The following is a 72,089-nucleotide window of genomic DNA, read 5'->3' on the forward strand; positions in this document are numbered from 1 at the left end:
AAAGCATTCAAGGTGATAGGTTAATTAAATTGTGCTCAATACTTCACAATATGTACATATATCAAATCACCACGTCCTACACTTTACATATAGACAGTTTTACTTGTCAGCTATACCTCAATAAAGGCGGGAAAAAAAAGAAATTCTTCTCTATCTCATTACCCTTGCCACTGGATTTTTCCCTTTTGGTCTCTTTCTCATCTTTCCAAATTCATCTTAAATTTCACCTTCTTTGGAAGGTTTTCCTCCACCTTACTATCTAGTATGGTTTTCTAGGTTATTATTATTATTATTATTATTTTGGGAGCTAACGTCCGATATTTATTTACATATGAAATCTGTGCAATAGAGTTATGATGATATAGTGCATAACACCTGACAGCAGCAGGACATTTTGAGGAAGTGAACATTCAATACATTATATAACACTAGTATCTATACACATACTAAAGAATTTATTTTTTAGTATATAATAATTGTAGGGATAAACACAAAATATAAAATGCAAAATAAAAAGTATACCAAAGAAACCCTAAAATATAATATAACTCTCTCAGAGAACTATAAATGGAAGAAGCAGAAGAGGACCTTTCAATAAAGCAGAACAGCACTTCAATAAAGCACTTCAATAACACAATAAGCAGATTTATTGATATTGTTTTACTGTCAAGAGTCAGAGACATATGTGATGTACATTTTTTGTCTGTAATATTAAGTAAATTACATGACAAAAACCTGCCTATATAAAATTATTGATCTAACTACATATTTGTAACTTTTACAGTAGTCCCAGCTATTTTATAACTTTATCTCCTCGTGCTCTTTAAACCAGGCTTGCAAATTGGCCCAGAAAGCAAGCCGTCCTCACTTTTCCTTTATAATACGATTCTTCCCCATTCTCTGAGAATAATTTAGGAAATCTACATTCCTTACTAGATTCTTGGCCTAAATCTTTATCTATCACTGGGAGAGAAACTACTTACAAGGCTATTTTAAACACTGTTTTGTGTGCCTTGAAAATCACTGTGATGAACCCATCACTGCAGTTGTGTATCAAATGTGACAGCTCTTACTTAGAGCGGGCACACTGAGGCTGGTGCTAAGATAATTAAAAGTTCGTAGTAGTTTTGAGACCCACAATCACTTGCAATTTATGTAGTAAAATCTAAAACCTAACACCCTAAAAAAGGCAATATCTTAAACTGTAATTAGTTAACTCATTAATTTCTGTAACATACTAAATGGTTTTTTTGAATTGAGGAACTGCTCCTACTATTAAGAACTCTGTCATAAAGAAATGGTAAAAAATAAATAAATAAATGAAATAACCCTTAAAAACTCAAAATATTTCCCACTAAATACTGATATGAACATGTAACAAAGACTATAAAAAGTTATTCATTTAAATCTATGCAAACTCTTTTAAGCTCAAATATTGTTTTAATAATACTCATCAAGGACATACATGAGATGAAGAAGGTACATTGAAAGAGAATATATTGCAAAACCTAGACAATAGTATTAACTCTATGATGCTGCAAATGTTTTGTAATAAAAATGCCTTTTCATTCCCGTGTGGACAGGGATTTTCCTTATGGCCATCTGTAGCTATTACTCAGTGGAACTCATTCTTTTGGATTTAATGAAGGCCATGCCATGTGTGAATATTTGAGGCAACTTCAGCTACAAAAGTTTTTGTGCACACTTTGCGTTTTCTGTTTGACACCACACCGTCAAATGAATTACCCTTGTACCCGGGTTTATTCTCCTCCTCCTTATCTTCCCCAGACCCATTCTGCTTGGGCACTGGCTGAGGTTCCTTCCACTTGTGTACACTGAAGAGCTGCCTGGATAGAGAGACATGGGACATATAACAGAGGCCACCCTTGGGCTCTGGCAGGAAGAACCACCTGATTTGTGCTGCAGGAGGTACTTATAGAACTGCAGGAGATCTTTTGTGGTGAAGCGGCACACAGCACATTTGTGAACCTTAAAAACATTTCTTTTTTACTTTTCCACCGATGGAGTAATACTTACTCTGGGAGCTCTAAACTCTAAACCCCTTTCTTCCAGCTTCCCATTTAGAATGGGATCTTCTGTTTCTGTTTTCTACTCAATTGTCACTTCTTCCATTTATTACTTTTTAGAATCTCTTGTTCTTATCTTTTTGAGTCCTCAAAATTTATAAGTATGTAATGGAATGATGATTTGTTTAAAAATCCTTAACAATAATTATTGAAAGGTATTATATGCTGTGCTATGCACTGTTGACAGAGAGAAACTAGCCAGAACGGGCCCCTACTCCTTTTGAGTCACAGTCTACAAGAGGAGATAGCAAAAACAAACAAATGGGGGCGGCCCTGATGCTGAGTGGTTAAGTTGGCGCGATCTGCTTCCGGCAGCAAAGGGTTTCGCTTGTTTGGATCCTGGGCATGGACATGTCACAGCTCATCAAGCCATGCTGATGCGGCATCCTACATAGCAGAAATAGAGGGAACTGCAACCAGAATATACAACTATGTACTGGGGGCTCTGGGGAGAAGAAGGAAAAAAAAGATTGGCAACAGATGTTGGCTCAGGTACCAATCTTTAAAAAAAAAAAAACAAGGAAAAAATGATCACAAGTGCTGTAAAGAGAACAAACGGAGTTGGAGAGGTGAGACTAGATTAGATAAAAATTGTTGGAATGGGAGTTTAATCTGTCATCCTCTCCCCCAGGTTACTTTACCTTCTATGAACACAAGCATCGCTACCTACCACACTGTCTCACTGTAAGTGAGCGATAAGTGAGTTGAATGAATAAATGAATGAATGGATGGCTTACAAAATGTAACATTTGTTGAATGTCTTCAAATTTCACTGAACTGAGTTCTTTGTGTACATTGTCTCACTTTATAATCATAACAACACTAAGTCAACCATATTTTATAGGTAGTGATAGTTTTGACAAATTCTTCCTTATTTTAACATGTTAGTTTTCTCCTTTCCTCCACCTGAATTATTTCTAAGTCTCTATCTACATGCTCCCAAGGTGGGCTTTTCTTAATATGTGAGAATTTAAGGAATAAGTACCTCTGGACATATCTCAGGTAAACAAGAAATACCAACAACAAAATCTCCAAGACACACATATGAAATATTTGTCAAAGAACAAATTAATAAAATCAACACCAGTCAGGATTAGAAAGACAGATGTAACACGTACATGGCATCATTATATCCATTTAAATACCAAAGTAAGGCTGAACAATACTGGAAACTGCTGTCATTGACAAGATGTGTATCTTGTAAGCCTCAACAATGTAATAATGATAATATGTCAAATAAAAATTCAGATGTGAGGTTTAAGAGACATGGAGGAGAGGTTGAGAAATGACTTTAGATGAGAAGTCATTTCCTATTGACCGAAATTGGAAACATTTGGAAATAATTATTCTGATCTCTAAGGTCAATATTTGTTCATAGATTTATATGTAAATTTTAGTTAGTGATTTACCTATTAAAGAAATATTTATTCAAAGCCTGGCCATTCTTTTAATTTGACTATAGTTTCTCTTTCCTTGAACATATTTATTTGAACCATTTAAACTAAAGTAACACTAAATGTAATTGTTAAGAATTTATTTTCTTAATTATTTATTTATGTTATTTTTATTTGAAATAAAACAGTATTACAAAGTAAAATCAAAATGAAAAGATTTTTTCCAGTTTTACTGAGACATAATTTAAATATAACAACGTATATGTTTAAGGTGAACAGTGTGTAGATTTGATGTCTACAATTAAGCACTTAAGTATTACATTATGATCACCACTGTAGCACTAGCTGATACCTCCATCACCTCACATAATTACGATTATCTTTGTGGTGGAAACATTTAGGATCTACTCACTCAGAAGCTTTCAAGTATATAATACAATATTATCAGATTTAGTCAAAATTCTGTACAAGATCACTAGAAATTATTCACCTTATAACTGGGAGTTTGAGAACAAGGCATGGTGCTCAATCATCAGAAGTCAAGCAGTCACAATGAAAAACAAGATTAGAGTGGTAGCCAGGCAAGCCAAACCCTGAAAAGCTATGGATATGGTTATCCAACAGGCAGCCTTAGGGACAAAATGGATAAGCCACTAGACAGAGCACTGCTTAGGCTGTATTACCAGAAGAGTTCAAGGATAGTCATCTGAAAGTTGAGGATAATTTCTCACCTAAAATCACAACCACTTGCCAGTTTTTTGAATTTGAACATTTTTAGACCTGGAACTGATTGACTGATAAAGAGAATGGGTCCTCCCAAGGAAGAGTCTTGTAACATCATTCTACATGTACGTGCTTATGACTCCCTCAAATCTTTCCAAAAGAGACAGCAGCATCCCTGGAACAACAGATGACTTTCTCAGTTCCCAAAATATCTAACTGAGTAGATACATTTTGTCTTTGGGACAAGTCTCAAAAGGGATCCTTGGCCTATGGGATAGAGTCTATCATAGTGGGAAAGGCCATACAGAAGCACTTTGCATTAGTTTCTTAGGGCAGCTGTTTCAAATAACCACAAACCTGGTGGCTTAAAACAGTAGAAATTTATTGTTTCATACTTCTTGAGGCAAGAAGTCTGAAATTAAAGTTTTATCAGAATGCTTTTCTTCCAGAAGCTTTGAGAAAGAACCCGTTCCATGCCTCTCTCCTACCTTCTGGTGGCTGCTGACAATCTTTGGTGTTCCTTCACTATGGCTTCCCTCTAATCTCTGTCTTCATGTTATCTTGCCTTTATTCATCTCTAATCTCTCTCCATCTTTCTTTTTATATGGAGACCTGCCATTGGGTTTCAGTCCATCCTAAATCCACAATGAAGTTATATGCACATCATTAGCTTAAGTATTTTGCAAAGGCCCTTTCCCCAAATAAGCCCCCTTCCATAGTTTCTGGGGATTAGAACTTGGACATGTTTTGGAGAGGACCACTGTTCAACTCACTATATCCTTTAAATAGCTTCCTCTCAGCACTACCCTTACCTTTCACTCAAAGTGCAAATAAAAAATAACATCACAGTTCCAAGGATAGTGGGAATTAAAGATCTTAAAGATTTAAAGGATGCGGGATGATAGACTCTATTATATCTCCATTAATTAATAGTCTGGCCACAGCATACCCAATGGATCCAGGACTCTGATAATAGACTCCCCAAAACTCTACTGAGTAATTGCTCCACTCTCAGCCTCTGTGCCAGATGTGATATCTCTGCTAGAGCAGATTAACTCATCTTCAAGCACATGCATGGTATGAGGCCATTGCTTTAGTGAATGTGTTCTCTTCCATCCCTATCTGGAAAGACAATCATAAATGGCCCTCATTCTCTTGGAGCACATACAATATACATTTACAGATTTGATTCATGACTATATAAAATAAACTTTCTTCACTTTCTTCTCCTCGATCATTTGATAGCCCAAAGAGTTACATATTCTCTCGACATCCTTCAGAAAACTGTGCTAGCCAAGTTTATTGATGATATTATGCAAAATAGAAAAGATGAGCAAGAAGTGATCAGTGTTTTGGAGTACTGCATAACACCCATGAGCTCCAGAAATGGAGAGATAAAGTCTCTTAATACTAAACTATCTGTCACATCAATAAAATTGAGATGCAGTCATCAGGTGTATTTGAGGTCATCCTTTTTAAAGAGAGGATAGATTTTCACATTTTGCCTTTCTCTCCACAAAGAAGGAAGACAGTCAATTGCAGGCCTTTTCAGGAATTAAAGGAAGTATATTCCATACTCCGGCTCATATACCAGCTACTATGAAAGACTACCAGCTTTGAGTGGGCCTCGAGCAAGAAAGAATTCTACTGTGCATGTAGCCTGTGAATGGCTATATTTACTAGGTAGACTTTATGGTATTAAAAATGTCACTGATGAGAGAAGATTTTATGTGGAATTCATGGCAAGTGTAAGAAGAAAATTACAACCCTACAGGACAATGCCATCAGGATTGAAGAATTACATGCATTTGGAAAAACACATACTGATATGCTATGGGGCACTGTTAGATGAAACATTCAATCATGGGACACCATGCTTACACTTACCAGAGAACATCCATCACAGAACAGGTAATAAACAATAACGTAGTAAATAACAACAAACTGACTCAACAAGGTGACGTCAGCCAGCCTCTATCATCAGTCATCCCTGTTCTGGACCCAAGAGCAAACTTGCAAAGTGTCCATGTTGGCAGATAGTGAGGCTGTGTATGGACCCAAATGTATGAACTCACATTTGCCAGAACTGATCTAACTAATCCCACCACTGTATATCCAGAGTGTCAATTCTGCTAGCACTAGAATGAAACACTGATTCCTTGATATGGAACCATTGTTTGAGTAGACCAACTAGGGACTTGTGGCCCAGTTTCCTAAATTGGACCCTTTTCACTCTGGCTATTTACCCTGACAGGAATAACCACATATTCTGAGAATGACTTTATGTTATTATTTGCTTGGGTTCTGCAAAAAGGTCACATTTCACTAACCTGGAAATTTAGCAGTTTAAAGAATTGATAAGCCTGAAAAATATAAAAGCAGTATTAAAGTGAAGATATTTAAGGCCATGTGTGAAAATTGGTTTTAACAGGTCAAAATAAAGCCCACTCCAAGTGGCTTAATTTTTTAGTAGAAAATAGTGTGGGCTATGCTGAATTTCTAAATTTGTAGATCCTCTTCCAGATGTCTAGTCTCCTCAAACTCCGCTTTCTTTTTCCTCATGCAGCGATAACTCCAGTTTCTGATAGATATCTTGTTCTTGCGATGTAATCTGAAAACTGGCTACAGTCAGGTGGAGAAATCTTAGGGTTCATTTCATTATTTTCCCTTCTCTTGGTAATCATATTTTTTTGAAATCTAATGTTCATTATCTGAAAATAATTTATATATATAATTTACCTGGTTTTCTAGTTGTTTATGGCAGAGGGTTAATCTGGCTCCAGCTGCATCATCATGTCCAGAAATAGAAGTCAATACTTTAATTCTTAAGCAGTTCAAACAACTTGAAACATTCTTTGAGGGGACAAATTGAAGCAGATCCTGTTGAAGCTTAATAAAAAGGGGAAATTTTGTAATGTAGACATGTAGTGACTACTGAACTCATATCTGAGGGACAATAAACCTTTTTATTTTTTCAAGACTTCCAAAAATTACATGAACAAAAATGAACACTTTTTTAATATAAAGAACAAAATGATTAACACGCAGGCCATAATGTACCAAATAATATTGAGAGAGTAATACCGACAACGGATGAATTCATTGGTGTAGGTCAAAGGCATTTAGCTCTTCTGTGGTTAACAACAAATATAATTCAGAAGAATGCTTGATTTAGGGGATTTTTAAAATAACATTCTAGCATTATTTTAAAATCTTAAATTTTTTCCAGCTTTATTAAAATAGAATTACAAATAACATTGTGTTATTTTGAAGTGATTTGCTACACTTATATATTGCAAATAATTACCACATTATTATTAGTTAACACCACTATAATGTCACATAAATACCATTTCTTTTTGTGGTGACAAAATCTAAAATTACTTTACTTATCAACTTTCAAATATAAAGCAGTAGTCCTAACAATAATCATTATGTTGTACTTTTGATCCCCAGAATTTATTCATCTCATACTTTAAAGTTTGTACCTTTGATAAACAACTCATTTCCTTCAAAGTCCAGTCCCTGTAAACCACTATTCTATCTCTATTTCTATGAGTCTGGCATTTTTAGATTCCACATATATGTGAGATCATACAGTATTTGTCTTTTTTTGTCTGACTTGTTTCACTGACCATAATGTCCTCAACGGCCAGCCATGTTGAGGCAAATGGCAAGATTTTCATCTTTCTCATGGCTGTTTAATATCCTATTGCATACGTATACCACAACAACTTTATCCATTCATGTATTGATAGACACTTAGGTTGTTTCCATATCTTGGCCATTATGAATAATGCTGCAATGAACATGGATGTGCAGATATCTCTTCCATGTCCTGTTTTCATTTCCATTGGATAATCCCAGAAGTAGGGTTGGTGAATCATGTGGTAATTCTTTTTCTAGGCTTTTGAGAGAGCTCTATACTGTTTTCCATCGTTGCTGTAATAATTTCTATTCCCAAGAACAGTGCAGAAGTGTTCTCTTTTCTCCACCTCCACACTAACACTTGTTATATCTTGTCTTTTGATGATTTTAACCATTTTAACAGGCATGAGATGATATGCCATTGTGATTTTGACTTGCATTTCTGTGATGATTAGTAATTTCAACCACATTTTCATGTATCATTTGGCTATTTTTACAAATTCTGCGAAAACTATCTATCAGTTCTTCAGTCCATTTTTTAATCAGATTTTTTTTTTACTATTGAGTTGTGTAAGTTCTTCATACATTTTGGATATTAACATCTCCTCCGATATATGATTTGCAAATATTTTCTCCATTCGTTGGGTTGCCTTTTTATTTTGTTGATTATTTCTTTTGTTGTGCAGAACTTACTAGTTTGATGTGGTTCCACTTGTTTCTTTTGCTTCTCTTGCTTGTGCTTTTGGTGTCATATCCAGAAAATCATTGGCAAGACAAATGTCAAGGAGCTTTTTTCTCCAGGAGGTTTACAATTTGGGGTGTTATATTTAAGTCTTTATTATTTTGTCTTAGTTTTTTGAGTGGTGTAGTGTAGGTGTCCAGTTTAATTCTTCTGCATGTGGGTATCAAATTTTCCAACCCCATTTACTAAAGATACCATCCTTTTCCCATTGAGTATTCTTGGCTCCCTTGTCAAATATTAGTTGACCATATATTCGAGGCTTTTGTTTTCTGTGCTCTGTGTGCTGTTCCATTGGCTTATGTGGATATCTTATGCCAGTACCATACTTTTTGATCACTACAAATTTGTATTACAGTTTGAAGTCAGGAAGTGTGATGCCTTCAGCTTTGTTCTGGTTTCTCAGGCTTTCTATGGCTATTTGATCTATTTTATCTTAATGCATATATAAGGATTGTTGTTTCTATCTCTGTGAAAATGCTTTGGAATTTTTATAGAGATTGTATTTATATAGATGCTTTGCGTAGTATGGACAGTCTAACAATATTAATTCTACTGATCCATGTATACAGAATGTCATTTCATCTTTTGTGTTTTCTTCCATTTCTTTCATCAGAGTCTTGTATTCTTTTGTTTTTGATTCCCTTTGCTGAGTAAGAATAGCCCTGAGCTAACATCTGTTGTTAATCTTCCTCTTTTTGGCTTCAGGAAGATTAGTCCTGAGTCAACATCCGTGCCAACCTTCCTCTACTTTATATGTGGGTTGCCTCCACAGCATGGCTGACAAGTGGTGTAGGTCCATGCCCAGGATACAAACCTGCCAACCCAGGCCACCAAAGATGATTGTGCCACACTTAATAGGCCACTTCTGGCCAAAAATCTTGTATTTTTCAGTACCATGATGTGTCATTTAATGATAGAGATACATTCTGAGAAGTGCCTTGTTAGGTGATTTTGTCCTTGTGGGAACATCATAGGGTGTACTTACATAAACCTAGGTGCTATATCCTAGCACGCACCTGCACTATATGGTAGTAACCTATGGGACCATCATTGTATATGTGGTTTGTCATTGACTGAAATGATGTTATACAGTGCATGACTGTATACCGATCTCTCATGTCACTTGTAAAATTAATTCCTAAGCCTTTTATTGTTTTTTTTTTTCTTTTGAGGAAGATTAGCCCTGAGCTAACATCTGCCACCAATTTTCCTCTGTTTTGCTGAGGGAGACTGGCCCTGAGCTAACATCCATGCCCATCTTCCTCCCCTTTACATGTGGGACGCCTACTACAGCGTGGTTTGCCAAGAAGTGCCTCGTCCGCACCCGGGATCCAAACCAGTGAATCCCAGGTCGCCATAGTGGAACACACGCACTTTGCTTCACCATCGGGCCACCCGATATTTTATTGTTTTTGCTTCTATTGTGAATGGGAATGTTTTCATTATTTCTTTTACAGATGTTTCATAGTTAGTGTACAGAAGCATAACTCATTTCTGTATGTCGATTTTGTATTTTGAAAATTTACTGGATTCACTGATTATTTCTAACAAAGTTTTGGAGGAAATTTTAGAATTTTATCTATGTAAGACATATCTGGAAACAAAGAAAATTTTACTTCTTCCTTTCCAATTTGGCTGCCTATTATTTATTATTCTTTCCTGATTGCCCTCGCTAGGACTTCCAACACTATATTGAATAAAAGTGGTGAGAGTGGGCAGATGTTTTCTTCCTGATTTTAGAGAAAAAACCATTAGCTTTTCACCATTGAGTATGATGTTAGCTGTGGGTTTGTCATATATGGCCTTTATTATGTTGACATATGCTGCTTTTATACCCAATTTGTTCAGCATTTTTATCATGAAAGGATGTTGTATTTTTCAAATGCGTTTTCTGTCCTTACTGAGATGATCACCTGATTCTTGACTTTCATTCTAATAATGTGGTGCATCAAATTTATTGATTTGCTTATGTTGAACCATCTTTGTATCCCAGGAACAAATATCACCTGATCATATTATATGATCCTTTTAATATGCTGTGAAATTTAGTTTGCCAATGTTTTGCTGAGAATTTTGCTTCTATATTCATGAGGAATATTGGTCTGTAGTTTTCTTTTCTCTTTTGAATGAATAATTTCAAATGACATCTTTGAGTTCACAGGTTCTTTCTCCTGCTTGATTGAGTCTGCTGTTGAGATATTTTTCCATCTTTTATTTAGTTCATTGTATTCTTTAGCTCTGAGAATTCTGTTTCTTCGTCCTCGTCTAAACAAAATGGTCTCTTTAATTTTTTTCAGCTTTATGCCTCATTCTTTTTATAATTACTGTGTGTTGAACCTCCCATTTTGTACATATATTGTTTTCATGATTTCATTGTCTATCTGTGTTCTTTTACAGCTGACTCAGCTCCCTTGAAACAATTTAATTTAAATCTTTTTCAAGCAATTCATAGATTTTCATTTCTTTGCTTTTGGTAGCTGGGAAATTATTTTGTTTCTTTGGTGGTGTCATATTTCCTTGATTTTTCATGCTCCTTGAAGTCTTGCATTGGTGTTCACATTTAAAGAAGCAATCACCTCCTTTAGTCTTTACTGACTGTCTTCGGTAGAGAGGTACCTTCATCTGTCAGTCTGACTAGGAATTCTGAGGTTTTCTAAGAACTTTTCCAAGGCTATCACTGCTCCACACATCTTGTTCCCACTTGAGGGAGATTTATTCAGATTATACGCCTCTTCTAGAACTCATAAAGCCAGACCTAGATTTGAAAGCTTCCCATTTGCCTTCTCTTGGCCTGAGGCCTGAATTCTCCAGTTTATGAGAATTCTCCTAAGCTCACCGATTAGGTTCAGCTTTCTGCACTTGCTTACTAGCCGTCTATATACCTCACCATCACTCTCAGCATCAATGGGAGCACACATCTGGAGTCACCAGGATAATGGGAGTGAAGTGCCTGGAGCATGGTGGGCATCTTTAGGCCAGTTGAGGGAGGTCTGCTGACAAGGTGTCTCCAGTGGCTTGTGGGCAAGCTTTCTAATGGAGTCCTCAAATTGTTGAGTAGCAAGTACCATGAAATAGTTTGTAGCATCCTTTTGATGAGTTCTGAGCTCTGGCTATGATCCCAACCTCTTCTAGCCCCTCAGTCTTGCAGATCACCTCAGTAATCTGAGTAAGGCAGAAAGAAGTGTGCCTCTCGGGCAGCATCCTACATGACTGGGGAGGCGAGGCTTTCACTCACATGATCACACTTCCTGCTGCAGCGGAAATCACAGGTGACTTTCTTTTCTTCTGGCACCGAGTCATGCTGCCTTGGGGGAGAAGGAACACAGACAAACTGAAACTGTTCCTTTTACCCTCTTCAATGCATCTATTCTTGGAGCTATTTGTTCTATGCTCAATTGAAACTTCTCCATTGGACTCCCAGATTCCCAAAGTACTCTCATCCCTGGGTGACTGTGAAAATCAATTTTCTGTCAGAGGTATGAAAGTAGATAACGCCTATTCTACAATCTGCTGATGTCACTCCAGAAAAGAATTTCTTATGATCAAAAAGCTCAAAGGAAGGGGGTATGGATTCGAAGAGGAAAGTGGAAAAACATAAGATTAGAAAAGTAGTCAGGATCTTGGGGGCCATTTCAGACAGAGTAGATTTTAACACATAGAAAAAAGAATGTTATTAAAATACTTTGCTCAGCAGTGACATTCTTTGAAGTAGATTATTTTGAAAATCAGAAAAGTTCATGTGTGGAAAGTGGGTTGCAGATGTGTAAAAGTGAAAGTAGGAATATCAGAAGTCTATTGCAGTTAATCTAGGTTAGATATAGAAACAGCCAGGGTCAGATTGACGATAAGTAAGACTGATAAAGGAGAGGAGAATGATTTTTATTTGGGGATAGAATTTATAAATATGATGCTCAACTGAATAATTGTTCAATCTTAATTTTTATTATCCAGTTATTCTTATATTAATAAAAACAATAGTGTTATTATCATTATATATTCCTATTGATTAACTACTTGAGGAAAAAGATCAACTCTTTTTTCATAAAGGTTGGCACCTGAGCTAACAGCTGTTGCCAATCTTCTTCTTTTTTTGTTTCCTGCTTTTTCTCCCCAAATCCCCCCAGCACATAGTTGTATACTCTAGTTGTGGGTCCTTCTAGTTGTGGCATGTGGGACATGGCCTCAATGTGGCCTGACAAGTGGTTCCATGTCCATGCACAGGATCCAAACCCAGTGAAACCCTGGGCTGCCAAAGCAGAGCATATGAACTTAACCACTTGGCCACGGGGCTGGCCCCCTAAAATCAACATTTTAAACAAAACTTTATAGATGAAGTTATTGTCCTAAATATCATTGGATCCATTTCTACATGAGGTAGCAGATTCCAGGTATGGGGATCCAAATGAAATAACAGAATTTTACAATATAAAATGTCTGTTAAATTGAGAAAGCAAGAAAAATAGAATGCATTGCCAGAAGATAGGATAAGATTATTGTTATCTTTTTCATGACTTGTCTTTTTTATTCTACTATCTGTCTTCACAACACAACATTAATCTAAGGTAGAATCAGAACCTGTACTCATACCTGCAGTAATAGTAAAAAAAAAAAATTTCTTCTTTTGCTCTTAAAGATAAATGTGATTTAGTAGAAAGAGCACTAAATTTAGCATTAGGATATTTAGATAAGTCTTCCCTCTGCCTTAACACCTCATACGGTGCACATATTTTCTTCTTCTGGCAGTAGACGATAGCCTACTTCGTGTCCTGAATATCTAGCAGAGTTATCAGTAAGAGGAACACTAGAGAGACAATTCTGTTCAACTGAACTTCAAACGAAACCAGACAAAAAGTTAGAAAAAATCCAGTCTTAATTGAATATGAATTACATGGTGATGGCTTTTCTTACATTATTGAGAGTTTAGATTTGTGTTTGTTTCTTTATTTTCATACTCTCTAAAAGAAGTGTTGAAACTCTGATTATGAGTAGTTCCTTCCTAACTCGCTTTATTGACTTTATTGGCCTTTTCTTTATCAAAGCAATTGCATTTAATTGCAGTCAATAACACAAAATGTGCTGTTCAAAGTTCAGCCCAACCTACTATACGTTGGTTGAGAGGGTCAAGAAAGATGCATTTGGACTGTGAACTTCACGCACTTGATTTAAACCCACATTTTGTTAGAGCAGGACCTGATCATGAAGACTGTGGAAGGTTTCTGTGTCCTTTTCATGCTGCATCTGTGTTTCCTCCACTCTGGAAGGACTGGGAAAGTACTTGTATGGCCCATGGATTTTAGTCATTGGATTAACTTGAAAGTTATTCTGGAAGAGCTCCATCTTCGTGGGCACGAAATAACCCTCCTAGTACCCTCATTTAGCCTTATGATGGATCATACCAAGATTCCCTTTAATGTAGAGGTCCTTCAAGTTTCAGTAAGTAAAGAAACTTTCATGGAAGAGTTCAATACCTTTCTCTATACAGCAAGTTTTGAACTGCCAAAACTTTCATGGTGGGACAAGCAAGTAAAACTGACGGAAATTTTCAAGAGATTTTTAAGGACACAAAAAAGCGTATGTGATGCTGTTATCACAAATAAGGAGTTACTCAGCAGGCTGCAGGTAGCTAAGTTTGATATCTGTGTTGCTGATCCTTTAAGCTTTTGTGGGGAGTTGTTGGCTGAGCTTCTCAATATTCCATTTATATACTCTTTTCGGTTTTCTGAGGGGAATGCCATTGAAAGACTGTGTGGTGGGCTTCCCACCCCTTCTTCGTATGTTCCTGGAAGCACAACAGGACTGACAGACAACATGACTTTTGTACAGAGGCTGGAGAATTGGTTATTGCACGTAATGAGTGATGTGATGTACTTATATTATCTGTTTCCAGAATGGGATGAGTATTATAGCAAGGTTTTAGGTAAGAGAAATTTGCATGTAGTAAGGATTCTTATTTTGTACGTAAAATGTAAATATTTATCTGAGTGTATAAAAACTTTAAAAAGGTATTTTTAAGTGAAGACTCAAACTCCTGTGGGGCTTGGAGTAGTGAAATTGAAGTTAAACAGTGACTGTACTGTTTTAGGCCAAAAAAATGATTCTTTTGTTTTTTTTGTTTTAGATGTTACAGTACTTATAATATATTAGAGAAAGGAATATTCTTTATATTTATACATAAATACTACTTGTTGCTCCTAATTTTTTTAAATATCTGGAAAACCTACATCTAACAGTGTGATTTCCCACACCTTGGTCTCTTTCTCTCTTGTTTACTTCTTTTCTACACTTTCCTTTCTTTCTGATTAACTTGCTATTTCTTAGGCTTTCTGTTTGCCTCATATCTAGGCTTGGTTGCTTCATTGCAGGAATTCTCATGAAGTGAGCACAAAACTAGAAAGTAAATAAATATATCTTGGTTTCATCTGCTCTTGTCTCCCAAAGAGGAAAAAAATAGATTTTTCTCTGAAGGACCATGTTTCCAGATTTTTTAACTTATCTCGCTTTTTTGTTGTTCTCGTTCTTTTCAAAAATGAATGAGAGGGCATCTGCTGAGCTTTGATCCTGAGCACAATGTTTCTCTATTTCAGCAGGTCTTTTACTCCTTCTTTTTTCCTTTCACGTAATTGATTTTTTTATTTAAGAAAGTGTTCATAAAACTCTATTAAGAATGATTTTGCATAATATATTAGTTATCTTTGTGGAAATAGTACCCTGCCTACGTTATTTAGGTTCTTTCTTTTTGTGAGACATAATTGACACATAACATTATATTAATTTCAGGTGTACAGGATAATGATTTGATATTTGCATATATGTTCAAATGACACCACTGTAAGTCTGGCTAACATCCAACAACATACACAGTTACAAATTTTTTTCTTGAGATGAGAATTTTTATTTTTTTATTTTTTTATTTTTTATTAATGTTATGATAGATTACAACCTTGTGAGATTTCAGTTGTACATTTTTGTTAGTCATGTTGTGGGTACACCACTTCCCCCTTTGTGCCCTCCCCCCACCCCCCTTTTCCCTGGTAACCACCGATCAGATCTCCTTGTCAATATACTAACTTCCACCTATGAGTGGAGTCATATAGAGTTCATCTTTCTCTGACTGGCTTATGTTGCTTAACATAATACTCTCGAGGTTCATCCACGTTGCTGTGAATGGGCCAATTTTGTCTTTTTTTATGGCTGAGTAGTATTCCATTGTGTATATATAGCACATCTTCTTTATCCAATCATCAGTTTCTGGGCATGTAGGTTGGTTCCACATCTTGGCTATTGTAAATAATGCTGCGATGAACATAGGGGTGCAAGTGACTCTTGGGATTTCTGATTTCAGGTTCTTAGGATAGATACCCAGTAATGGGATGGCTGGGTCATAGGGTATTTCAATTTTTAACTTTTTGAGAAATCTCCATACTGTTTTCCATAGTGGCTGTACCAGTTTGCATTCCCACCAACAGTGTATGAGGGTTCCTTTTTCTCCACAACCTATCCAACATTTGTCGTTCTTGGTTTTGGATGTTTTTGCCAATCTAACGGGTGTAAGGTGATATCTTAGTGTAGTTTTGATTTGCATTTCCCTGATGATTAGCGATGATGAACATCTTTTCATGTGTCTATTGGCCATATTCATATCTTCTTTTGAGAAATGTCTGTTCATGTCCTCTGCCCATTTTTTGATCGGGTTGTTTGTTTTTTTGTTGTTGAGCCGTGTGAGTTCTTTGTATATTATGGAGATTAACCCTTTGTCGGATAAGTGGCTTGTAAATACTTTTTCCCAATTAGTGGGCTGTTTTCTTGTTTCAATCCTGTTTTCCCTTGCCTTGAAGAAGCTCTTTAGTCTGAAGAAGTCCCATTTGTTTATTCTTTCTATTGTTTCCCTCAACTGAGGAGTTATAGTGTCTGAAAAGATTCTTTTGAAACTGATGTCAAAGAGTGTACTGCCTATATTCTCTTCCAGAAGACTTATTGTTTCAGGCCTAATCTTTAGGTCTTTGATCCATTTTGAGTTTATTTTGGTGTGTGGTGAAAAAGAATGGTCAATTTTCAATCTTTTACATGTGGCTGTCCAGTTTTCCCAGCACCATTTGTTAAAGAGACTTTCTTTTCTCCATTGTAGGCCCTCTGCTCCTTTGTCGAAGATTAGCTGTCCATAGATGTGTGGTTTTATTGAGATGAGAATTTTAAGATCGACTTTCTTAACTACTTTCAAGTAGACAATATAGTATTACTAACAATAGTCACCATGTTGTACATTACACGCTTGGACTTCCTTATTTTAGAAATGAAATTCATATCTTTTGAACAACGTCACCTATCGTATCCACCCTCCATACCCCAATATGACAACCACCAATTTAGTCTCTGTATCTATCAGTTTGTTTTGTTGGGTTTTTTTTAGATTCCACATATAAGTGATATCATACTGTATTTGTCTTTCTCTGTCTGACTTACTGCGCTTACATAATTCCCTCTAGGTTCATCCGTATTGACAGAAATGATAGGATTTCCTTTTTTCTCATGGCTGAATAATATTCCATTGTATATACAATGACATTCTCATTATCCATTCATACATAGATGTACACTTCGATTGTTTCTTTGTCTTAGCTATTGTAAATAATGCTGCAATGAATATGGGAGTGCAGACATGTCTTTGGGATAGTGATTTCCTTTTCTTCGTATATATACTCAGAAGTGGAATTGCTGGATCATATGGTAGTTCTATTTTTCATTTTTTTAGGAAGGTCCCTAATCTTTTCCATAGTGGTTGCTCCAACTTACGTCTCCACCAACAGTGCACAAGGATCCCTTTTACTCTACATTCTTGCCAAGTTTTCTCTCTCTTTTTCTTTTGATGATACCCATCCTAACAGGTATGAGGTGATATCTCATTGAGGTTTTGATTTGCTTTTCCTGATGATTAGCAATTTTGAGCATCGTTTCATGTACTTGTTGCCCATTTGAATATCTTCTTTGGATAAATATCTATTCAAGTCTCTTGCTCATTTTTAATTGGATTCTTTGGCTTTTATGCTATTGAGTTGTATGAGTTTCTTATATGTTATGGATTTTAACTCTTTATCAGATACATAGTATGCAAAAATTTTCTCAAATTTCATAGGTTGTCTTATTTTGTTTATCATTTATTTTGCCTCATAGAAGCTTTTTAGATTGAAGTAATCCCTCTTGTTTATTTTTAATTTTGTTGCTTATGCTTTAGGCATCATATCCAAAATTTAATGTCAAGACTGACATTAAAAAGCTTTTCTCTATGTTTTCCTGTTGGATTTTTACAGTTTCAGGTCTTCCATTTAAGTCTTTAATGTATTTTGACTTAATTTTTGTGAGTGGAGTAAGATTCTGGTCTAGTTTCATTCTTTTGTATTTGAATATCCACTTTTTCCAGTATTGTTTAATGAAGAGACTGTGTTTTTTCCCTTGAGTATTCTTGGTTCCCTTGTCAATTATTAGTTGAATATATTTGCATGGATTTATTTTGGGCCTCTGTGATTCTATTCCATTGACCTATGTGTCTGTTATTATGCCAATACCAAATGGTTTTAATTACTATAGTTTTATACTCTAGTTTGAAATCAGGAAGTGTGATCCCTCCAGGTTTGTTTTTCTTTCTCAAAATTACTTTGGTTATTCGTGCTCTTTTGTGGTTCCGTATGAATTTTAGGATTGTTTACCTTATAACTAACTTTCAAATTTTGCTTTTATTCCAGTAGCATTGGATTATAACATTGTATAAATTTCAGGTGTATATCCTAATATATTTCAAATTCTGTGTAGATTACATCATGTTCACACCCAAAGACTAATTATAATCCATCACCACACATTTGTGCCTAATCACCCTTTTCACTCTCCTGTCTCCTCCCCTCCCCTCTGGTAACCACCAATCCAATCTCTGTTGCTATGTGTCTGCTTGTCATTGTTTTTATCTTCTACTTATGAGTAAGATCATATGGTTTTTGACTTTCTCCCTCTGACTTATCTCACTTAGTATAATACCGTCAGGGTGCATCCATGTTGTCACAAATGGCCAGATTTCACCATTTCTTATGGCTGAATAGTATTCCATTGTGTGGATATATACCACATCTTCTTTATCCACTTGTCCCTTGATGGGCACCGAGGTTGCTTCCAAGACTTGGCTATTGCGAATAATGCTGCGATGAACGTAGGGTTGCGTGTGTCTTTATGCATTTGTGCTTTCAAGTTATTTGGATAAACTCCCAGCAGTGGAATAGCTGGATTATATGGTAGATCTATTCTTAAATTTCTAAGGAAACTCTGCACTGTTTTCCATAGTGGCTGTACCAGTTTGCACTCCCACCAGCAGTGTGAGGGTTGCCTTCTCTCTACATCCTCTCCAATGCTTGCTGTTTCTTGTCTTGCTAATTATAGCCATTCTGACCAGAGTGAGGTGATATCCCATTGTAGTTTTGATTTGCATTTCGCTGATAGCTAATGATGTTGGACATGTTTTCATGTGTCAGTTGCCTATCCATATATCTTCTTTGGAGAAGTCTCTGTTCAGAACTTTGCCCATTTTTTTAATTGGGTTGTTGGTTTTTGGTTGTTGAGACATATGAGTTCTTTGTATATTTTGGTTATAACCCATGTGATATATGGTTTGCAAATATCTTCTCCCAATTTTTTCCTTGTTTAACTTTTTTTTTTAATTTTTATTTTTTTGGATGTACGTCATATTTCGAATTCTGTGTACATTACATCATGTTCACCACCCGAACACTAATTATAGTGCATCCCCTCAGATGTGACCCTAATCACCCCTTTTGCCCTCTCCCCTCCCCCCTTCTCCAATAGTAACCACCAGTCCAATCTCCAATGCTTTGTGGGTTTTTTTTTTGTCATTTTTATCTTCTACATAAGAGTGAGATCATATGGTATTTGACTTTATCCCTCTGATTTATGTCACTCAGCATAATATCCTCAAGGTCCATCCATGTTGTCACAAATGCCCAGATTTCGTCATTTCTCATGGCTGAGTAGTAGTCCATCGTGTATAAATACCACATCTTCTTTATCCATTCATCTCTTGATGGGCACCTAGGTTGGTTCCACGTCCTGGCTATTGTGTATAATGCCGCAATGAACATAGGGGTGCAAGTATCTTTATGCCTTTGTGTTTTCAAGTTCTTTGGATAAATACCCAGCAGTGGAATAGCTGGATCATAGGGTAGATCTATGCTTAATTTTCTGAGGATACTCCAAACTGCTTTCCATAGTGGCTGCACCAGTTTGCACTGCCACCAGCAGTGAACAAGGGTTCCCTTCTCTCCACACACCCTCTAACATTTGTTGTTTCCTGTCTTGTTAATTATAGCCATTCTGACCTGAGTGAGGTGATACCTCATTGTAGTTTTGATTTGCATTTCCCTGATAGCTAATGATGTTGAGCATCTTTTCATATGCCTGTTGGCCATCTGTATATCTTCTTTGGAGAAATCTCTGTTCAGATATTTTGCCCATTTTCTAATTGGATTGTTGGTTTTTTGTTGTTGAACTGTATGAGTTCTTTGTATATTTTGGATATTAACCCCTTATCTGATATGTGGTTTGCAAATATCTTCTCCCAATTGTTAGGTTGTCTTTTCGTTTTGTTGATGGTGTCCTTTGCTGTGCAGAAACTTTTTAGTTTGATGTAGTCCCATTTGTTCATTTTTTCTTTTGTTTCCCTTGCCCGGTCAGACATGGAACTTGAAAATATGCTGCTCAGACCAATGTCATAGAGCGTACTGCCTATGTTTTCTTCTAGAAGTCTCATGGCTTCGGGTCTTACATTCAAGTCTTTAATCCATCTCGAGTTGATTTTTGTGCATGGTGTAAGGGAATGGTCTACTTTCATTCCTTTGCATGTGGCTGTCCAGTTTTCCCAACACTATTTATTGAAGAGACTCTCCTTTCTCCATTGTATGCTCTTGGCTCCCTTGTCGAATATTAGCTGTCCATAAATTTGTGGGTTTACTTCTGGGCTCTCAATTTTGTTCCATTGACCTGTGTGTCTGTTTTTGTGCCAGTACCATGCTGTTTTGGTTACTATGGCTTTGTAGTATAATTTGAAATCTGGGAGTGTGATACCTCCAGCTTTGTTCTTTTTTCTCAGGAATCCTTTGGCTATGCGGGGTCTTTTGTTGTTCCATATAAATTTTAGGATTCTTTGTTCTATTTGTGTAAAAAATATTGTTGGAACTTTGATAGGGATTGCGTTGAATCTATATATTGCTTTAGAAAGTACGGACATTTTAACAATGTTAATTCTTCCAATCCAAGAGCAGGGAATATCTTTCCATTTCTTTGTGTCTTCTTCAATTTCTTTCAACAATGTTTTATAGTTTTTGGTGTACAGATCTTTCACCTCTTTGGTTAAGTTTATTCCTAGGTATTTTATTATTTTTGTTGCAATTGTAAATGGCATTGTATTCTTAATTTCTCTTTCTGCTACTTTGTTGTTAGTGTATAGAAACACAACCGATTTTTGTACATTGATTTTGTATCCCACAACTTGACTGTATTACTTTATTATTTCTGAAAGATTTTAGTGGACTCTTTAGGGTTCTCTAGATATAAAATCATGTCATCTGCAAAGAGTGACAGTTTCACTTTTTCTTTTCCAATGTGGATCCCTTTTATTTCTTTTTCTTGCCTGATTGCTCTGGCTAGGACTTCCAATACTATGTTAAATAAGAGTGGTGACAGGGGGCATCCTTGTCTGGTCCCTGTTCTTAGAGAGATAGCTTTCAGTTTTTCTCCATTGAGAATGATATTTGCTGTGGGTTTGTCATATATGGCCTTTATTATGTTGAGGTATTTTCCTTCTATACCCAATTTATTTAGAGTTTTTATCATATATGGATGCTGTATCTTGTCAAATGCTTTCTCTGCATCTATTGAGATGATGATGTGATTTTATTCTTCATTTTGTTAACGTGGTGTATCACGTTGATAGATTTGAGGAAGTTGAACCATCTCTGCATCCCCAGAATGAAACCCACTTGATCATGATGTATGATCTTTCTAATGTATTGTTGTATTCAATTTGCTAGAATTTTGTTGAGGATTTTTGCATCGATGTTCATCAGTGATATTGGCCTGTAATTTTCTTTTTTTGTGTTGTCCTTGTCTGGTTTTGGTATCAGGATAATGTTTGCTTCGTAGAAGGAGTTAGGAAGCCTCCCCTCTTCTTCAATTTTTTGGAAGAGTTTGAGAAGGATAGGTATTAAGTCTTCTTTGAATGTTTGGTAGAATTCACCAGGGAAGCCGTCTGGTCCTGGACTTTTATTTTTTGGGGGGTTTTTGATTGCTGTTTCAATCTCTTTACTGGTGATCAGTCTATTCAAATTTTCTATATATTCTTGGTCCAATTTTGGAAAGTTGTATGTTTCTAAGAATTTATCCATTTCCTCTAGATTATCCAATTTATTGGTGTATAGCTTTTCATAGTATTCTATTATCTTTTGTATTTCTGAGGTGTCCGTTGTAATCTCTCCTCTTTCATTTCTGATTTTATTTATTTGAGCCTTCTCTCTTTTTTTCTTGGTGAGTCTAGCTAAGGGTTTGTCAATTTTGTTCATCTTTTCGAAGAACCAGCTCTTGGTTTCACTAACTTTTTCTATTTTTCTTTGCCTCTATTTCACTTACTTCTGCTCTGATTTTTATTATTTCCTTCCTTCCACTAATTTTGCGCTTGCTTTGTTGTTCTTTTTCCAGTACCTTTAGGTGCACTTTTAGATTGCCTATTTGGGATTTTTCTTCTTTGTTGAGGTAGGCCTGAATTGCTATAAACTTCCCTCGAAGAACTGCTTTTGCTGTATCCCACAGATTTGGGCATGTCGTGTTTTCATTTTCACTTGTCTCCAGGAATTTTTTGATTTCTTCTTTGATTTCTTCATTGACCCAATCATTGTTCAGTAGCATTTTGTTCAATCTCCACATTTTTGTGGCTTTTCTGGTTTTCTTTCTGTAGTTGATTGCCAGTTTCATACCTTTGTGGTCAGAAAAGATGCATGGTATTATTTCGATCTTCTTAAATTTATTGAGACTTGTTTTGTGGCCTAATATGTGATCAATCCTGGAGAATGTTCCATGGGCATTTGAAAAGAATGTGTATGCTGTGGGTTTTGGATGGAATGTTCTGTATATATCAACTAAGTCCATCTGGTCTAATGTTTCCTTTAAGGCGAGTGTTTCCTTATTGATCTGTTTGGATGATCTATCCCTTGGTGTAAGTGGAGTGTTAAACTCCCCTACTATTATTGTGTCACTGTCTATTTCTCCTCTTATGTCTGTTAATAACTGCTTTATATATTTAGGTGCTCCTATGTTGGATGCATAGATATTTACATGTGTTATATTTTCTTGTTGGATTGTTCCCATTATCATTATGTAGTGCCCATCTTTGTCTCTTATTACAGTTTTTGATTTAAAGTCTATTTTGTCTGATATAAGGATTGCTACCTCCCCTTTCTTTTCTTTACCATTTGCATGGAATATCTTTTTCCATCCTTTCACCTTCAGTTTGTGAGCGTCTGTAGGTCTGAAGTGTGTCTCTGGTATGCAGCGTATACATGGATCTTATTTTTTTATCCAGTTGGCCACCCTATGGCATTTGATTGGAGCATTTAATCCATTGACATTTAAAGTAGCTATTGATAAATATGTATTTATTGCCATTTTGTCACTTTTTTGGGGGGGTGTTTTAGTAGTTCTTCTCACTTCCTTTCTTTTTCTCTTGCTCTCTTCACTTGTGGTTTGATGGCCATCTTTAGCAATATGTTTAATTTCTTTTGTCTTAGTTTTTTTCCTGCTTGTTATAGGTTTCTGGTTTGTGGTTACCACGAGGATCCTATTTAATATACTATGCATATAACAGTCTATACTGAGTTGATAGACTCTTTAGCTTGACCTTTTTCTAAAAGATCTACTTTTTCACTCCCCTCCTCCCACATTATATGTTTTTCACATCATATATAGTCTTTCGTTTAGTGTGTGTTTATCCATTACCCTCTTATCATTGAAATAGGTAATTTTAGTACATTTGTCTTTTAACCTTCATATTATCTTCACAGGTAGTTGATCTGCTGCCTTTACTGTACTTTTACCTTATAAGTGATTTTATTGCCTGTTTTTCTTCTTGTTTTGGGTTTTTTTGATAATTTTTTTTCTTTTGTCTCTATTTGTGGTCATTGCTTTCCCACTTAAATAAGTCCCTTCAGCATTTCTTGTAGAACTGGTTTCTTGGTGATAAACTCCTTTAATTTTTGCTTGTCTGGGAAGCTCTTTATCTCTCCTTCCATTCTGAATGATTGCCTTGATGGATAGAGTATTCTTGGTTGTAGGCTTTTTCCTTTTAGCACTTCAAATATGTTGTGCCATTCTCTTCTCGCCTGTAGTGTCTTGGCTGAGAAGTCTGCTGACAGCCTGATGGGCTTCCCTTTATATGTCACTTGTGGCCTTTCTCTTGCTGCTTTTAGGATTCTCTCTTTGTCTTTAATTTTAGACATTTTGATTATAACATGTCTTGGTGTGGGCCTCTTTGGGCTTCTCTTGCTTGGAGCTCTCTGTGTTTCCTGAACTTGGATGTCTGTTTCCTTCCTCAGGTGAGGAAAATTTTCCTCTATTATTTTGACAAATAAACTTTCTGCCCCTTTGTCTCTCTCTTCTCCTTCTGGGACCCCTATAATCCAAATGTTAGCACATTGATATTGTCCCAGAGTTCCCTAACACTGTTCTCGTTCTAATTCTTTTTTCTCTTTTCTGTTCTGCTTGGGTGATTTCCTCTAATCTTTCATCTAGCTCGCTGATCCATTCTTCTGCTTCCTCTACTCTGCTGTTGAGTCCCTCTAGTGAATTTCTCATTTCGAGTATTGTATTCTTCATTTCTGATTGGTTCTTTTTTATATCTTCCAGTTCTTTGCTGATGTACTCACTGTGTTCATCCATTCTTCTCTGCATATCTGTGAGCATCCTCATTATATTTTGTTTGAATTCTTTGTCAAGGAGGTCACTAGTTTCTGTTTCACTTAGTTCTTTTTCTGGTGTTTTGTAGTGTTCCCTTGCTTGGAAACTATTCCTTTGCCTCCTCATTATGCCTCTTTCTCTGTGCTATTTTCTTTGTACTAGATGAGTTGGCTATGTCTCCTGATGTTGGAGAAGTGGCCTCATGTATGAGATGCTTTATGAGGCCCAGCAGTGTGCTTCCCTCTTGTCACCAGACCATAAGAACCAGGAGTTACCCCTTTGTGGGCTACTTGTGTTCTTCTGCTGTAGCAGGGTTGCTCCCACTGCAGGTACCCAGGGAATCTGATCTTTCCTTCCCTGGCCAGCTATTTGTAAATCCGGTTTGGAGGGGCCTCAGCACTGTTGGCTACAAAGTCTATTAGCACACTCTTATTGCAATTGTCCTCTTAATTGGGTTGGTACCCAGTGCAGCTTGTTGCTAGGCTCAGGGGCGTACAGTTGTGATAGGCCTGAGGCCAACAAGGCTGTTGTCAGTCCTCTTAGGAGTCCAGCTGAGTGGGGCTAGCCCTTGGCATGGAGGCACTCAGTTGTTTCAGGCTTTGGAAGGTGGTGCTGATCCTTTTTATGGCTATTTGCGAAGCACAAGTCTTCTGCCACTGATAAGCCTCACCTCCCTCTGGACCACATACACTGTCAACACAGTCCTGGTCCGTGAACACTTCCCAAGCCCCTGGAGCATACCCCAATGCCACACTGCAGAGGCCCCCATCTCTGCCCCAATGCCCCCCACGGTTCACCTGGTCCTCACACAAGCCCTGCCCCACAGAGGCAGACACCCTTGCCTGCCTGTAGAGGATCAAGGCACTCAGTCAATGCAGGCTGAAAAGTAGACTGAGGGCTTGCTGTTAGGTGGGGCCAGTCCCTAGGGCAGGTTGCTTGCCCTGGCTGAACTGGATTAAATCTGTGCTCTAGTGGGTGTGGCAGACCCCTGGGCTAACACCCCAAGGAACACACCTCAATGGCTCCCATTGGTGTCTGTATCAGCACACCTGGACCAGCTCAAAGCAATGGCCTCCACCAATGTCTCAGTCTCCGGAGAGGATCCTCCTCCCACCAAGATGCCCCCAGAGCCCACCAGGTGTGTCTTGTTTCACCAAAGGACAGTCAGCCTTCTCTCTGGTGATTTTAGGTTGCTGCAATGAGTGAGTTTGTGCGTGGGCCCTTTAAGACCCGGATCATTTTGGCTTTCAGCTGATAGCTATTCTGGGGTGTCCTCACTGCAGTTAATAGCCAGCAAAGCCAGACAGTAAGACCCCCCTCTCAGTTGGGCTGAGTCCGAAGGATGGTTATAGCGGTATTGCCCCCACTCCGGACCTCACTCCTCCAGGGAGGGCTGTGTACCTTAGGGTGGCTCCCGCATGGCCAGCTGAGAAGCGCCGCTGCTCCCAAAGGTGGTTTCTTTCCTCTCCTGCCAGAGTTACTGCCTCTTCTGCTTTCGTCAGGACTGTCCTTGTCATGGGGGTTCTTTTTATTCAGTTTTCAGTTTTTAATCCAGGGTGATTCTTCCCAAAATTCTTGTAACCTGGTTGTGTTCATGTGAGGAGGCGAGTTCAACGTCTGCTCACAGCGCCATCTTGACGAGATCTTCTCCCAATTGTTAAGTTGTCTTTTCGTTTTGTTAATGGTTTCCTTTGCTGTGCAGAAAATTTTTAGTTGATGTACTCCCATTTGTTTATTTTTTCTTTTGTTTCCCTTGCCCAGTGAGAGATGGTAGTTGAAAATATGGTGCAAACACTGATGTCAAAGAGAATACTGCCTGTTTTTTACTAGAAATTTTATGCCTTCCAGTCTTACATTCAAGTCTTTGATCCATTTTGAGTTGATTTTTGTGTATGGTGTAAGATAATGGTCTACTTTCATTTTTTCACATGTGGATGCCCAGTTTACCCAACACCATTTATTGAAGATATTGAAGAGACTCTCCTTTCTCCATTGTATGCTCTTGGCTCACTTGTCGAATATTAGCTGCCCATAGATGTGGGCGTTTATTTCTGGGCTCTCAATTCTGTTCCATTGATTTGTGTGTCTGTTTTTGTGCCAGTACCATGCTGTTTTGGTTACTGTAGCTTTGTGGTGTATTTTGAAATCAGGGAGAGTGATTGTTCTTTTTCCACAGGATTGCTTTGGCTATTCATGGTCTTTTGTTGTTCCATACATATTTTAGGATTCCTTGTTCTATTTCTGCAAAAAATGTTGTTGAAACTTTGATGAGGATTGCATTGAATCTATAAGTTGCTTTAGGAAGTATGGTCGTTTTAACTATGTTATTTCTTCTAATCCAACAGCACCGAATATCTTTCCATTTCTTCAATTTATTTAGACAATATTTTATAGTTTCCAGTGTACAGATCTTTCACTTCTTTGGTTATTTTCATTCCTAGGTATTTTATTTTATTTTATTTTATTGGCACTTGTAAATGGGATTGTATTCTTAATTTCTCTTTCTGCGACTTCGTTGTCAGTGTATAGAAATGAAACTGATTTTTGTATGTTGATTTTGTATTCTGCAAATTGACTGTATTCATTTATTATTTCTAAATTTTTTCGTGGATTCTTTAGGGTTTTCTATATATAAAGTCATGTTGTGTTCCAATAGTGACAGTTTCACTTCTTCTTTTCTGTTTTGGACCCCTTTTGTTTCTTTTTCTTGCCTGATTGCTCTAGCTAGGACTTCCAGTACGATATTAAATAAGAAAGGTGAAAATGAGCATTCTTGTCTGGTTCCTGTTCTTAGAGGGATAATTTTCAGTTTTTCTCCATTGAGAATGATATTAGCTGTGGGTTTGTCATATATGGCATTCATTATATTGAGGTATGTTCCTTCTATACCTATTTTACTTAAAGTTTTTACCATAAACGAGTACTGTATCTTGTCAAATGCTTTCTCTGCATCTATTGAGATGATCATGTGATTTTTATTCTTCATTTTGTTAATGTGGTGTGTCACATTGATTGATTTGTGGATGTTGAATCATCCCTGCATCCATAGTATAAAACCTATTTGATCATGATGTATGATCTTTTTAATGTATTGTTGTATTCAATTTGCTAGTATTTTCTTGAAGATTTTTACATTGTTGTTCATCAGTGATATTGGCCTATAATTTTCTTTTTTTTGAGTTGTCCTTGTCTGGTTTTGGTATCAGGATAGTGTTGGCTTTGTAGAATGAGCAAAGAATCCTCTCTTCCTCTTCAATTTGTTGGAACAGTTTGAGAAGGACAGACATTAATTCTTCTTTGAATGTTTGGTAGAATTCACCAGGGAAGCCGTCTGGTCCTGGACTTTTATTTTTTGGGAGGTTTTTGATTGCTGTTTTGATCTCCTTACTGGTGATTGGTCTATTAAAATTCTCTACTTCTTCTTGATCTAGTTTTGGAAGGTTGTATGATTGTAATAATTTATCCACTTCTTGTATATTATCCAATTGGTTAGCGTATTGCTTTTCATAGTATTCTCTTATAATCTTTTGTATTTCTGAGGTGTCTGCTTTAATTTCTCCTCTTTCGTTTCTGATTTTATTTTTTTGAGCCTTCTCTGTTTTTCTTTCTTTTCCATTTTTTTGAAGAAGATTAGCCCTGAGCTAACATCTGCTGCCACTCCTCCTCGTTTTGCTGAGGAAGACCAGCCCTGAGCTAACATATGTGCCCATCTTGCTCTACTTTATATGTGGGACGCCAACCACAGCATGGCTTGCCAAAGTGGTGCCATGTTTGCACCTGGGATCCAAACTGACAAATCCCAGGCTGCCAAAGCAGAACATGCATACTTAACCACTGCACCACCTGGCTGGCCCCTCTCTTTTTTTTCTTCTTGAGTTTAGCTAAAGGTTTGTCAATTTTGTTTATCTTTTCGTAGAACCAGCTCTTGGTTTCGTTGATTATTTCTATTTCTTTTTTAGTTTTGTTTTAATTTATTTCTGCTCTGATTTTTATTATTTCCTTCTTTCTGCTGATTTTGGGCTTTTTTTTTTTTTGTTCTTCTTTTTACAGTTCCTTTAGGTCCATGGTTAGATTGTTTATTTGGGATATTTCTTGTTTGTTGAGGTAGGCCTGAACCACGTTTAGAACCACTTTTGCTGTACCCCATAGATTTTGGCATGTTATATTTTCATTTTCATTTGTCTCCAGGTAATTTTTGATTTCTCCTTCGATTTCTTCATTCACCTACTTATGCTTCAGTAACATTTTGTTCAATTTTCACATTTTTTTGGCTTTTCTGACATTATTCCTATAGTTAATTTCTAGTTTTACACCATTGTGGTCCCAAAAGATGCTTAGTATTATTTCAATCTTGATACATTTATTGAGACTTGGTTTGTGACCTAATATGTGATCAATCCTGGAGAACATTCCATGTGCATTTGAAAAGAATGTGTATTCTGTGGTTTTTGGATGGAACATTCTATATATATCTGCTAAGTCCATCTGGTCCAATGTGTTGTTTAACGCCAATGTCTCCTTATTGATCTTCTGTTTGGATGATCTATCCGTTGGTGTAATTGGAGTGTTGAAGTCCCCTACTATTATTGTGTCAGTGTCTATTTCTCCTTTTATGTCTGTTAATCATAGCTTTATATATTTAGGTGCTCCTATGTTGGGTGTATAGGTATTTACAAGTGTTATATTTTCATGTGATTGCTGCCTTTATCATGATGCAGTGCCCTTCTTAGTCTCTTGTTACAGTTTTGTTTAAAAGTCTATTTTTTTCTGGTATAAGTATTGCTGCACCAACTTTATTTTCTTTGTCATTTGCGTGGAGTATCTTTTTGTATCCCTTAGCTTTCTGTTTGTGAGTGTCTTTACTTTTGAAGTGTGTCTCTTGTATGCATCAGACATATGGGTCATGTTTTTTATCCAGTCAGCCACCCTACACCTTTTGATTGGAAAGTTAGTCCATTGACATTTAAAGTAGCTATTGATAAATATGTATTCATTGCCATTTTGTTACTTTTTTCTGGGTGTTTCAGTAGTTCTTTTCTATTACTTTCTTCCTCTCTTGCTCTCTTCCCTTGTGGTTTGATGGTTTTCTCTAGTAATATGCTTGATTTCTTTCATCTTACTTATTTGTTTATTTATATATATTTCTGCTTTGTGATTACCATGAGGTTCCTATATAATATTCTACATTGAGTTTATAGTCTCTTTATTTTGATTTCTTTCTGTGAGCTCTACTCTTTCATTCTCCTCTTCCCACATTTTATGTTTTTGAAATAATATCTAATGTCTTGTTTTGTACGTGTCTATCCATTATTCTCTTATCATTTAAATAGGTAATTTTAGTACTTTTGTCTTTTAACCTTCATAGTATCTTCATACACGGTTGATTTTCTTCCTTTACCATATTTTTGCCTTTACCAGGGATTTTATTGCCTGGATTTTTTTTTTTTGATAGTTTTCTTATCCTTATTTGTGGTCATTGCTTTCCTACGTAAATAAGTTCTTTCAGCATTTCTTGTATAACTTGTTTCTTGGTGATAAACTCCTTTAATTTTTGCTTGTCTGGGAAGCTCTTTATCTCCTCCTTCAATTCTGAATGATAACCTTGCTGGATAGAGTATTCTTGGCTGTAGGTTTTTCCTTTTGGCACTTCAAATATGTCATGCCCCTCTCTTCTAGCCTGTAGGATTTCAGCTGAGATGTTCACTGACAGCCTTAGGGGTTTCCTTTGTATGTCACTTGTTGCCTTTTTCTTGCACCTTTTGCCCTTTGTCTCTCTCTTCTCCTTCTGGGATATCTATAATATGAATGTTAGTGTGTTTGATATTGTCCCAGAGTTCCCTCAGACTTTTCTCATTATTTTTAATTCTTTTTTTCTTTCATCTGTTCAGCTTGGGTGATTTCCTCTGGTCTTTTGTCCAGTTCACTGATCCATTCTTCTGTATCATTTAATCTGCTATTGATTTCCTCTAGTGGATTTTCATTTCCAGTGTTGTATTCTTCATTTCTGATGGATTATTTTTTTATATTTTCCAGTTCTTTGTTGATGCTCTCATTGTGTTTGTCCAGTCTTCTTCCAATATTGGTGAGCATCCTTATGAGTTTCTGTTTGAACTCTTTGTCAGGTAGATTACTTATTTCTGTCTCATTTAACTCTTTTTCTGGGGTTTTGTCCTGTTCCTTTGCTTGGAATACATTCTTTTGCCTCCTCATTATGCTTCTTTCTCTACGCTTACATCTATGTATTACGTGAGTCAGTTATGTCTCTTGATCTTGAAGAAGTGGGCTTATGTAAGAGATTCCTTTTGAGACCCAGCAGTGTGCTTCCCTTTCATCACCAGTCCAAATGATCCATGAGTGACTCCTGTGTAGGCTACAGCTGTTCTTCTGCTGTGAGAGGGTTCTTTTACTCCAGGAACCCAGGGAATTTAGTCTTTCACTCTCTGACTGGCTTTTTATAAATCACGTTAGGGGAGCCCCAGCACCACTGGCTACAAGTTCTAATAGCACATTCTTGTTTCAATTTTACTTTTGATTGGGTAGGTACCCAGTGTAGCTGGTTGCTAGGCTCATGTGCTCACAGTTGCTGTAGGTCTCAGGCCTACAAGGCTGTTGACAGCTGTCTTAGGATTGCAGCTGAGTGGGGATAGCCCTAGGCATAGGAGCACCCAACTGTTCCTAGGCTTTGGAAGGTGGGGCTGATCCTCTTTGTGGCTGTTTGTGAAGCACAGGTCTTCTGCTACTGATAAGCTCCACCTCCCACAGGTCCACACACACCATCAACACAATCCTGGTCCATGCACAATTCCCAACCTCTGGGAACATACCCAGTTGTCTGACTGCAGAAGCCCCCACCTCTCCACGAATGCCCCCACAGTTCACATGGTCCTCACACAAACACAGAGACAGACACCCTGGCCTGCCTGTAGAGGATTAAGTCTCCCAGTCTATGCAGGCCTTCAATTAGCCTGAAGGCTGGCTGTTGGGTGGTGCCAGTCCCTAGGTCAGGCTTCCTGGCCTGGCTGAATTGGATTAAATCTGTGCTCTAGTGGGTGTGGCAGGCCCCTGGACTAACAGGTCAGAGAAAGAACTTCAACGGCATCTGCCAGCATCTGGGTCAGCATGCCTGCACTAGGTCATAACAATGTCTACTACCAAAGTCTCAGTCTCTAGAGAGGCCTCACCTCTCACCATGATGCACTCAGAGCCTACCAGGTGAGTCTCTTTTCACCAAAGGACTGTGCAGCCTTCTTTCTTGTGATTTTTAGCTGCTCTTTGAGATGGGTGAATTTGTGCATGGACCCTATAAGAATTGGGTATTTTTGGCTTTCATGTGATAGCTTTTCTCGGGGTATTCCCTACTGAAGCTAATAGCCAGCAAAGCAAAATAGTAGGACACTCATCTCAGTTGTTCTGAGTCTGAAGGGTGCTTATATTGGTAATGGGCCCCTGCTCAGGTCCCCACTCCTCCATAAAGGGCTGCGTACCTTAGTGTGGCTCTCACCTGGCTGGCTGTGGAACTTCATGGCTCACAAATGTGGCTTTTCTTCTCTTCAGAAGGAATTTCTGGCTCTTCTGCCTCAGTCAGGACTGTCTGTTGTTGTAGCGGTTCTTTTCATCCCATTTTCAGTTTTCTCTCCAGGGTAATTTTTCCAAAAATAGTTGTAACCTGGTTGTGTTTGTGTGAGGAGGTGAGTTCAGAGTCTGTCTATGCTGCCATCTTCTCCTTGTTACTAATTTTAACAGAAGTGTTTATAATACCTTATCATTAAGTTTAAGTTTATTTCTTAAAATATTAATTTTTTCCTTTAGAGTTGTGGTCTCTTATTTTGTAAAGCAACAACTCTTTGTTTTTTCTGGTATCTATTCTAACTTTTCTCCAAGAAATCATTCCTCACAACTCACACAAAAAAATGAATGTTTTCAATAAAGTATGCTGCCAAGGAACATGCCATATGTTCAGGGATACATATGACCTCATCAAGACTGACACATTGCATTGAGGCTTTTTCTAGGCATTCTGTGATAGAAGCAGGTGCTTATTTCTTCAAGACTTGACCCTAAAAGAAATGTAGGCAGAGACTGCTGCACCCATCACTTATCCATGGTCAGAATCAAGCAGCAAAAGGCAAAACCGAGAAAAGATAACTTAGAATCTCATCTTGGAGACATTTTCTGAGTCATGGATTAGGCAGTGACTGATCAAATGATGGATCAAAATTGTTTATTTACCTCTGATTCCAACGGTTTGGTACTCACTTTTGGAGGTTCTTACATAGGGAAACATTAGTGATAAGATATGACTCTGTCTGTATTCTTTCCCACCTCTTGGCATTCTAGAATATTCTTTTTTGGGAACATATTAATAATCTGAGAAAGAATAATGAAGATGATAAATAGAAGGAAAATGTTTCTTTGACTCTCATAAATTAAAAAAATGCTGTTAGCTATAGATTGTCATTTGGTTATTCAGAATTTAGGATCCTCACTTTAAAATGTATTCTACGTATATTTTTCTAATTTTTAAAACTATAACTCATAAAGAGTTATTAAGTGAATTATAATGTAGATAAATTCAAATCATTGAGGAAGAAATCAGTAAGATACAAATCAAGTTCAAAAAATATTTTGAAGAACTATTTACAAACATTTTTGGGAAAAAAAGGAATGTTAGGATAATTCTACTAGGTTAGACACAACTCTGGTTAATGTACTTTAGGACAATAAAATCATAATCTTTAGGGGATGTTCTTTTCTACCAGACAAAAATATACAAGTTAACACTACGTTACTGTAGCTGGACTCAAAAGTTCATAGTAAATCAATAACAAATTACCAAGTAAAACATAGAGACAATCTTCTAAAATTTAAATAATCCTTCTTTCCTTGATCAAAATGCCGCGGCATGGAATCAAAAGGGCATACCATAATTTCTTTTGATTTCCAAATTTGGAACATTTTCTCATAATCTCTTCATCCAAATCCATTACTTTTTACTCCTCTTGTCCTATATTGTCCTCATTTCACTAAGATACATTAAGTGCATTAGACATCATCTCAGGAGTAGATTTTTTTTTTTAAGATTTTATTTTTTCCTTTTTCTCCCCAAAGCCCCCTGGTACATAGTTGTATATTCTTCGTTGTGGGTCCTTCTAGTTGTGGCATGTGGGACGCTGCCTCAGCGTGGTTTGATGAGCATTGCCATGTCCGTGCCCAGGATTTGAACCAATGAAACACTGAGCCGCCTGCTGTGGACCACGTGAACTTAACTGCTCGGCCATGAGGCCAGCCCCTCAGGAGTAGATATTTAACAGGAAATGCTATCATCTTGATATGAAAGAGAGTCAATCAACCATATGACTCTGCAGTTCTACTCTGAGGTATACATACGAGATAAATGAAAACATATGTTCACAGAAATATGTGCATGAATGCTCATAGAAGCATTATTCAAAGTAGCCAAAAATAGAAACAGCCCAAACGTTCACAACTGATAAATAGGTAAACAAAATGAAGTATATCCATACAAAGAAATATTATGCAGCAATAAAATGTAGGGAAGTACTGATAGATACTACAACGTGGACGTACCTTGAAAACATTATACTAAGTGAAAGAAGGTAACACATGAGGACACATAGTGGATAATTTCATTTATATGAAATGATATAAGATTATTCTGGAAGAAGCCAATAGAAACAGAGTGTAGATTAATGGTTGTCAGGGGATGTGAAGAGGGAGAAATAGAGCCTGACTGCCAACATGGGATTTTTTCTGGGGAAATGAACATATTCTAAAATTAAATAGTGGTGATGGTTGTATAACTTTACCAATATACTAAAAACTACTCAATTGTGTTTAAAAGAAAGGCTTGTATGATATATCAATTATATCTCAAAGAAAACTATCATTTAAATAATGAGGGAGTGAAACATCACATAAAGAGAATAAGATTATACCCATGGCTGACACCGATGAGCTACCAAAATGGGATAAATACAGAATATAAAACTGGATTTTAAATATCATTGTCATTACCATGATCAAACCCATAAATTATGAATATTTGCTTGTGATCTCTTATACAGATGGATTGTTTTGGTAACTTCAAAATCCCTTATATTTTCTGATCCAACCTTAGTGCACTTAGAACATCAAAGAGAATATTCAAAAGGCCGTATGTTGGGAAACCATATAGTTATTATGATTTCCTCATATCAGTAATACTAAATGCATATTTCAGAAGGACACCAAATCTCTGAATAACCTTCCTTATTCCACAATAACTGAATAGAATTTAGAAATGAAGCTCTAACTCTAAACTAAGGAAAAATGATTTAATTCAGAGTCACTAATTTGAGTTCTTATTCAGTTAATGTTTAATGGTTACCACTTCAGTTGAAGGGTGCCCTTTTGTACTGTTTGCCAACTAAATATGTCAGAAGAGCAAATATTTTGCCTCCAGATTATTATGCAGTGCTATATCTTTACCAAAGAAGACAAAATTTTCTGAAACAGGAACTTTAATTTTGTATAGCAAAAAGACAATCACTTTCGAAAAGTTTGTCAAAAGATTTCCATTCCTGCGATGAACATAGGGGTGCATAGGACTTTTGGACTTGCTGATTTCAAGTTCTTAGGATAGATACCCAGTAGTGGGATGGCTGGGTCATACAGTATTTCTATTTTGAATTTTTTGAGAAATCTCCATACTATTTTCCATAGTGGCTGCACCAGTTTGCATTCCCACCAACAGTGTATGAGGGTTCCTTTTCCTCCACAACCTCTCCAACATTTGTAACTTTTTGTTTTGGATATTTTTGCCATTCTAACAGGTGAAAGGTGATATCTTAGTGTAGTTTTGATTTGCATTTCCCTGATGATTAGTGAGCACCTTTTCATGTGTCTATTGGCCATCTGTACATCTTCCTTGGAGAAATGTCTGTTCATGTCCCCTGCCCATTTTTTGATCCAGTTGTTTGATTTTTTGTTGTTGATCTGTGTTAATTCTTTATAGTGGAAGCAACCTAAGTGCCCAGCAACTGATGATTGGATAAAGAAGATATGGTGTATATATACACAATGGAATACTACTCAGCCATAAAAAAGGACAAAAGCGTCCCATTCACAACAACATGGATGGACCTTGAGGGTATTATGTTAAGTGAAATAAGCCTGATAGAGAAAGACAAACTCTGTATGACTCCACTCATAAGTGGAAGTTAACATATAGACAAGGATAACTGATTGGTGGTTACCAGGGGAAAGGGGGGGCTGGGGGAAGGCACAAAGGGTGAAGTGGTGTACCTACAACGTGACTAACAATAATATACAACTGAAATTTCAAAAGGTTGTAAACTATCATAATCTTAATAAAAAGAAAAAAAAAAGATTTCCATTCCTGGTAAGATGTAATTAGTTATAGTGGCACACTTGAAAGCACCAGAGAAAGATAGATAAATTACAAAAGACATTTTCCAAACACATCAAACGTTTTTTGGAGCACCAAGGGTGAGATAAATTGGAATTGGAGAAGAGGAGGAGACACTGCTATTGTGAGCTGAGGATCACTGCCTGAGTTCCCTGCTCCTGCTGGGAGCATCTGCCAACTCTGTGCAGGGACTAGGGCTCAGGCTTAGCTCAAGCAGAGAGACTGTATTGTCGCCAGGCTTTTTCCATGTTCTGGACTGAAATTCTAGTTTGGTTATTCATAATCTCACTATGGTATACTTTTGATGTGGGGGAGGCCAATTGGATTCACATGTGTTACATAGGCCCAAAATTGGTACTTTAAGAATTTTTCTTAGAAAATTGGATGGTAAAACATTTTGTACTTCACATCAGTTTGTTTTTCCTCTATTACCCTTCCTTTTTATTCAGGAAAACCTACCACAATATGTGAGACTATGGGGAAAGCTGAAATGTGGTTGATTCGAACTTCCTGGGATTTTGAATTTCCTTACCCTTATTTACCTCACTTTGAATTTGTTGGAGGACTACACTGCAAGCCTGCAAAGCCCCTCCCAAAGGTAATTAAATGTCTTTATGTTTGCTTCTTTGAGTATTTGTCTTTTGGAATGATTTCTAGTTTATTATTTAAAATATTTGACGTCAAACTAAAAACATAGACACAGGAATTAATGGACAGTATCCTCTTAGGCTATTATACTGACAGAGGGAACTTTTAACATTAACATGGCAATCATTAGTTATGTTCATCAAGTATACCAGATACTTGATAGGAATGAAATTCCTAGCCCTGAGCTTAGTGGAACCATGAAGTACTCTCTAGGTGATAACTATGAGCCAAAGTGTCATGGATCACTTCCCGATCCAACAACTAATTGTCAGGTCCAGATACTCTAGAATTTTCTTTTCCTTTGTTATGTCAACAGGCTGTGCTCCAAATATTGGCTACTCTGTCAATCTGAGTTCTGGATTAAAGAATATCTGTACCAACAGCAGCTCATTAAATAGACACAGCATGAGAAAGAAATAAATTGTTTTAAGACACTGAGATTTTGTAGTTGCATGTTATTTAACATCATCTCATCTTAGAATTGGAGAATTGTGAGGAATTATAATAATTTGAGAATAGATCAAACTGAGATATGAAGACCTATCTAAAAGATCTGGCAGAAGTGCAGTGATGATGAACAGTTTGGTTTGAACAAAGGAAATAAATTAGGCTAGAGAGTTAATTGAGGGATAGGTTATAAAAAATAATGAGCACTACTAAGTATTCTTTACTTCAAATTTAAGGTCAGTGAAGGATCAATGCAAAATTTTTAAGCAGTAACATGATGCATCTTACCCTTTCATAAAACTTGGCTATTAAATTTTTTGGAATGGAGCAAGATTTGAAGAAGGGAAATAAGCTAAGATATAGTTGCAATGCTTCCTGAAAGAGATTATAGAGATCCAAACTACAATATGATAGTGATTTGAGTAGGAGTGCAGAGATTTAAGAAAGATTTACAAAATCTTTAAAAAAAAAAAAAAAAAAAAAGGGGCTGGCCCCGTGGCCGAGCGGTTAAGTTCGCGCGCTCCGCTGCAGGCGGCCCAGTGTTTCGTTGGTTCGAATCCTGGGCGCGGACATGGCACTGCTCATCAAACCACGCTGAGGCAGCGTCCCACATGCCACAACTAAAAATGGATACACAACGAAGAAGATACAACTATGTACCGGGGGGCTTTGGGGAGAAAAAGGAAAAAATAAAATCTTTAAAAAAAAAAAATAAAAGAAAGATTTACAAAGAAAATCAATAGGATTTGGTTATTGATTGGAGGTGGAGATTAAGGGAGAAAGTTCAAGAACAAATCCTTGGCTTTCATTTCTTTGTATGTCTTTCCTCTATTGTTTCTTTTTATGGACACTTTAGTTGAGCATATTGGCGTTTATTAAGGTAAGGAACAGTTGTGAGGGTAAATAATGTGTTTATATTTGGGCATGCTGAATTTGACATACCAATGCAGTGTCTAGTAAGCAGTTATTGAATTCAGTGTTCTTAATCTCAGGGGACAAGCCTATGTATTATTTGCGATAGACTTCTTTCTATATCCATTTACATTCACAGAAAAATTGAACAGAAAGTACAGAGAGTTTGACCTATCTCCTGTCTTCTTCCCACTCACAGCTTCCCCCCACCATCAATATCCCACACCAGTGTGGCACATTTGTTACAATCAATAGACTAACATTTACACATAAGTATCACCAAAGGCCAGTGTTTTCATTAAGTTTAACTGTTTGTGTTGTACTTTCTGTAGGTTTTAAGAAATGTAAGATGAGATGTATCCACACTGATAGTATCATACAGAATAGTTTCTTTGCCTTAAATATCCCCTGCTCCACTTATTTATCGCTCCCTGCCCCTAAATCCTGGGAAATAACTAATTCTTTTACTCCCTGCATTGTTTTGCCTTTTCCATAAGCAGTGATTTAAAATAATGATGTCAAGGAATAAGAAGACATGATTTTGTATTGGTTAAGTCACCCTGGGTAGACATAGAATTTGGGATGGACCAGAAGACTGTGAGCCAGATGGCAAAGGCTTCTGTGAACAGGGGTGTTGCTGAAAGTCTGACAGGTGACATAGTAAAAATAAAGTACTAAATTTGATGTAATCATATCCATCATTTGTACTTTATGGTTTGTACTTTTCAATGTCTCATTTAAAATATTTTTCTCATTTCTAATATTAGAAAGCTACTGTTTCATATTTTATTTTAATATGGATTCATGTATCCCATTTAGATTTTATATTAATGTATGATATGAGGTAAAAAGTCCCCTCCATTTTATGTCTAAGTAGTGAATATATTTCTATAGCGTTACCTAATAGTATATAATTGACTCAGTGTGAATTTTTCTCAATGGTTGTCTCAATGACTTGTGATATCACCTTATATATAGCAGGCTTTTAGATACTCATGGTTTTTTTTCTGGTCTCAATATTTTGTTTTTTTGTTCACTTTGTCTGTTAGGAGGTTAGTACCACTAAATGTATTGTATATTATTCTCTGATTTAAGAAGTCCCAGTATTTCTTTTTCTCTTTCAAAGTTCATTAATTATTTATAAAAACATATTCTATATAATTTTAAAATATTTGCCAATTTATCAATAAAATTATGCCATAATTGAAAATATAAAAAAATGATATTTTTATGTATTAAGTCAATCCATCTATATCCACAATATGATGATTAATTTTATGAGGTACCCAGATATGTTTCCAACATTTTCTGGATGTTTCTGCAAGGGTATTTTTGGATGAGATTAACATTTAATTAGTGAACTTTGAGTAAAGCGAATTGCTTTCCATTATCTGAGGGAGCCTCACTCAATTAGATGAAGGCATTAATAGAGCAAAAGACTGACCTCTCCCAACCTAATGCAGTGTCTGACAGCAGAAGGCCTTCAGATTTGAGCAACATTGGCTCTTCTTTGGATCTCCAACCCGATGCCCTACCCTGAAGATTTTGGACTTATCAGGCTCCATAATCACATGAGCCAATTCCATAAAATAAATCGTTCTCGATAGATAGATAGGTAGATAGATAGAGAAAGAGATAGAGGGGGGAGAGAGAGATGGATAGATAGATTGATATAGATGGATAGATATACACACATTGTATTGGTTCTGTGTCTCTGGAGAACACTGACTAATACACACAATACATCTCTTTATATATTAGTGTCTTGTTTTATGTCATTTACTAGAATTTGAAACTTTTTTCAATAAAAGTACATTTGTCTGTACTCTTAAGCAGTTTATATTCTTTAATTACTATAGTGAATGATGACTCATTTTAAACATTCACATTGGCTACTGCTGTTGTGAGGAAATATTATTGATTTTTGTGTAGTGATTATGAATCTGACCAAATGTCACTTATAATGGTTTGCATATTGGTTATTTTCATTTCCCAATATTGTCATTCACAGCTGTACAAAGTTTATGTCTTCTCATTTAAATCTGACACATTTTTTTCTTGTCTCATTTGGTTGGCTTATTTTGGTTAGTACTTAAATATAGAGTGAAAAAACTTCCTTTAACTTCAGCATGATTAAACATACTATTTTTGTTTTCAATGCAAAGCAATACATTCCCATAATATTACTGTTCTCTCCTGATTGTGCATCATAGGTATTTCTACATCACTTATTTGATCAGTAAGTTATATGGCTACCTCATTCCTATATGTGTTTGTGGAAATTTATAAAAAGTACAAATGGAACCAAAATAAAGAAAAACTTGAAAAAACGGAAAAACAATGTAAACCTCCCATTAGCATGTCATATTACTGACTGATTCAGCATAAAAGTTAACGATAATCTTCAAAGTACCCAAGGTTAAATATGAAGTGAAGTAGCAGAGCTATTTATCTTAAAGTAGAAGTCAAGTCTTCATTTGGACCATTGAGGAGAGAGTTGGAAAGCAGAATAGAGTATTAAGTATGGTCATTGGCTTTACAATCAACAAGCTTAACTTAGAAATTCAGTTCTGCCATCCACAGCTGTGTATCCTTGAACCAAGTCCTTAATCTCTCTGAGACAGCTATCTCAGCAGCAAATGTATACATATCCCTTAAGATCACTGTGTATTGAAGTTAAATGCTACATATAAAGAGCTTAGCACCTGGCAAAAGATAACTAGTAGTCAATAATATGTAAACACAAAGGCACACCTCAAAAATCTTTAGAACAGCTTGATAGAAAACTTCTGTTTAAACCATTTTTAATTTGCCTAATAACCAGCGATTTCAGGTCATATTTCATACTTTAAAATGGTTAATGTATGAAAAGGTAGAACTGGTTTAGTAACTGAGACACATTGAGAAAAGTGTACGAATATTGTATTCTCATAACTCTAGACTTTCATATTACAAAGAGTCTTGTTTTCTTTACAGGAGTTAGAAGAGTTTGTCCAGAGCTCCGGAAAAGATGGAGTTGTGGTATTTACTCTGGGGTCAATGATCCAAAACCTCACAGAAGAAAAGTCTAACATGATTGCATCAGCCCTTGCCCAGATTCCACAGAAGGTCAGATAATCTTATTTTTTGAGGGGCAGCTAATCTAAAATCCATGAATGTCTCCTTAAAAGTATACTTTACAAATGTAGAAACAGCTATTGGTATTGTTAGTGTCAATTTAACTGGTTCTTAAAGAAAAAATATTAAATGTTAGAAGAAGATAGCTAAAAACATTTGACTGCTCTCTTGCTTTGAATCTGGCGTTACTAACAGGAAAGCATTGCAGTATTTTCTTTAACTAGTGAATTACAACTAAATCTGACCTCAAACAATCTGTCAGCTTTATGGCTAGGTTTTAAGGCTTCCATGTAATCTAATCTAGTTTTGTTGTTGTTTTTTTCCTACAAAGATTGACCCTGAGCTAACATCTGTTGCACATCATCCTCTTTGTTGTTTTTTCCCCCTCCCTAAAACCCCAGCACATCATTGTATATCCTAGTTGTAAGTCATTCTTGTTCTTGTCTGTGGGATGCCACTACAGCATGCCTTGACGAGCAATGTGTAGGTCTGCACCCATGATCTGAACCAGTGAACTCTGGGCCACTGAAGTGGAGCATGCAAACTTTACCACTCAGCCACAGGGCCAACATCTCTGGTTTGCTTTTTAAGTCTGAGGCATACATAGAGGGTACAACTAGCATGACAGAGAATAAAGGAAAAGATATTCAAAAACACAGCCTCAATTCACAAGGTCCTTGGGACCATATTTCCTTATAATCAATGATTTTGCACGAAGCCTTAATTGAGTCTGGTACTGATAGCTTAGATTCTTGGAGTACTTCTAAATAGTGATTCTTCTGTTTAAACAGTTAACACCTTTAGCAGGGGCAGGCCCGGTTGCCGAGTGGTTAAGTTCACACACTCCATTTTGGCAGCCAAGGGTTTCACTGGTTTGGATCCTGGGCATGGACATGGCACCACTTGTCATGCCACGCTGAGGTGGCGTCCCATATGTCACAACTAGAAGGACACACAACTGAAAAACATACAGTCATGTACTGGGGTAATTTGGGGAGAAAAGCCAGAAAAAGGAAAAGAAGATTGGCAACAGTTGTGAGCTCAGGTGCCAATCTTTAAAAAAAAAAAACTTTTAGTAATATAGTAAAAGGTTTGCACAGTTCATGATATGATGCTCCTTTTAGATTTTTTGTATTAACATCATTCTAGATTATAACTGAGTAATGTTTTTCTCATACTGCCAGGGATAATGTTCCTTTCTAGTTTTAGGCAAAATACCAGAATATATGTCATTTAAGTTCTAAATGATCATAACAATACTTGTATTTATATCCAAATTTCTTTCAAAAGTTGTTTGCTGAAGTAATACTCATTTAAGCATTTAATCTAGAAAGGATCTTCATAAAAATATTCAATTTTCTATTACATTAAAATACAGTGATTAGAGGTGACATGAGGATGGTGTAGGAAGAACCAAGGATCTGCCACTTAATCTAAAAACAATTATATAGGCAGAAACTGTTTGATGTCACTATTCCGGAACTCTGAAGTCCATCAGAGCACTCACAACTTCCAGGGGAAAGCTTGCCTGTTAAATAGTGATTAATTAATGTTGGTCAACTTCAGCCTTTAGAAGAACAGCAGAATCAAATCCTCCATCTCCCAGCCCCAAGCCAGGCAAAATGCCTGTATTCCTGGTATGATTTGTGGAGCCAAGGTTGGAAATAAGGATCATATCTTCCAAATATTGGGCTTCTGTATTCTGATTGTTGATTGTTACCTTTAATCACTGAGGTAGAGGCCTGGAAGTTGGTCATAGTTTTTTCAACCCCCACAAGCTAAAAATACTTCAAGAAATTTAAAGGAGCAACACTGTCTCTTTTTTTTTCCATATTTCCTTTTTTCTCCATTTAGGAGAAAGACAATAAAGAATGAGACCACTTTAAAACATCCTCACAGAGAGTAGAATTTAGAAAGCCATGTGCATGTCCAGCAAGAGACACAGGTTAAGAAAAGATCTGAGAAGATGTACAGCTTTCACCTCAGGCTGATTCCTGGCAAAGAGATACCCTGCAAGAACCAAAAAAAAAAAAGAAAAATCAAGCCACAAGGAAAGAGGAGAATCTCAAATCCAGAGTTAATACATTATAAGAATCCAACGTCCAGTTCTCTACAAAAATAGCAATGCATACAAAGATACATGAAAGTATGGCTCACTCAAAGGGCCAAAATAATGTGAGAGAAAGTATCCCTGAGGAAGCTTAGATGTTGGAATTACTAGACAAAATCTTTGAAACAATTGCCTTAAAGATGATCAAAAACCTAAAGGAAGATATTGATATAAAAAAACACAATATAGGAACATAAAGAAAAGATCAATAAAGAGAAAGAAACTACAAAAAGAACAAAAAGAAATCTGGTGCTGAGAAGTATAATAATTCAGATGAAAAATTCCTCTTGGATTGAAAAGCAGACATGAACAGACAGAAGAAAGAACTGGCAAACTTGAAGACAAGATGACACAAATTGTTGAGTCAGAGGAACAGAAAGAAAAATAAATGAAGAAAAGTGAACAAAGCCTAAGGGACTTCTGAGACACCACCAAGTGGAAGAACACACACACTATGGAAGTCCCAGAAAGAGGGAAATGGTCAAAAATAACATTTTAAGTAATAGTGGTTGCAAGTGTCCCAAATTTAATGGGAGAAATGAATCTAGAAATCCAAGAAAATCAACAAACATTAAATAGGATAAACTTAGGGATGCACACCAAGACACATTATAATCAAGCTGTTAAAAAGCAGAGAGAATGGTAGAGTCTTGAAAACAACAAGAGAGAAGCAACTAATCACAGAAATGACCTCCATTTCTCATCAGAAACCTTGGAGGTCAGAAGGCAGTAGGATGATATTCTCAAAATGCTAAAACAAAAAATTCTCAACTGAGAATCTTACATCAGGCAAAAATTTCCTCAAAAACGAAGTATAAATTAAAACATTCCCAGGTAAATAAAAGTTGGGGGAGATCATTACCACTAGAACTACCCTTCAAGAAAGGCAAGAGGTAGTCTTTCATGTTGAAATGAAAGACTACTAGATAGTAACACAAAACCATAAGAACTAAAGATCTGCAGTAAAAGTAACTACAAAGGCAATTATAAAAGCTAGGAATATTGCATTTTTGGATGTAACTCCATATCTTCACTTTCTCACTGATTGAAAAGAAAAATGCATAAAAAACAATTATTAACCTGTATTATTAGGAACACAGTGTATAAATATGTAATTTGTGACATCGTTAATGGAAGGGGGGATGGAGCTATAAAGGAGTAGAGTTTTTGTATGCTATTGAAGTTAACAACCAGATGGTCAAAGGATAAATTACAGGGATAACTTAAAAATACTTTAAAATGAGTGAAAACTGAACAGACTGAACTTATGAGATGCAGTGAAAGCAGTTCTCAGAGGGAAATGTAGAGCTGTAAATGCCTATACTGCAAAAGAAGAAAGACCTAAAATCAATAAACTAATTTATATCATAAAGCATTAGAAAAAGAAGGCAAACTAAACCCAAACCAACCAGAAGGAAGGAAATAATGAAGATTAGAGCAAAGATAAATAAATCAGAGAATAGAATAACAACAGAGAAAATTAATGAAACCAAAAGTTAGTTCTTTGAAAAGATCAACAAAATTATCAGAACTTTAGCTAGAGTGGCAAAGACAATAAATGAGAAAAAGTAAATAACTAAAATCAGAAATGAATATGGGGAGAACACTACTGACTTTACAGAGATAAAAATGATTATAAGGATGTTATGAACAAGTGCATTCCAGAAAAATTGGACAATCTAGAAGAAATAAATTCCTTGAAACATACAAGTTGTTTAAACTGACTGAAGAAGAAATAGAGTATTTCAACAGACCTATAACAAATTAAGAGATTGAATTCCTAATCCAAAATCTCTGGACGAGGAAAAGTCCTGGATCAGATAGCTTCATTGGTTAATTGAATCAAATATTTAAAGAAGAATTAAAGAATTAAACTAATCATTTTCAAGATCTTCCAAAAATTTGCAGAGGAGGAATCACTTCCTAAATGGTTCTGTGAGGCCCAATTTACCCTGATACAGCAGCCAGATGAGGACATCCCAAGAAAATAAAATTACAGACCAAGATTCCTTGTAAATACAGCTATAAAAATCCTCAACAAAGTATTACACATCAAGTCCAACAGAATATTGAAAGGAGTATTCACTATGATAAAATGGAGTCTATCACAGGAATTCAAGAGTGGGTCAACACAAGAAATCTATCTATGTAATACATTACATTAATAGAATGAAGGATTAAAAAACACACAATCATTTCCACTTGCACCCAAAAAAGGAATTTGACAAAATCCAACATTCTTTCAAGATAATACCTCTCAGAAAACCAGGAATAGAGGGAAAATTCCTGAATATGGTGAAGCACATTTTTTGAAAACCCACAGGTAACATCTTACTCCATGGTGGAAACTGAAAGCTTTCCTCCTAAGGTAAGGAGCAATCCAAGGACATCTGCTTTTACCGATGCTATTTAGCATTGTACCAGACGTTCTAGCTTAGGATCTTACACAAGAAAAAGAAATAAAAGGCATCCAAATTGGAAAGGAAAAGGTGAAACATTTTCTATTTGCAGATATCATTATCCTATATACAGAAAGTCTCCAAGAATCCATAAAAAGGTACCAGAACTAATAACCAAATTCAACAAATTTGCAGCATACAAGATCCATACAAAAATCAGTTATGGTTGTACACATAATCAATGAACAATCTGAACATGAAATTAAGAAAACAATTCCATTTACAAAAGCAACTAAATGAATTAAATATTTAAGAATAAGTCTAACCAAGAGGGTGAAATGTGTATATGCTGAAAACTAAAAAACATTGTTACTGCAAGATATTAAATAAGATCTGAATAAATGAAAAGCCATCCTATGTTCAGGGGTACGAAGATTTAACATGGATAAGATGTCAACACTATCCAAAGAAATCTACACTCAATGCAATGCCTATCAAAATTGAAGAGTCTTTTTTGGAGAAATGGGAAATCTAATCCTCAACCTCATACGGAACTGCAAGAGCCACAAATGGACAAAAGAATCTTGAAAAAGAAAAAAAATTAGAGGACTCACATTTTCCAACTTTGAAATTTAATATAAAACTACCACAAATTATGTAGTACTAGCAGAAGAACAGATATGTAAACCAATGAAGTAGAAGACAGAGTCAAAAATTAATCCTCACATGTACGGTCATTTGATTTTCAACAATTGTTTAAGGTCACTCAGTGGAGAATGGACAGTCTCTTCAAAATAGCGCTGGTAAAATCTTGATATCCACATCCACAAGAATGAAGTTGGACCCTCACTTTACACTATATATAAACATTAACTCAAAATGAGCCAAACACCTAAACTGTAGACATAAAAGTATAAAACTTTCAGATGAAAGTGCTAGAGTAAATCTTCCTCACATTGGATTTGGCCATGATTTCATAGATAATGACATGAAAAGTACAGGCAACAAAAGAAAAAATAGATAAACTGGACTTTACCAAATTAAGGACTTTTCTGCATCAAAAGATACTATCAGGATAGCAAAATGCAATGTCTATATAGTGGTAAAAGTATTTGCAAATCATGTATTTGATAAAGAATTAATATCCACAATATGTAAAGAACTCCTATAACTCAACAAAAAGCCAATTCAAAAATGGGAATGGACTTCAATAGACACTTGTCCATAGAAAATATACAAGTGACCAATAAGTACCTAAAAAGATACTCAACATCATTAATCATTAGATAAATGCAAATCAAAAGCACAGTGAGATACCACTCCACACCCCTTAGGATGGTTATTATCCAAAAACGGAAAATAACAGCATCAGTAGGATGTGGAAACAAAAAGACTCTTGTGCATTGCTAGTAGGAGTAAAAAATGATGCAGCCACTGTGGAAAACAGTGTTGCAGTTTCTCAAAAAGATAAACAGAACTACCTGATGACCCAATAACTCCAATCTTAGCTATATATCCAGGAGAACTGAAAGCATGAACTTGAATAGGGTTTTTACACAATAGTCATAGCAACATCATTCACAATAACCAAATAAATGGATAAACAAAATGTAGTATGTACCCACAACGGAATATTACTAAATCTTCAAAAGGAAGGAAATTCTAATGCACTACAACATGAATTACGCTTAAGGACATAACACTAAGTGAAATAAGCCAGCAAGAACAAGACAAATACTATATGATGTCACTTACATGAGGTACCTAGAGTAGTCAAATTCTCAGAGACAGAAAGAAAAATCGAGGTTACCAGGGACTGGGGAGTGGGGGAACAGGGAGTTACTGTTTAAGGGTGCAGTGTTTGTGTTTGGGATGATGAAAACTTCTGAGGTGTAGAAGGTGGTGATGGTTACACACATTGTTGATATACTAGACGCCACCGAATTGTACCATAATAGATTAAAATGATAAATATCATTATGTATATTTTACAATAGTAAAAATAAGACAATGTTTGCCTTTATATTACTGCCAAATAAGTAACAAAAGTTCAAAACACTAATTCTTAAAATGATTGTAAGTAACATCCCTCCCCCTTGCTTCCGATAACTCCACTTAAAACTTCCATTTACCAGAAAGGCCTAGTAACACCAATTTGTAATTATTTCAGATACAGATTTTTTTTTCCTTTATCTACCAAATGAGAGTTGTCCTGTTGATGACAGCCTATCTATCAGGACTATAGCAAGCAATTGAAGCATAGTTGCAGTTTGAACGGTTTAAAAACACCCATTACTTAATCACTTAGGGTCTCAGTTTGCTCTTCTGTTATATGGAGGCATTGAAGTAGATTAATTCTAAGTAACTGAATTCTGTGATTCTGAAAATCTTTTAATAAAGGCATTTATCTTAACAGGTTCTGTGGAGATACAGAGGAAAGAAACCAGATACATTAGGACCCAATACACGGCTATACGACTGGATTCCACAGAATGACCTTCTCGGTAAGACCAAAGAGAAGCAAAACAAAAGAGTTGAATGAGGGATAATCTGAATGATTACTCAATAACAAATATATCCAACAAATTTGTATTCAAAACAAGCGAAAAAACGACTTCCAGTCTTCTTCACATTTTTTCTGAAGTTTCTTAAAGGAAAAAGTATTCATGACTCTCGTTAAAGACTGCAAGGCACACTATTGAAGGCCATCATGGACTTTTGCAGTGAGGCAGAGAGATTGGCCTCAACTCTGAATGCAAAAAGGAAAAGTAGAGATTTTATAGCCAAGGAGCAGAGCAGCAGAGGGAGCAGGGGGAGGGAGGATGGGCACTAGATGGAAAATTAATCTGAGGAAACCTCATGGGCATGGAGGACTCTGGATAAACTGACCTAACCAGATGCTCGCTGAAGGTAGGTCAGGGTGATGAGACATCACCTGGCAGATGCTGACAGATTAGGAAACTGATCAGATATAGAGGGTGATCAGATATTGAGTCTGGGAGAGTCTAGCTAAACTGACTTAGCAGAATTCTTGCTAAAATTAGACAATGCAGAGACAACACACAGAAGCGAAAATATCAGGGCCTAGTTGAGAATAAAGTTCAGAGGAGCCAGACTAGAGTTTGGTCGAGGAGAGAATTTATGTCCAGCTGTAACATTAATATGGAACTTATAATTCTCCAGTTTACTATACAATCTCCTTCTTCTCAGAATCAGAGTCAACATACCTTTAGATCAGGCTCTCATTAAATTTGGCATAGAATATTGCAGTATCTCCTGAGTCTCTGTATTGGTTTTCAACTGCCTCTCTTCTCTCTTCCCCACTATAGCTATTTGAAAATAAAAACCTGGTAATTCTATTTATGATTTTTAGTATTATAGATGACTCCATATTATAAAATCAAGTGCAAAATCCCATTTTCTTAAACAGAGTACTTCATGAACTTGTCCTAGTATTGTTTTCTAGCCTGTTAGTCCAACATCCTCCTGCTGAAACACTGCACATCTTGCTTCCCCTTCCCCATCCACACAAGACTCTCATTTCTTCAATCTTTCCATTATATCTTGTTAATATATTCCTTAACCCAACACCTTGTCCACCTGACAACTATTGTCCATCATTTAAACTCCACAGAAACCTTCTCAGAGATTTAGGGAATGACTTAATTGCTGGGATAACGAACTGCTGCTTTTTTTAGAGCTTATAGGAATTTATATATGGCCTCATGGCACAGAATTGTACAGAAGATATTGCCTAATTGAATCAATGTTCTGTGCAGTGGTCATGGTTTTCTGTTTCTGAAACTCTCACAACTTATGATAATGATATATTTTTTCCTGTTAGGTCATCCCAAAACCAGAGCATTTATTGCTCACTGCGGAACGAATGGAATCTATGAAGCTATTTACCATGGGATCCCTGTGGTGGGAATTCCAATATTTGGTGATCAGTTTGGAAATATTGCTCGTTTGAAGGCCAAAGGGGCAGCTGTTGAAGTAGACTTGCAAGCAATGACCAGTTCTGATCTACTTAACGCTTTGAAGGAAGTTATTAACAACCCATCGTGAGTATAGAATATACTCTTTACTGAGAAGCAAATAATATTTTAAAAGAAATAAACTGATTCATTAAATTTTAAATTGGTTACTTTTAAATAATCACCAACACCTTAATAATATCAAATAAAATTATCTTATACTTCTCAAATTCCATGACATTTTAATTCACGTATTGTTAATGAGTAATTGATTACAACCTCAAAGAAACTCTAAATTTATGTAAAGAAAATAAGCTATTATTAAAGAGACACAAAACTTTATTTGTATGAATAGAAATTGTTGTTTGTTTCTCACAAATTGCTGGTAGTACCATTATAGAGAATTTAGGTATTATAACAAAAAAATAGAGACACAAAAATTAAAACTCACTTAATTCTCCTCATGCAGCTATAGCCAATTACCAATAGAGAAGTATTACTTGAAATATTTTATTTTGCTAATTTATAAAGGATAAAGAAAAGCATAAAAATGATTTTATAAAAATTGCATCATACTAATTTTTAACAAAAATGTTCTATATTGCTATATTTTAACTTAAAACAAGAGGAAGAAAATAAAGTAAAATTGGGAGGTCAAAATGGGGACATAGAATTCCCAGCCTGTCCCCCGACAAACATCAATAATTAGATAGCTATCCATGAACAAAATCAGCTCCGGGAGAGCTCTTGACTCCATGCAAGAAATTGTAGCGAGACAGTGAAACAAAAAAAACCGTGTAAACAATCACGGAAGAGAAGGAAGATCGTTTCCGTTTGCCTGCATTGTCCCATCCCCCAGCCAGCATTGCTTACTTACTGCCAGGAGGGAGCTGCTCAGCTAGAAAGAGTCCCTAACCAAGAAAGTAAGGGTGGGTTGAGTGACAGCTTCTCCAGGCTTTGGGGCACAGAAATAGAAAAAAAAACAACTCCTAATTTGATATGGAGCCACAAAGGATCCAAAATAGCCATGGTAGTCCTGAGAAAGAACAAAGCTGGAGGCATCACGCTTCCTGACTTCAAACTATACTACAAAACTGTAGCAATAAATGAAGGAATGGTACTGGCTAAAAAGGACACATAGACCAATGGACAGAATTGAGGGCACACAAATAAACCTTTCTACATATGGTCCACTAACTTTGGCCAAGTAGACAAGAATATTCAATGGAAAAGAATAGTCTCCTTAATAAACGATGCTGGTAAAACTGGATATCACATACAGGAGAGTGAAACTATGCCCATATCTTACACCACTCACAAAAATTAATTAGAAATGAATTAAAGACTTAAATATAAGACCTGAAAACATAAAACTCCTATAAGAAAACATAGGGGAAAACCCCCTTTATATGAGTCTGGCAATGATTTTTTTTGGATACAACACAAACAGCACAAGGGACAATAGCAAAAACCAACAAGTGGGGCTACATCAAACTTAAAGATTCTATATGCAAAAGAAATGATCACAAAATGAAAGGCAACCTATGGAATCGGTGAAAATATTCACAGATTATATATCTGGTAATGGGTTAAATCCAAAATATATGAAGAACTCATATAACTCAATAGCAAAACAAACACACAGGAAAAACTAAGTAGATAAAAAAGTGAGCAGGAGTACTGAATAGACATTTTTTCAAAGACATACAAATGGCCAAGAGGTACAGGAAAAGGGGCTCAACATCACTAATTATCAGGAAATGCAATCAAAACCACAATGAGATATCACCTCACACCTGTTAGAATTGCTGTCATGAAAAGACAAGTATAATAAGTGCTGATGAGTATGTGGAGAAAGGAGAACACATACTTTTGCTGGGAATGTAAATTGGTACAACCACCATGTGAACAGTAAGGAGTTCCCTCAAACAATTAAAAATAGATTACTATATAATTCAGCAATCACATTTCTGGTTAAAAATCCAAAGGAAATGAGGATAGGACACGGAAGAGATATCTGCACTCCCATGTTCATTGCAGCATTATTCACAATGCCCAAGATAAGGAAGCAACCTAAGTGGCTGTCAATGGATGAATGGATAAAGAAGATGTGGTATGCGTATACAATGGAATGTTCTTCAACCTTTGGAGAGAAGGAAATCCTGATATTTGTGACAACTTTGATAACCTTAGAGGCATTATGCTAGGTGAAATCTCAGACAGAGAAGACAAATACTTTATGATATCACTTATATTTCTAATCTAAAAGGCAAAACTCAGAGAAACAGAGAGTAGACTCTGGTGGCTATCAGGGCCTAGGAGTTCAGGAAGTGGACATATACTGGTCAAAGGGTACAAACATACACGTATAGGATGAATAAATTCTAGGGATCTTTGTAAACCATGGTGATTATAGCTAATAATATCGTAATACATGCTTGAGAGTTGCTAAGTGAGTAGATCCTAAATGTTCTCACCACAACAAAAAAACATGGTAATAATATGATGCGATGGAGACATTAGCTAATATTACAGTGGTAATCATATTGCAATGTATAAGTGTATAAAGTTATACATTTTACACCTTAAATTTACACATTGTTGTAGTTAAATTATATCTCAGTAAAGTTGTAAAAAATTCTTTCATTTTGATGTTACTTGGTAATACTATTTCATTTCAAGATAAACATAACTGTGACCATAAATAAACATAAATTCTCAACCATAAATGATTACATTAATTACGTTATTTTATTTAAAATAAATCAAATAAATATATTCAGGGAAAGAAAGAAACTATCATGAAACTAAAAGAATTGCCAGGCTTTGTATAAGTATTCTTTAATAGATAAATCTCTTACTAAAAATTACATATAGGTCCATGAACAAATATTGACATTAGAGATTAGAATAATTATTTTTTAAATGTTTCCAATTTTGATGAATATAGAATGACTTCTCTAAAGTCACTTCTCAACTTCTCATGTTTGTCTCTTAAACCTCACATCTTAATTTTTGTTTGTGGTCTTATCATTACTTCATTGTTAAGGCTTACAACATATACACCTTGTCTATGACCACAATTTTGTGTTGTTTAACCCTACTTTGGTATTCATACAGATTTAGTGATGTCATTCATGTTTTACCTCAGTCTTTCTATTCCTGAGAGGTTTTGGTTTTCTTAATTTGTTCTCTAACAAATATTTTGTTTAAGTCTCTTGGAGCTTTTGTTGTTTCTTTTTCTTCCTGAGATATCGCCAGAGGAACTTATTCCTTAAATTCTTGCATATTAAGAAAAGCCTGCCTGCTGTTTTAAAACCAAAGGATAACAGGGCTTTGTATAAGTTTTCTGATTGCTCATTCTCTTCATAAGAACTTTTTACATGTTGTTCCACTATTTTCTGCAATGTAATGTTCTATCTTCTCCTCAAATGATGATTGCACTTCAGTGTGGAAGAATTACCTCCTTCCTTCAACTCCTTTGCAAATCCAAGGAAATCCTTCTTCTAGGTCAGCCACCCAAAACCTTAAACCAAAACTCTGGCCTGGTCTTATGTTCCTTGAGTGAAGTTAGAAGGGTTAGTGTTCTCACTATTGCTGTTGTCCCTTCTCACCACAGGCACTTACATCCCTCTGTAGCTTGAAGCAAAGATTCCAGTCTCCACTCAATCTCAGGCCCTACTTTTTGCCCATAGGGTCACATTAACTTTTTGGTTTGTTCTCAAAGTCAGACTAGGAGAATCATCAACAGAAACCAATGCCTGCTACCATTGAAGACTAGCTTATTGTTAACACTTACACTCCAGATCCAACCTGTGGGGGAAGAGGGAGGTCTCTTTATCATAGTTTTGCTCCTCAATGCTACTTCCTGTCACTATCTTGTTCCTAAATCCACACTTAGCAAATGAAATCAAAATTCTTTATTCTTAACTGAAATGTCTACATTCATTTTTATGAACATTTTAAATGCTGTTTCCAATCAGAAATTATTTTCTCTCCTACCTCCAATTATTACTTAGACTATGAAATATTGAATAATTCCAACTGATAGACTGCCATATCTAGAAATTTCTCGTGAGAAAATAAACTGTCATATGCATTCTGGCTCTCAATGATATCATCTATGACAGGGTTATGATATAATTATGTAGTAACCTTTAATAACATTACATAATTTAGTATATCATGTTCTTCATGAACTTTTCAAGTTTCTGTCTATGTATCCAATCTTTAGCTATAAAGAGAATGCTATGAGGTTATCAAGAATTCACCATGATCAGCCCATGAAGCCCCTGGATCGAGCAGTCTTCTGGATCGAGTTTGTCATGCGCCACAAAGGAGCCAAACACCTGCGGCCAGCCTCCTCCAATCTCACCTGGTACCAGTACCGTTCTTTGGATGTGATTGGGTTCCTGCTAGCCTGTGTGGCAACTATTATGTTTCTGGTCACAAAATGTTGCCTGCTCTGCTGCTGGAAGTTTGCGAAGACAGGAAAGAAGAAAAAGAGAATGTAGTTTTCTTTGAGTTTGTCTGGAAATCTTGATAGGGCCCATCCAAGTTAATCGAGCCACTGAGTTAAACAGATTCCTCTCCTACTCTTCCAAGCTCTTGTCCATTCCTCAGCTTATCAAGTCAGAGATTAAAGACTCTTCCAAGGAGTTGGCCTCATGATTTAGAATTAAGGTTTAGGTAATCTAGTCTTTAAAAAGAGAAGATAAACATATAAACGCATGGGAGTTGCTACTATTGAAATCTTAGTGCTCTAGTTGATTCACTTGTTTCAGTTCAACATATTGAGATGCTGTTTGAAGCCTTAGGATCATAATGATTAATTCTGTATTCAGTATCCATCATATGGAACATTTTCTAAATATTTAACATCATTTTTGTTCCCATATGTTATAATTACTGCACATTCTCTAAAGCAACTAGACAAGAAGCAGGATAGAGGAAGCTGTAACAAGAGCCTCCCTTCCAATTAGAAATATCAGGAGACTTCTATGGTTTCTACTCTTCTGTGAAGCATGTTTATACCATCAGTTTCATTTCATATGACACCTCTGACTTTGTCCTCCTTGGACTTCAAAACGCTATTTTTTTATCTTTGATATGCAGGTTGTCTTGATTTGGATATTAATCATGGTAGTACCTGATTTGTATTGTAACACTTTGTGGCTTCAGAGAACTGGTTGATTTTTACAAGGTAGCAGGATGGATGGTATTGTAGAGCAAAAGTAAATGATTGGAATTTAATACTTAACCTTTTACCTAATTTAAATTTTCTTAAAAATTCTTTCCTACACTAATTTTACCTATCTATATTTGGAAAGAAGAGACAAAAGTACTTAGCTACACTTCAGATACTTTGGGGTAAAATGCATTCTCAGAAATGCTATTTGCTGTGGGAGTGATTTCTCCATTTAACAAGAAACAATGAGTTACCCCATTTCTTCTTCTTCCTTTCCTCCATCACTTCACCTGGGCCTCTCGTAAACTGTACCGTGACGACTATACCAGGCACAAGTACTTAGGATCCTTTATACCTAGCGTTGTCCAGAAATCTTCAGTCAACTTGAAGACATAAGTTGAATTTTAACAGAAGTAAGGCTTTCTCTTCCTGTCTTTTCTAAACACATTCTCTTGCAATATATTTGGCAATTCTTTGTCCTTAAGTTCAAGGAATTATTCAATATGTGGTAACATTGTCTATTGAGCAAGTTTAGTAAATGATTTACCACAGAGTTTGATATTTATAACCCAAGCTTGAGAGACCTAAAATTATGGCTCTGTGTTAGAATAATACAAATAACTAGGGGCGTATCTGTATTTTGCTGTAATAGTGACACAAATATGAGGAAGGTAACCAATTAATTCTTAGGTGAGAAATTAACTTTAAAGAAACATGGGAGAAAAAAGATATTTTCCCAATTTTATAAGGTTTTGAAATAATTGAATAATTATAATGATTTCAGGTGTAGAATTTAAAAAATGTAAACACAAACGCTGCTTGGTTTAAGAGCCAGTTAATGTAACCACAGCAATAATTTATAATGGTGCTGAATTATTTGTTCTGGCAATAAGATGATGCTCTTTCCTATCATAGTCTTTAAAATCATAGTTTAATCTTTGATCATTTTATGTCGAAGTCAAGATATCCTTTCACTTTTTTATTATTGTAAGATTATGTAACTTAAGTAGATAAAGTAAACTCAAGATTTGAAAGTTTGTTAGCAATTTCTGAGTTTATTCAAAAGAATTACCCTGACAAATAAATGAATATATTCTATCTTGTAGAGACAAATTCTTTTCTTAGAAACAAATATTTATCTATTTAAATCACCTATAGATCATTATATCAAATATATTAACATTCTGATAATAATTTTCAGTTTGCAGAGGCTAAATTTTTATAAGCTTACTGTATTTTTTCCAGTTTGAGTTTTAATAAGAATACATTTTTCAGGAGTAATGACTTCTGGCTCTCTTAGTCTGTTAAAATAACATATTTTAAAATACTTTATTTTAAAACTATTTACAATTCATATGTGACCATTTTGTAAAACTCTGCTCAGTTTTCTTCTGGATCATAACCCAATTGAAAGTCTAATAGGTAGATGAAAGCATTTTGTACATATTAACATGCATATATGTATGAACAAACAGTTCTGTTGTAGATATCATAAATAAAAGTGATTCATATTGCTGTATGTTTTGATCTTTTAACTTGCTTACCTTTTACGAGGGGAGTATTTCTTTCTTTTAAGTTTTACATAGTTTACCAAAAATAATGATTCACCTGCAGACCCAGATCTACCATACTTCCTAAATTAATGGAATGGTATCCATGATATTTTAAAGTGTTATACAGCTGGGACTGAGAAGAGAGTCTGAAGAGTCTCTGTTTAGGAACAGAGAACCTAAATTCTGCAATGCAAGCTGAATCACTACCTACCTTCTACTTTTCCCTTTTCATTTTCTCCCACAGTTCTGGGCTTTTAAATCCCACTCCAATTCTGACAGTGTTCTGGATTCTGGCTGTAAACCCAGCTGAATAAACTGAAATCCTAATCTCTCACTCTCAGGTTCTGCCAATCATTTCCCCCAGAGAGGTCCTTTCATCAATTCAGATGAAATCATCTTATATATGTTTCTACTTAATCCATATGACATCATGAAATGAAGTCACCTATCTTTCACTCTTAAAGCAATTGTCGTTTCATAAAATAATGACTGTACCATGAAGAGAAGCCAATTTTTCTTTTGAGATCATTTGCCCTATTTAACATTCCTCCTTATAGTTCCTATCTCTTTCTAGGAAATCCTAGACATAGGCTCTCATCACCCAGGTAATGATGAGAGTGGGGGTCCTAAAATTCCTGAAGAGTTTAGAATAAACTAGATTTTTCTTCCTTCATTGATATAAAATGCCTATTTCTTCAATAATTAATAGGAATTGAAGGAAGATTCACTGTCCAGGTGTCATAAAGTCATCAAATTGCTTGTGTGATAGGTAGAAGAAACCGACTCTGTTAGTATTACTCCTGAATCATCCCTTTGCAGCGAGATTTCATTCCAGATCTTCACAAAACCCAATGCCATACACCTGGAGAAACCTAAAATTTGAAATGTGAGTTCGCCTGTTATGTTTGTATGTTTACAAGACCAGATGATGAGGATGCTTGTCACCAAGTAGTTGATACTCTTAGAGCCTCACAGACATAAGTTGAGTACATTATCTGCTAGAGTTTATTAGAGAGCAGTGGTCTCACTACCCAATCATGCCCATCTCAGACAGATTATGAACATGAACTCAATCATGGACCTGTTCCTCATTCGTGAGTCTAGATGATAGCCTGCTAGGAGCTGCTCTTCATTTTTTTTCTCCCTACTGGAAAGTATAATGCAATCTTGATCCACATGTTCTGAGTTCTTCCTTTGAGCATTTCTTATGACATCTTTCTTCTAATTCTTTGTCTCCTTTGTGATGCAGCAATTTATCTCAACCTAAATTAGAAGTTAATTCCAGTTAAAATTCCAGATAAGATCTCTTTATTAGATTAAATTACACAGAATCTATTTACCATGGTACTTGCATTCAGGAGAAAGAGAAATATCTGGATCTTCTAGAGGTTATTCAATAATCACTTTGAACTGACACTAATCTCTGAAGACCCAAAGCACCACTGTGGTACAAAAAGAAGAGTGAGAATTCATAAAGGTCAAGTTATAGGTAAGGATTTACCCTCAGTTCTTCTTACAATGGATCCAGTATGATCATGGACTCATCTTAGATTATTTCTCTGATCCCAGAAGGCAGATACACTTAGCAACTGAGAGGATCTCCATGTGAGTAACCTCACCTGGATGATGATAGGCCTATGGTTATTTTCATGGAGGTCTAGAGTCTAGTATTAACTCTGGTTTGAGCTAAGGATGTGTGGCTAACTAATAATTTATGATTTGGTGTTTATCTTTGAAAGTCTTCCTCCACTTTTCCCATTAGCCTCCAAAGGCTAGTTTATTTATGGATTACAACTGCTATAATCCATGAGACAGGCTGGCTTAGTTAAAGGACTAGAGGAATGCAAAGGACCCCATTAGTTATTTTTGTCTTCTACATAAAATCAAACTTCATCATACAAATCTCGTTGGTTTATTTCCTACAACAAAGTGTGTCCTGTACAAATAAGAAAGGACCCTGGAGATCTGTGCCTGGAAGTCTTTTGGACCGTTGATGTTCATCTTTACTCTCTTTCTCTTACTTTAACTCCACAGGCTCTAATTATCCTGTGTGAAAAGCATTACCTGAGTATTCTTTATGGAGGCTTGTGAGGCCTTTCAATCACCCAAGCTAGAGATCTTCACAAAAGGCCAAGTGGAAGCCACTGGAATTGCTGGCTCCTCACCTTTCAACAAGATAATACATCACAAGCACTGTCATAACTCTGGGGATTTTTCAGATATCCACGTACTGTCAAAGACTTGGAAGATACAGAGGTGAAGATTCCTATCACAATCTCATTTAATACACTTGTTTGGAGTACTAAAAGTTAAGTGAGTCATAGAAATGATTATAATTTTTCAGAAAATAATTTACAAAGCTAATCATAGGTTCACATATGATATCTTAAGTGTAGCAAATCAACACATCCCCTGGTATCAGGGACTCAGCTATTAATCTGGAAAATGCTTTTCTCCTCTATCCTTACCAACAACGAGCATGAGTGTCTGGGTTTACTGTGACAATAGACACTGTATATAGTATTCGGAGCTTGAAGATATTTGTGGTCCATGAAACGCTAATCAAAGGGCATCCACTACAAACGAAGCTCAGTGACTAGATGGAGATGACAGCCCATCCTGTAGATTTCAGTCAACTTCTTTTCCCATCCTCCCTGTTTCTTGTGAATATGCCCACATACAAAATGACCATGGAAGCATGGGCTGCAGAATATGCACTTCCACCTTTCAGTACTAAACTAGCTGCTGCCATTGCATGTGTCTAATATTCTAATACTTAAGACCAATATTGAGCCCCCAATTTTCACCATCATTTTCTGAGTGGAACAGCCACACAATTGGTATCAAAATGATACACAGGACTCCTTCCATGATGGAAGGGTCAGTTTTGGTCCTCATAGAGTGATACACATATTTAGACTACGTATTTGCCATTCCCTATCTTCAGATTTTCTTCCAGGACCACTATTCTTGAACACAGTGATTGTCTTTTCCCTTGTGATGGTATATCACACATCACCACACATGACCTTTGAATAGGCAGCACAGTTTACAACAAAGGAATCAGGAAAATGGACTTGCTGTTCTGAATATATGGGTTGTATTGAGGCTACAATTTTAATTTTACTCAGCAAAAAATCAATTAAGTGCCTGAAGCAGTAGATCCAAGAGACCACACAAACCACATAGTAAGCACGTATAGTTTAAGAATTTATTTCCTTTAAATCTAGGTTGGTAAATAATTGAAAAATACAAGACATGGGTATAGGACTCAAATCTCCAAATTCGTCTCTCTGTTTTAACTAACACCAGATGTCCTGTTTCTTACAGAGACTCAGGGAGCCAAGTACACATATTGTTCAATGGAAATAGCTTTTTGACATTGTGGCAGGTTGGGTTTTCATGCTAGTTAGGCACTGGATGTTGTTGTAACATCTCACATTCTTTGGTCAAAATTTTTTAATTGGATTACCTCATTAAACCTGCATCATTATTCTTAAATGCACCTGTGTTTGTCATATTTTTACCTCTCCAGTGAGAGATTATCATCTATTTATCAGGATAGTCAAATTCACTTGGGGTCATATAAACCAGTAAATGAACTTCAGGCCAAATTAAGTTCACTTCTAAGCAATTTTTCACATAAGACAATTATAAATACATGATGACAAGCAAACAGGATGAGTCAACCTTTGCAATATTTTGAAATAGACGTACAATAATATGCCCATTACCTGGAAACAATTGATTTAATACATTATTGGACAGGTCAATTAAAAGCTGAAAGATGGCATCTTTTGGAGGTCTGTCATACAGGAAGTGCTTAAGACCTTATTCTTGGGGTCAGTATAGGACGCCATTGCCTCCAAAAGTAGAATATATAATCTGAGACCAAGACATGAAAGCAGCAGTTAATACTATTACAAGAAATAAATCTTTCAGTAATTTTTGCTTCCAGTCTCCATGACATTAGGGCTCGATGGATTTTAAGGTCCTATTTCTTGAGGAAGGAATGCATTTATGAGGAAGTAATTTTGTGAAATTGAAAGCTGAGGCTGTCCTCTCTCATCTGCCTGAACCAACACACAGAGAATGAAATTAGGATGTTGCTTAACAATGAACAAAGAGCAATATTTTGAGAATCCAGGAGATACACTGTGATGGCTCTTAATACTACAATGCCCATTAGTACTTGCCAATGGGAAGCTGCAGCACCCAGTAAGGACAGTACCACTAAGAACTGGGCTCTGATTACCACAATATTCTCTTGATCTTTAGATTTTAGTTGATAATAGCACACCCAGTTGCTAGCCCCAAAATTCTGCATTATCCCTTGATGATTCCCCCAAATCCTGCTCCTATGCCCAGAAATAGTTACATAATTAAGTTGTTGATTAAGTATGTTTGTAATCATAGTACTGAAAAGAGGAAAATGCTGAAGAAGACATTAATATACTAGGTGAGATTCTGCCCTTTACACAAAATGTGTATGTATAGGTAAAAACTGTACTGCAGATAATTGTGTGTCTAGTGCTCTGTTCAATGATAACAGGACCCCAGTATGACTAGTGGATGCAAGAAACCCCAAATCTAACCCTGAACCACAAATATCTCCCTGTGAGCACAGGGAATGTCAAGGCAATATGCACAAGAAAAAACAGTAAATGAAAAAGAAAGAAAGATCATCAGGTGTGTTTGTGCTTATAACCCCAAATATATAGCTCTCTGGGAAAATGATGAGTGCCTTTGGTCCAGATGTAACTGCTTCTCACAATCCCTAACATACACCCAAATTGACTACCAGAGATCAAGGTACTGAACAAATCTGTGGTGGTGGTAACATCAATGAATGTGTTTGTTAGTAGTTATTTAACTGTACACATATATTGGTGCATTTTATAGTTTGTAAATTATAACACAACAAAGATAATATAAAGAGGAAGAAGGCATGAATTAGAAATTATTACCATGTATGCTTGTAAAATTCATAATAGTTCTTTAAGCTTCAAACTACACAATCTCACCTGTCAAACTTGGAAATGTATGATGTTTATTGTATTTGTGGAGGAAATGTCTAGTTAAACATTACATTGTCTATAAAAGTTGATCTTAAGTGAGAAATAAGGTGAAGATTTCCTTAATCTTTGTCCTATAAACTCATATTAGTCCAGAGATAAAATGGGCTAGATGGTTTACCCAGTAATTCATTTCAAAGGAGTAAAATCTACCATCCTGATGATCTATGGACAAAATGTGTCAATCATTTACAAGCATGGCATTCAGTTCCCATGTAATAATTAGGCCAGTCATGAGCTATATGGTCAAATTGCTATCCCATTAGTTATCCAAAGGAAACAAACTGCTCAGTTGTTAAAAACTTTTGCCAAATGTGAAGCAGTTATTAAATGGCATGCCCATTTTTACTCTTCCATCTGTGTAAATATCATTTTCAAAATTGTATGTCTCTCTAAGGCAACTGATATCTTATCATAAGAAAATAGTGAATTTAACGCCAAACAGACAGAAATTCAATGTGATTAACATACTGGTAATGTGGAAATTTGAAACCTCAGGAAGAGCATTGTGAATAAAGTTCTTATTTATTTGCATCAGAGTGATTTAACAAAGCTATTTTTTTTTCTTAAAACAAAGCAAAGGGATGTAAACTCTCTGGTTTTGGGTATTTGGAGAGATATGTAAGAACCATTTACTAAAAAGAATCCTGAAAACCTACCCAGAAGAAAAATAAATCAGTAATAATAATTTTATCTGACTTATGAGGGCATGGAAGTGAACCTTGGGGCCTGACTATGGACAATCTCTTGTTCCTGCCTTCAAGGAACAAGAATTCATCTTTATCAATTGCTGGTGAATGTGGTTCATTTCCACAACTTTTCCACTATTTTTATTTATCTATAGTTTAAGGGCTATAAATTTTATGTCACCCATTTCAGCTGAAGATGTTTAATGGCTTGGCATGTTAGATGGCAACAAATTATTAACAATTTATCTCTATTTTCAACTGCAGGCATCCATTTAAAAAAATATCCTTCTAACATATTTCTTACCTGGATGAGCAAACTTTTTCTTTACAAGAAATGGAATAATTTGTCCAGAGCTTTGGAGAATATGGTGTTCTGGTGTTTCCACTGGGACTAATCATCAAAATTTCACAGAAGAAAACACAAACATGATCACAGTTGGCCTTCCCCAGATCCCAAAGAGAGTCAGATAAACTTTAAACTCTTTATCATAACTATAAATTGCTTTCCAGAAGAGGAGGTAAAATTTCAAAATGCACATGAGCCAAAAATCTTCCTATATCTATTTTGCATTATTTTTACACATTGGATTAAATTTTGCAAATCTTTCTTTGCATTCCTTTCATAAAATTATATAAGCATAAATTCAGGATCAGATTTGGATATTATGGGTAAGGACAAAACAATTTCTAGATTAATTCATCAGTCAGGCTTCATTCCACCAGATTTTCTAAATAAGGTATGGCACCTGAAATAGCATCAGATGGAGTCATTTTACCATTCCAAACACTTGTTACCTAGTGTAGAAATGGTAACATGTTTAGTTGACAAGCTCTGACTCCAGGCATAAAATGAGCTCTTACTTCCGCCTCTGCTCTGATTCCCTCATTTTCCCAACTGAATACTGTGTACAGTTTGGGAATAGCATACTTAAAATGTCTCCTGAGAGAGATGGCACGGGCCACTGTGAATCCTCTTTTACTCTGATTGTAGAGTAGAGGAGAGAGACCAAAATCCATTCCAAAAATACCTACTACTTTTTCTAGTTTCATTTGGGAAATAGCAACAGAAATGTTGGGACATAGGTTCCTAAACTTAATGTCTCTTCACTTGCCCATTTGGAATGTGACTTAATCAATATAGTTGCTTCTGAATAATCAGATAAACAGCTCCAACTTTCTAACATTGGGTAGGAATAGGCATGTATAAATTTGGGGGAAAAGTAAGCAGGTAGGAATAGGCATGTATAAATTTGGGGAAAAAGTAAGCAGAATCAAGTCTAACCTAGAAAAAAGTAAACAAGTCCGCTTCTTTTAAAATCTTTTTGTTTTGTAAAGTTATAAGATCAGCTCTGTCATTGCTTTTGAGCTACAGGCTAGGTTTATGCCTGTTCTGAACTCCTTCTGAGCAATCTACACTACTTTTATGACAGTGTTATTTCAGAACTGACCTGGCATATAGTACATAGCAACCTGCCATAAAAAAAAAATATTCCAGTAATCTAAAATTCCTTGGAATTTTATTCCATTGATATGGTTGCAGAATCAGGCTCTAGTTAGAATCACGGTCTGTTCAATCTTTTTTGTATTATAAAGTGGGATTAGATCACCTAACAGGATACCCCGACAATTTTCACATTTTAGCTAACGAAAGTCAATTGACTATAATGTGGGATCCTCTTTCTTGTGGATGTATCAATGACAATATTATGATTTCTGATAATTTCATGGGCTTTTCTTCTTTCTACCTCAAAACAAAAGAAAACAAGTGATTAGGCATCTAGTGGCAAAAATACATTAGATTCAATTCAATGATTTTTGTCTATGATATTCTAAGAAACAGTATTTCCCCCACTATATAATAAAAATTAAGTTTTGTTGCCTCTCTAAGGAGAATACATCTTATTTCTTACTCCTAAGTTAAGGACATTATATTATTGACTACATAGCATAGAAAGACATAAATCTTCAGCTGAATATCTATGGATAATAAAATGTAAGCAAATCATCCCTTATTTCTTTAAAAAAATGTGGGAGTAAGAATTGTGGTTGAGAAACCTAAATAGAAAACCTTAGAGAATACTGAAATCATAAAAAAGACTGTAAGCAGCAATATAGGCATTAATGTTGCTGCCAGTGAAGGCTCACAAAGAGATGAAAAATATATTACTGGAAACTGAGGGCAAAGGAATCCTCTAACTATAGAGTCAGACATCTTTGGGAAATTGTGTCCCATGATGATGTGGAAAGCAGGATTTCTAAGTGATTAACTCATGTGCTTAGTTGAAGATATTTTTCAGCAAAGTTTCAAGATTTTATGTGGGATTTCTTCTGCTGCTTAAAGTTAAATGTGAGAAGAGAGAGATAAATTGATGGAAGAACTGTTAAAAAACAAGGAGGTTGGGCTTGAAGATTTATAAAATTCATAGTCTGTCTAAATTGCTAAGGAAGCTTATATTAAGGGATTCACTGTGAGAAAAACATGCTCTAGAGGAAAAGCTGAGAGTGTGGCTTCGGAAGATTTTGCTAACACTTCAGAAAAATCAAATGGTTAGAGTATTCAGTCACACAAAAGACTGTTTGAAGAGATTGGGGGTATGACTCAATTGATTCAGAGAAAATCTAGGAAGGTACTCCTCAGACATCTCAGTAAAAGTTAAGAGAGAGATTTAGCTAAGAAAGATCTATCTAAGAAGGAATGAGCCTCTTACCTAAGGGAATGACTCTCCATGACATAAATAGGAGACCCACAAAGTTATTGAGAATTTTATACCAGTAGAAACACTCTCAGCTTCAACCAAAAGAGAGTAGAAAATGAAAGAAAGCTGCCTGATCTCCAAATTTCTGCAAGAAGGAAATGGGCTTCTAAAACTACTTGGTTGCAGGACCAGCCTGGTGGTGCAGTGGTTAACTTCGCATGTTCCACTTTGGCGGCCCAGGGTTTGCTGGTTCAGATATTGGGTACAAATATGGCACTTCTTGGTAAGCCATGCTATGGTAGGCATCCGACACATAAAATGGAGGAAGATGGGCATGGTCAGCATTCCTCAGCAAAAAGAGGAGGATTGGCAGCAGATGTTAGCTCAGGCCTAATCTTCTCAAAAATAATAAAATAAAATAAAATAAAATAAACCTACTTGGCTGCAAGTATGTGCTATCTTCTATGAAAAAGGAAAAATGGTGCAGAAGGGAGAGTCAGAAGGCCAGAGTGCAGAGTGATGGAGTACAAATCATCATCCCCAGTTCTTGAAATCTAGTGGTATTCCCCAGGTGGATTTTGCAATGGCTCGAAACAGCAACTCTTTTTTTTTTTTTCTTCAGGAAGATTGGCTCTGAGGTAACACCTGTTGCCAATCTTCCTCTTCTTTTGCTTGAGGCAGATTGCCTTTGAGCTAACACCTGTGCAAATCTTCCTCTATTTTGTATGGGATGCCTCCACAGAATGGTTTGACAAGTGTTGCTAGTTCTCTCCCCAGAATCCAAACCAATGAACCTTGGCCGACTGAACCTGAGTGCATGAATTTACCCACTCTGCCATGGGACCTGCCCCCAGATTAGGGAATTTTGACCAGATGAGATTTTGGACTTTGACTTGAAGTTTCAATGTTTGAGACTTTGGGGCACATTAGGATATAGTGAATGCATTTTGCACGTGTGATGGACATGAATGTTGGGGCCCAGGGCACAGACTGTTATGAGCAGAATAATTTCTGTCAAATATATCAGAGCCCTAATCCTCAGAATCTGAATATGTGAGCATCCATGGCAAAATGAACTTTACAGCTATTGTTACTGATTTCTAATTTCATAAAATTGTGGACAGAAATGATGGTTGGAACTATTTCAAGTTTCTTAAATTGCTAAGACTTGTTTTGGGCCAATCATATGATCTATACTGTGAAGGTTCATGTCACTTAAGAATATATATTCTGCTGCTGTTGGATGGAATGCTCTACATATATATTTGTTAGATCCATATGGTCTAATGCATAGTTCAATCCAACATTTTCTTGTTGATTTTCACTCTGAGGGAACTATTCATAGCAGAAAGCAGGTTTTTGAAATCCCTTACTGCTTTTGTGTTGTCCATTTCCTCACTCTGATCTGTTAGCATTTACTTAATGTATTTAGGTCCTTGATGCTGGGTGCATATATATTTAAAATTGTTATATCTTCTTGGTTAGCTGATCACTTTATCACTATATAATCACCTTCTTTGTTTCTTCTTACCACTTTTGGCTTAAAATATATTTTATCTAATATAAGTATAGCTACCCGTGCTATCTTTTGGTTTCGACTTGCAATGAATCCCCTTAATTTGAGCCCTTGTGTGTCCTTAAAGGTGAAGTGAATCACCTCTGGGAAGCTAGAGTTGGGTCTTGTTTTTGTTTCCATCAATACACCCATTCTGTGTCTTTTGATTGGAGAATTCAATTCATTTACATTTTGATGATTTACAGATATGTAGAGAGTAAGTAATGCCGTCTTATTAATTGCATTCTTACTCTTTTTAGTTCCGTTTAATCTTTTTTCCTTTCTTTCTTTCTGACTTTGTGAATTGACGATTTATTATGGTGGTGTGCTCTGATTTCTTTCTCTTTGTCTTTTCTGAATCTGCTAGAGGTTTCTGTTTTGTTGCTACCGTGAAGATTCCATAAAATATCTTATAGATAAAACAATTCATTTAAACTGATAGCAACTTAACTTTGATTGCATACAAATCTCTAGCCTTTTAGATCACCTTTTATGTTTTCATGTAACACTTTACCTCTTTTTGCATTGTCTATTTGTTAACAAATAATAGTAGCTGTATTTGCCTTTAATTCTCTTTTCCTTTAACCTTATCCTATAGTTAAGTGGTAAACACAGCATCATATTACAGAATTGAAGTTTTCTAAATCTATCTGTATATTTACCTTTATCAGTGTGTTCTATATTTTCATGTTACTAATTACTTTCGTTCATTATTTTTTCATGAGGAAGATTGACCCTGAGCTAACATTTGTTGCCACTCTTCCACTGTTTGCTTGAGGAAGATTGTTGCTGAACTCACATCTGCACCAATCCTTTTCTATTTTGTATGTGGGATGATGCCACAACGCGGCCCAATGAGTAATGTGCAGGTCTGCACCAGTTATCCACACCCGTGAACCCCAGGTGGCCAAAGTGGGGAGCGGGAACCTAACCACCATACCACAGGCTGGTCCTTAATTAGCCTCTCCTATTTCAGCCAAAGAAATCCTTTAAGCATTTCTTGTAAGGTAGGTATGGGTAATAAATGCCCTTAGCTTTTATTTGTCTAAGAAGGTCTTTATTTCTCCTTCATTTCTGAAGGATAACCTTCCCAGACAAAATTTTTTTTTTTTTGAGGTAGATTAGCCCTGAGCTAACATCTGCTGCAAATCCTCCTCTTTTTGCTGAGGAAAACTGGTCGTGAGCTAACATCCGTGCCCATCTTCCTCTACTTTATATGTGGGACACCTGCGACAACATGGCTTGACAAGTGGTGGGTAGATCCGCACCAGAGATTGGAACTGGCAAACCCCGAGCTGCCAAAGCAGAACGTGCATACTTAACCACTGCACCACCAGGCTGGTCCCCCAGATAGAATATTCTTGACTGGAAATATGTTTCTTTCAGCGCTATGAATACATCATTCCACTCTCTGGTGGGCTGTAAGGTTTTGTGCTGGAATGTCTACTTAGAGCCTAATGGGAGTTGCTTTGTAGGTTACAATTTTCTTCTCCCTTGCTACTTTTAGGATTCTCACTTTGTTTTGGATTTTTAAAGGTTTCATTAAAATATGCCTTGGAGAAGATTGTTTTGAATTACAGTATTGGGGTGATCTATTAGCTTTGTTAACTTGGATATCCAAATTTCTACCCAGGTTTGGGAAGGTCTCAACTATCATTTCTTTAAACAAACTTTCTGTCCCAATTTACAACTCTTCTCTTTCTGGAACTCCAGTTATTGTTTTGAAGATGTCCCATGGATCACACAGGCTTTCTTCACTCTTTTCATTTATTTCCTTTGTTTTCCTCTATGGTGTTATTTCAAATTTTCTATTCTCTAACTCACTGATCCTATCTCCTTTTTGGTCTATTTTGCTATTGAGTCTATTATATTTTCCATTTCATTCATTAAATTCTTCAGCTCCGGAGTTTCTCTTTGGTTCTTTTCATGATTTCTATCTCTTTGTGTTTCTTAAAATTTATTATTTATTTATTTACTTATTTATTGCAGTAACATTGGATTATAACATTGTATAACTTTCCGATGTACATCATAATATATTTCGAAATCTGTGTAGATTACATCATGGTCACCACCTAAACTCTAGTTACAATCCATCACCTAACGCACGTGCCTAATCACCCCTTTTGCTCTTCACCCTCCTCCCTTCCCCTCTGGTAGCCACTAATCCAATCTCTGTTGTTATGTGTTTGTTTGTCATTGTTTTTATCTTCTAGTTAGAGGGGAGATCATATGGTATTTGACTTTCTCCCTCTGACTTATTTCACTTAGCATAATACCCACAAGGTCCAGCCATGTTGTCACAATTGGCCTGATTTCATCATTTCTTATTGCTGAGTAGTATTCTATTGCATATATGTACACCAAATCTTCATTATCCATTTGTCCCTCGATGGGCACCTAGGTTGCCTCCAAGTCTTGGTTGTTGAGAATAATGCTGCGATGAACATAGGGCACACTTATCTTTATGCGTTTGTATTTTCAAGTTCTTTGGATAAATACCCAGCAGTGGAATAGCTGGATCATATGGTAGATCTATTCTAAATTTTCTGAGGAAGCTCCATATTGTTTTCCATAGTAGCTGAACCAGTTTGCACTCCCCCCAGCTATGTACAATTGTTCCCTTCTCTCCACATCCTCTTCAATACTTGTTGATTGTTGTCTTGTTAAATATTGCCATTCTGATTGGAGTGAGACGACATCTCACTGTAGTTTTGCTTTGCATTACCTTAGTGATTAATGATGCTGAACATATTTTCATGTGCCTGTTGGCCATCCATATATCTTCTTTGGAGAAATATCTGTTCAGATCTTTTACCCATTTTTTTAACTGGGTTGTTGGTTTTTTTGTTGTTGAGCTGTATGAGTTCTTTGTATATTTTGGATGTTAACCCCTTCCCTGATATATGGTTTGGAAATATCTTCTCCCAATTTCTAGGTTGTCTTTTTGTTTTGTTGACAGTTTCCTTTCCTGTGCAGAAGATTTTTAGTCTGATGTAGTCCCATTTGTCTATTTTTTCTATTGTTTCCCTTACCGGGTCAGACATGGTATGTGAAAAAAATGCTGCTAGGAACGATGTCAAAAAGGGTCTCTGTTTTGTTCTAGAAGTTTTATGGTTTCTGGTCTTACATTCAAGTCTTTAATGCATTTTGAGTTGATTTTTGAGCATGGAGTAAGATAATGGTCTACTTTCATTCTTTTGCATGTGGCTGGCTAGTATCCCAACAGCATTTATTCAATTCTTTGTTCTCTTTGTGTGAAAAATGTTGGAAATTTGGAACTTTGATAGTAACTACAGTGAATCTATAGATTGCTTTAGAAAATATGGACATTTTAACTATGCTGATTCTTCCAATCCATGAGCATGGAATCTTTCCATTTCTTTGTGTCTTCTTCAATCTCTTTCAACACTTTTTTATAGTTTTCAGTGTATAAGTCTTTCATCTCTTTGGTTACCTTTATTCCTAGATATTTTATTCTTTCTGTTTTAATTGTAAATGGGATTCTATTCTTAATTTCTTTTTCTGCAACTTCGTTGTTAGTGTATAGAAGCACAACTGATTTTTCTATGTTGATTTTGTATCCTGCAACTTGCCTGTATTCATTTATTATTTCTAAAAGCTTTTTAGTGGATTCTTTAGCATTTTCTATATATAACATCATGTTGTCTGCAAATAGTCACAGTTTCACTTCTTGTTTTCCAACTTGGATCCCTAAAATTTCTTTTTCTTTCCTGATTTCTCTGGCTAGGACTTCCAATACTATGTTAAATAAGAGAGGTGAAAGTGGGCATGCTTGTCTGGTTCCTGTTCTTAGAGAAATAATTTTCTGCTTTTCTCCATTGAGAATATTAGCTGTGGGTTTGTCATATATGACTTTAATTATATTGAGGTATTTTCTTTCTATATCCATTTTATTTAGAGTTTTTGTAATAAATGGATGCCGTATCTTGTCAAATGCTTTCACTGCATCTATTGAGATGATCATGAGATTTTATTCTTCATTTTGTTAATGTGGTGTATCATGATGATTGATTTGTGTATGTTGAACCATCCCTGCTTCTCTGGTATAAAACCTAGTTGATCATGATGTATGATCTTTTTAATGTATTATGGTATTAGAGCTGCTAGTATTTTATTGAAGGTTTTTTTGTTGATGTTCATCAGTGACATTGGTCTATAATTTTCTTTTTTTGTGTTGTGCTTGTCTGGTTTTGGAATCAGGATAATGTTGCTTTCATAGAATGAATTAGGAAGCCTCCCCTTCTCTTCAATTTTTTACAACAGTTTGAGAAGGATAGGTATTAATTCTTCCTTGAATCTTTGGTAGAATTCACCTGGGAATCCAACTGGTCCTGGACTTTTATTTTTTGGGAAGTTTTTGATAACTGTTTCTATCTCCTTACTAGTGATTGGTCTATTCAAATTTTCTACTTCTTGATCCAGTTTTGGAAGGTTGTATGATTCTAAGAACTTACCCATTTCTTCTAGGTTATCCAATTTGTTGGCATATAGCTTTTCCTAGTATTCTCTTATAATGTCTTGTATTTCTGAGGTGTCCATTGTAATTTCTCCTCTTTCATTTCTAATTTATTTATTTGAGCCTTCTATTTTTCTTGTTGAGTGTAGCTAAAAGTTTGTCAATTTTGTTTATCTTTTCAAAGAAGCAGCTTTTGGTTTCACTGATTTTTTTCTATTGTTTCTTTAGTCTTTATTTCATGTATTTCTGCTCTTATATTTATTTCCTTCCTTTTGCTGATTTTGGGCTTTGTTTGCGATTCTTTTCCTGGTTCTCTTAAGTGCACTGTTAGATTATTTATTTGGGATTTCTCTTCTCTGTTGAGGTAGGTCTAAATTGTTATAAACTTCCCTCTTAGAGTCGCTTTTGTTGTATGCCCTAGATTTTGGCATGTTGTATTTTCATTATCATTATGTAGTGTCCTTCTTTGTGTCTTGTTACAGTTTTTGTTTTAAAGTGTATTTTGTCTGATATAAGTATTGCTAGCCCAGTTTTCTTTTCTTTGACATTTGCATGGAGTATATTTTTCCATCCTTTCACTTTCAGTTTGTGAGGGTCTTTAGATCTGAAGAGTGTCTCTTGTATGCAGCATATATACGTCTCTTGTTGTTTTTGTCGAATTTGCCACCCTATGCCTTTTGATTGGAGCAGTTAGTCCATTGACCTTTAAAGTAGCTATTGATGAATATGTATTTATTGCCATTTTGTTGCTTCTTTTTCTGGTTATTTTAGTAGTTCTTCTCTTTTTCTTTCTTCTTCTCTTGCTCTCTTCCCTTGTGGTTTGATGGCTTTCTTTAGCAATGTGTTTGATTTCTTTCCACTTCCTTATTTATTTATTATAGTTTTCTGGTTTTTGATTGCCATGAGGTCCATATATATAGTATTCTGCCTATATAGCAATCCATATTGAGTTGATAGACTCTTTAGTTTGACCTCTTGTTAAAAGCTCTACATTTTTACTCCCCTCCTATGAAATTTTATGTTTTTGATATCACATCTAATCTCTTATTTTGTGTGTGTCCATCCGTTACCCTTTTGTCATTGAAATAGATAATATTAATACTTTTATCTTTTAACCTTCATATTATCTTCACAGGTGGTTGATCTGCTAACTTTACTGTATTTTTGCCTTTACCAGTGGTTTTATTGCCTGGGTTCTTTTGGATAATTTTCTTATCCCTAT

The 72,089-nt window shown here is 36.0% G+C and overlaps 1 protein-coding gene across 1 annotated transcript; it reads left to right on the forward strand.

Annotated features, from left to right (window-relative positions):
- The first annotated feature begins 13,790 nt into the window (after positions 1 to 13,790).
- On the forward strand, positions 13,791 to 54,145 carry LOC124236813 (UDP-glucuronosyltransferase 2C1-like). The gene is made up of 6 exons (XM_046655760.1): positions 13,791 to 14,511; positions 36,471 to 36,619; positions 41,005 to 41,136; positions 48,071 to 48,158; positions 49,499 to 49,718; positions 53,866 to 54,145. The coding sequence occupies exons 1-6, from the start codon at positions 13,791 to 13,793 to the stop codon at positions 54,143 to 54,145; spliced, it is 1,590 nt and encodes a 529-aa protein (XP_046511716.1).
- Positions 54,146 to 72,089: the final 17,944 nt, after the last annotated feature.

Source organism: Equus quagga, chromosome 3, assembly GCF_021613505.1.
Source record: "Equus quagga isolate Etosha38 chromosome 3, UCLA_HA_Equagga_1.0, whole genome shotgun sequence".
In the NCBI taxonomy this organism is placed as follows: Eukaryota; Metazoa; Chordata; class Mammalia; order Perissodactyla; family Equidae; genus Equus; species Equus quagga.

Excerpts from the sequence above, each read along its gene's own strand:
- LOC124236813 (XM_046655760.1), top strand. The coding sequence starts at position 13,791 with ATGAAGACTGTGGAAGGTTTCTGTGTCCTTTTCATGCTGCATCTGTGT. Across the intron at positions 14,512-36,470 it reads GTATTATAGCAAGGTTTTAG|GAAAACCTACCACAATATGT; the intron begins GTAAGAGAAATT and ends CTTTTTATTCAG. Across the intron at positions 49,719-53,865 it reads GAAGTTATTAACAACCCATC|CTATAAAGAGAATGCTATGA; the intron begins GTGAGTATAGAA and ends TCCAATCTTTAG.